Genomic DNA, 72089 nt, shown 5'->3' on the forward strand with positions numbered 1-72089 from the left:
CGTCGGAATGCTTAAAATAGCAGAGTCTGCTTCTGAAGTTGGTGCTTATAGTGCGACAGAGGTTTGTAATGTCACTTGATGTAGGAAGGGCGTACTATATTGTTTTACACTTTTTTTACCCAAATGAAGTACATTACCCATCAGTAGTTTCGTCCACCTTCTCAACATAATCTCCTTGTAACTGTATGCACTTTTGCCATCGATATGTCAGTCTCTCCAGACGTTCCTGAAACCATTCTTTCGGAGTGCTGCGTACCCATGCCTTGACAGCTGTGCTTGTTCTGCAAAATACTCAAAACGGCGACCACGCAAATGTTTCTTCATGTTCCCGAACAGGTGATAATCACTTGGTATAATAATTTCGTGTGGCTATTTCTAGCCGAGTGCAGCCCTTGTAAGGCAGACCCTCCGCTGAGGGTGGGCGGCATCTTCCATGTGTAAGCAACTGCGTGTTATTGTGGTGGAGGATAGTGTTATGTGTGGTGTGAATCACTTGGTGCCAAGTCGGGAGAGTCTGCTGGGTGAGCCGGCACCGTGAATCCCATTTGTGGCTAATGGTAATGGAGCCATGTCTCATCACCAGTCACAAGCCTAGCCATGAAGTTGGCTGGATCTTGATCATGGTGTTGCTTAAGTTCTCTGAAATACGTCCACACGCCTCTGGTTTTCGTCTGCAGACAAGAGTCTAGGCACCCACGTGGATGCTTTTTTTTTTTTGCTAGGGGCTTTACGTCGCACCGACACAGATAGGTCTTATGGCGACGATGGGATAGGAAAGGCCTAGGAGTTGGAAGGAAGCGGCCGTGGCCTTAATTAAGGTACAGCCCCAGCATTTGCCTGGTGTGAAGATGGGAAACCACGGAAAACCATCTTCAGGGCTGCCGATAGTGGGATTCGAACCTACTATCTCCCGGATGCAAGCTCACAGCCGCGCGCCTCTACGCGCACGGCCAACTCGCCCGGTCCCACGTGGATGACACCTTCCCCAACTATAAGTGGCCGTGCATGATCCGCTGCAGGGTGTTTCGGCTATTTCCCGTGGCTGCCTCCATTTCCGTAAATGTGATGCATTTGTTTCCTTGGATGGCCTGTACGACCCGGGCAATGTTAGTCGGTGTAGACACTGTCACGTTACTTCCAGAACTGGTTTCCTTGTCCACCGATGTGCATCCTGTTTTCCAACCTTCCACCCAGTTATAAATTGTTTTCCATGACAGCGCCACCAAGCACCGATGAATTTCTGCAGTGGTCACGCCTTCTTTCCAGAGGAACCAAGCCGTATAGTATGAAATGTCTATGACGAGTGCATTCGTTGGCCCCTGTGCGTGTGCTGCTACAAAACGGTGGAACAAGACACCACCTTCAAAAGTGAAATGTGAACCATACCCTGATGTACAAAAAATAAATTGTAGAACAATATAATACGCCTCTCATAGTTAGTTGCTCTCTGAGCAGTTGATTCTAACGGGCTGTGAGGATTTGCAAGTGGAACTTCAGGTTATGGAGAATTAGAGGATACTAAACTTGTAGTGGATGGCCATCGTATATTTCCACTCCTGATGTCCTGAATTCAGCATTTCGTTAGGACGGATTGAATTCGTTCCTGAGCAAATACGGCTTGTTCCAAAGACAATCGCCGTAATTGACTAGCAACATGTATACCAAATACCTCAAATTCATATCAATCAATCAATCAATCAATCAATCAATCAATCAATCAATCAATCAATCAATCAATCAATCAATCAATCAATCAATCAATCAATCAATCAATCAATCAATCAATCAATCAATCAATCAATCAATCAATCAATCAATCAATCAATCAATCAATCAATCACTAATGATCTGCACTTAGGGCAGTCGCCCAGGTGGCAGATTTCCTGTCTCTTGTTTTCCTAGCCTTTTCTTAAATGATTGAGAAGAAATTGGAAATCTATTGAACATCTCTCTTGATAAGTTATTCCAATCCCTAACTCCCCTTCCTATAAACGAATATTTGCCCCAATTTGTCCTCTTGAATTCCAACTTTACATTCATATTGTGATCTTTCCTACTTTTAAAGACACCACTCAAACTTATTCGTCTACTGATGTCATTCCACGCTATCTCTTCACTGACAGCTCGGAACATACCACTTAGTCGAGCAGCTCGTCTCCTTTCTTCCAAGTCTTCTCAGCCCAAACTTTGCAATATTTTTGTAATGCTACTCTTTTGTCGGAAATCTCCCAGAATAAATCGGGCTACTTTTCTTTGGATTTTGTCCAGTTCTTGAATCAAGTGGTCCTGGAACCATACACTATTTGGGGTCTTATTCCTTTACATCCTTACTACAGCCTCTAAATACCCTCAAAACCGTGGGCAGAGATGTGTACCCTTTCTTTACATTCATTTTTATGTGATTACCCCAATGAAGATCTTTCCTTATATTAACACCTAGGTACTAACAGCGATCCCCAAAAGGAACTTTTACCTTCATCTTTCATCTGCTTCTCTAGGTTGCAGTTCGTTATTTACATTTCGGATTTCGATCAAAACTGTGTTTATTTCATCCATTCGTGTTCTTGAATGCTTACAAGGCAATGTACTAGATGCTCTAGGTTTCACAGATGTATTAACATTAGTATGTGATTCGTCAACAAGAATACCCTACTGTGCATTCCCCAGAAACATCACTGTCTCAATTTGCAGTCACATTCCGAAAAGGAAAATATTTTATTTATGTATTCATGTTTTGATTAATTAATTAATTAATTTATTTATTTATTTATTTATTTATTTATTTATTTATTTATTTATTTGTATTAATTTCTTATTTATGTTCGATATCCCTTCTTGCGATGAAGAGTGAAAAATAATTGAAGAAATTTTCCGTACAAGATGGAATTTTCCTAATTGTTATGGGGCAATTGACGTAAAGCACATACTTATTCAAGCTCCTCCAAGTAGTGGCAGCAGTTTCTTCAATTACAAGAAAAATTTCAGTATTGGCCCCCTTGCCCTAGTGGATCACAATTATTGCTTTACTTACATTGTTTTTGGTGCTCATGGCTGAGCATCAGATTCAGCTATATTTCTCAAAAGTCTCCTAGTTTCAGGATTGGAAAATAATCTTATTCCAAAAAGGTGGAGTTATGGTGGGCGATGATGCATTCCATTTGAAAACCTACCTGTTGAAACCTTACTCGCGTGCACAATTAACACATGCTCAGAAAGTATATAATTACAGGCTGTCACTATCAAGGTGCATAGTATAAAACGCCTCTGGTATATTAGTCAGCAGACTTCGCGTATTTCAGATACCTAGAGCAACAAAGGTTGAATGGGCTGATAAGGTTGTGCTGGCCGCATGCACGCTGCACAATTGGTTGCGTAGAATAGCAGCAATAAGTTATACCCCACCAAGTTTTGTGGACTCGGAAGATGTTAATAAATGAATAATTATTTCAGGAACTTGTAGCACACAAGAGGGCCAATATTCCAATATTTAGGCCCGGAGGGAACCGATATTCAGAGACCAATATCAGGAATATTCCTAAATGAGGGGAAAGTTCCTTGGCAAACACAAATGGTAAATAAGTAAATAGGTAAAATAATACTTCTAATTTTAGTTCTTAATAGTCGATAGACAATAACACTTCAGAACATGTATTTACGTACCTACCTATTTCGTTTGATGTGCCAAGGATTATCTATGAATATCTGTGTATTATCCAATTTAATAAGTAAATAATTATTGTAGTATATTCTTACCATATTATTTTGCGTTGTCCTTTTACTCTCCACCTACTTTATAAATGAATCCATTTGATGGAACCAAGGTATTTTTGTCCTATATCAGCACCAGCACGTGACAGTACAGAATCCTGTATTTTTTTTACTTCTGTCAAGTCCGTCGATCTGAGGCTTTTGATTCTTTCTTCACCCCTTTTTTTGTCCATAACTATTATAGCCATGGCTTCAAAAATTTTTGCGATCGCGCTGTCATGGCATTGTTTATCTCTATATTTAGTGAAGTCAAGCTCCGCGGGCATTCATGCTCTCTATAAACGCTAAAAATTTGGAATTTGACTCGGAATCCCACTTTCGCAACATTGTTACGAACACGAATTCTTCCGATGCCGCCTTTACTTCCTTACTGTCTTACCCCGCGCGTTCACACGAAGATGGGACAACAAGAGCGATGGTGGGGGAAAACATTGTCCCGATAGATACTAAGCGAGACTAACTCGTAAGACAGTAGCTTATTCATTGTCCTATCCACGGATCATTCGTTCACACGAGAACAATATTTTCTTTTCCCGTTGTACTGTCCAGTCTACTGTCGCCGTGTAAACTCTGTGTTATACATTCTCACAAGAAATAAAAAGGGCGATATCCCTTCGTAAATTGTATATCGTTAGACATCACAGGGGTCTCTTCCCGCATCGCGCTTACTTGTTTCTCTCCCTGTCCGCCTTCTGCTTGACGTCATGTGGTATGAGACAGCGGTCGCCCGTCCTGCTGACACGTATTACCACTACAGTCTAAAATGGTCATAACTTCTGAACCATTCATGCAAATAATGTCCTGACAAGGTTATTGTAATCCTTATAAAATACCGGAGGAGGTCAAACAATTTATTTTGATGAGGAACTTGAGGATAATATCGAAATATTTATTTAATTTTAAGGAGTTAGATTTTTTACCGCTGACTGTAGCATAAAATCGCTTCTAGAGGGCAGCCGGTTGGAAATAGGTATGTGCCATCGCGGACTTTTTTGTAGAGGATTCTATGCTCTACATTTCGTACGCTTACACTTGGGGTCTATCGTTGATGGTTCACGCAGCGTAAGCCAAGAAAGCAAGTGACCGACCTACCGACATTTTTTATCTCTTTCTACGTATTTACTGTATATCGGATCACGGATATATAGTAATTTTATAGTGGTTCACTACGTGAACAGTGTTCGTGTTGTCAGTATCTGAAGTAGAACCACTGTACTGATTAAAATGCAGTCAACATATTATGGAAACGTGTGTGGCGCTATAAATTGTCGGCACGTAAAAGAACTCCCGTGGGACAAAATTACGGCACCTCGAGTCTCAGAAAACCGTAAATGTTAGTGAGACGTAACACAAATGACATTATTATTATTTCACATATTATAAAGACAATAACGACAACAACCATCATAGCCAGTTAGTTTGCTACTGTGATGGCATAACAATACTTCCTCGTCAGCAATGCTTGGTTATTGAAACACTTTGTAATAAACTCTTGAATATCTCCATTATTACAGCTCGTACGGTAAAAAGGTGTCAGATATAAACGACCGAATGAAAATCATATTTTCTATAATTATTGTTATGTGCTAATAGCCGGGCTGAGTAGCAACTCAAATGGTGGATCGCTGGCCTTCTTAGCCCAACTTGGCAGGTACGATCCTGTCTCAGTCCGGTGGTGAAGGTGCTCAAAAACATAGTTAGTGGGACGTAAAATCCAATAACATCAACATCATTATGTGCTAATAACTTATATTTCTGAATATATTTCGAAGCTCGTGAAATAATGCAGTATCCGTGATCCGATATACAGTAAATACGAAGAAAGAGACATGAATGTCGTGCGGGAAGAGACCTGTTACTGGATCTCGGTTAATTCAAAAGGGGGCCTCACACATCCCAGTCATGAGTGGTTAAAAAATATAGCACAGTTCGAAATTTCATTTGGTGTGTTTCACGGTAAGACTGTATCCAGATGCAAAAAAGTGAAAACTCTTATTTCTCTTATTAAGTCAAAATTTCCAGTATTCCATGACAAAATAATTTGTCTCTACGTAAGGACCAGGACATGTATTAGGATATGGCATTTTAATGCAAAGTGTAAGGAGCTAGCACTGAGAAAATATGCCAATAAGAAGGCTAAGCATTGGGCTGGTTTATCAAGTAATTAAGTCTCCTGACACGTACGTTTTCATAATTTAATATAATTCCATAAAGATGTCGATATGATGCATATTTTCCTATGCCATTTAATCTAAATATTTACTTCATCAGGATATAAATTAATTATTTTAAGTTGCATGGCAATATTTTATTTCTTATCGTATTATATGTCATGTATTTGATAGTTGATGTTCTACCTGCTCAGCATGTGACGAAATTTAACGCATTTTCACGTTTTTAAATCTATTGGAAGTGCCGTTACTTATCGAATCGGACTAAACCAGACTATTATTTGATGAAAGATTGAGAAGATGTTTCACAGGCTTGCTGTACTGCGACTCTGTTCCTTACTCGCTATCGTTCATACCGCGTGACGTCAGAGTGCTCCAGCCACTGGAAGCTTCAACCGCCGGAGTAGCCTACCTTATATTCTAGTTACCTTGGTTAGACATATTAAACTAAAATTCAAAACGCAAGCAGGCTTAGGTAAGAATACGAGAGTCTAGATGTGAGTATGAGATTGTTTTGTTGGCCATGCCCCAAGTCTCATACAGAAACCAGAGATTAGGTTCTGTTGAGGATTGTAGCCCTCCGACCGATTAGGTCTTGGGTGCTATCTCCTTCACAGATATGCTGGACAGAATGATGGTATGTGGAAGGGGAGTCCAGTTTCAAACATCGTAACTGGTCAGAATATGACCTGCGCCCCGTAAGGGGCGACGCACGTAGGAGGCCCTGGTTTGGGCCAGGGCTTATCATTAGGTTATAGTTTGTTCGTGCGTTGAGATGGGGTAGTAAGCTGGTGTGACGTGGGTCACCCATCCAGGTGGACGCCACGCCCAATGTTGCTTAACCATCAATGGTAAAGTGCTAGAAGAAGAAGGTGAGGAAGTGAGTGTACGACTGACTCAGGGGGTGAGGGTGACTGATAGGGACTACTTGACAGGGAATAACCACGTGACTTGGAGGGAGGTGGGTGTCTTGGGCTAATATACTATTAGCTGTCTGTTGGGCATGGGGGGAGTACTGGATTAGCTTGGGGGGACAATAGACTGATTAGTAGGCGTAGGAGGTGGTTGGTTTCTTGGCTGGGTTGGGGGATGGTACCATGGTAGGAGGCAGGGATGGTACCATGGTAGGAGGGAGGTGGGTTGGGGTGAGGTGGGGGTTTGGAAGTGTGTAAGTGTCTGGAGTGCTTGTAGTGGGCTCTAACTGCCTGCTTGATGTAGGGGCAGCCAGGATATGAGGCAGCGTGACTGCCTTCGCAGTTCGCGCACCTCGCCTGGTCTCTTGGTATTGTGCAATCGGTATGGCGGTGGGGGCCTCCACACCGGTTGCAGCGAGTGCCTTCCGCGCATGAAGCAGCGGTGTGGTTGAGCTTAAGGCAGTTAAAGCATTGTGTGACTAAGGATGGGGAGGTAGTGTTGAGTGTTTTATGGAGAGTTGGTGCGTTGGTGCGTGAGGTGAGCCTGGGGGCGGGTTTTCTGCGCCTCCTCCCAGTCTGCGTGTTTTTGTCATGTGTGAATGGGATATGGTCACTAGGACCAGATCCCGTGTCTATTAGTGTGGGTGGGGGGTTGGTCTGGGCTTCAGTGGACTGGGTAGGTGGGGGAGTGGATGCTGGAGCGGTAACAGTGGCAGTGACAGTAGGCGACTGAGTAGTAGAGTTGTCAGATAGGTTAATGACTATGGGAGGTGGAATGTCTGCTTGCTTGAGCTTATTCAGGATGGTCTGCATGGATTTATTGTAGGTGGGGGTGATTACCATATGGTTATTATGTGTTTCTTCAATGACGGCTATGTGGTGGGATATGATGGGTTCTATGGCTTGAATGACGGATTGACGGGTGAGAGGTACTGGTCCAGGTTTAGATAACGGAATAAGAATGAAATTGCATTTAGAAGAGATGGGGAAGGGAGTGTCTTTGCGGGTGTAGTGGAAGGGATGCTCGAAGGGATGTTCTTCATCTTCTTCTGGTTCTTCTTCTTCCACTTGCTGTTGGTCTTCTTTTGGAGATGCGGTGAAGAGACGATGTTCTAGGTTATTGTCATGAAGTATTTGAGCGATTGGTTGGCAAGAGGAAGGGTCTTTGGGGAAGACATAGACAATGTTGGTGTCTGGATCTTCGTTTACATCATGGATTAGATGGGTTTGAGAGTGAAGGAGGGTTGCAATTTTCATTCTGTGCTTACGGAGTGAGGATTTGGATTTGTTTGGAGGTGAGCGTATGGCAACACAGTGAGATTCAGGATTGGTGTGAGTGAAGTCGATGGTCATAGGGATATTGAAGTTTAAATATGGGCCCCAGCTACTCAATCCACCGGGGGGAGCCATATTATGAGATGAAGTGGACATGGTAGGTGAGGGAGCGGGGGTACTGGGACTTGGTAGGAGCTAGCACTGCTTGGTCAAACTCTAATGAGGACCTGGGGATGCTCGAAGTGGGTACCAGTCGTGCCAGGTGTAGTTTTTGACCGGGTCACGCCGGGACAAGGCACGAACAGGTGACCACACTAGGAGCCTGACAAATTTGCTGAGTGCGGTGGAGTGCAGGCTGGCTGTCTGAGTGTCCACACCGGACGACTTCCCTGGTGGGAATATGAGAGACCGCAGAACGACTGGTAGGAGTATATGCAGAAAGTCGGACCGCCCTGGGAACGGCAAGATGGCGGCCGTTGCCGGGAGTCTCTGGAGCGGCTGGCGGTCGGTGACTGGGGGCGAGCCGGGGGCTCGCTTGGCAGGAAGCTCGGTGTAGCGCTCCAAGTGGCTGTGGGCGGTACTGAGAGTACCGCAGGCGAAGCAGTCAACGGGAGACGACAGTATGCTGGCGGGTGACAGGAGACTTGCTCGGGCTGGGCTCTCTGGTGATGTTGTCAGCTCAGAGCATAGGCTTGGAATGAATGGCTGAATGGCTCATGGCACATAATTCCCCATATGTTCAGTTTGGACACCCCCTAGGGGGTGCCGTTTGCTGTGCCAGTACCGGTGCGCTATGCCGCGCTCCTCACCTGGCCTGTTGCAGAAAATAAGTATAGAAAAATAAATATAGAAAAATAAAAATATAAAAAAAGTTGATAATGGTAATAATAATAATAATAATAATGAAAATGGTGAAGTTTTTGTACTGTAATTTGTTACGGTTATGTGGTGGTATGGTAAAACGTAACACTGTTCGCATAGCGCCATGGCTGAGCTAGTGAGATGTCTAATTTTTAGTTTAACGACAGGTGGTGGTCTCGGCGGTCGCCCATCCGGGTGTTAGCCATTCCCAATGTTGCTTAACTGTGGATTTGTCAGTGTAAGCGCCAGAGGGCTCTGTCGTTGTGGTTGACGCAATTAATTAATTAATTACGTGTGCTAGCTGTTGGTAGCACTGTTAATGTGGCTAGAAGCATCTTTATGTTGAATGATTTGATTTAAATATTAAGGCATCGTTTAATTGCAGCATATCGCAGTGCACCGCCTCGTCTCCTGCGACCAGTGTTTCATCTTTGATGTTTTGAGATGTTATATTGTAGTTAAGGAAGTGAGGACTTGATTTGATAGTTCTTGCTCTTGGTTGGGACTGGGGGGGGGGGTGCTGGTTAGGGCTATTCAGGGTCTCGGCTACTCGGTCCACCGAGGGGGCCCTGAATTAGACTGGATTTGATATTGGAGTAGGTTGAGTATGAGGGTAAGGAGGCCATTGTTTGTCATGGTCTGCGGGGAAGTTGGGGTGGTTAGGAGTGGCTGAGGTGTGTTTATTAGTGTGTTAGCTTTTGTCTGCTGTTTGTGGAGTGTAATTTTGTGCTGTTTCTGTTTTAGTGCTTTTTTAAAGTACGGGCAGCCAGGGAAAGACGCTGCGTGTTTGCCTTGGCAATTTGCGCAGGTCGCCTGGTCCCGGGGTACTTGGCATGTGGAGTGGTGGTGGGAGCCACCACACCGATTGCATCTAGTGGCATTTTTGCACTTGGCGGCATGATGATTCAGTTTGAGGCAGTTATAACAAAGTATAGTGAGTGAGGGATGAGGAGGTCGAGTTTGGGTTTTTGTTTTGAGAACTGTTGTTGTAGAAGGACCTTGGTTCGGGTTATGAGTGAGTTTAGGTTTCTTTCGTTGGGTATTGATGCGCGTTGATTGAATTGCCTTATTTATGGTGAGCGGGGGTGGGAGGGGAGGGGGAATTGGAATTGTCTGTGTGTCAATGTCTTGGGTGTCTGGGGAGGTTTGTGTTTCCTGCTGGAGAGTGACTGGAGTTTGGGTTCGGGTGATGGTACTTATGGTAGGAGGGGAATGTTTGGTTTTCTTCTCTGCAGTGGCTTGGTGGTCAGCTTCATTTGTTGAGTTGCTCGGTTGGATGTTCTTGATGTCTGCGACAGTCATTGTTGAGTCATCAAGGATATCATCACTTTGAGATGTGGTGGTGGCAGAAGTTTGAGTCTCTTGGTCTGCAGTTTCAGGTGGAATAGTGACTTGTTGATTGACATCTCCATTCAGTGGATTTATGATTATTGGAGTTAAGACGTTTGTGTGTTCCAGTGCGCGAAGTATATGGGGTATTGATTTGTTTCTTCGTGGTGTGACCAGTAACAGATTGTTGTGAGATTCTTCGATGACCGCTATGTGCTCATCGAAGATCGGCATGAGGGAGCTGATGATGGTCTTTCTTGTCATTGGTACTGGATCAGGAATTGTTAAATTGAAGATAATGACCATGCATTTCTGAGAGACTGGGAAGGTGGTGTTCCCGCTGACACAGAAGAGAGGGACTGTGTAGTCGACTTCTTCGTTGCTGGGTGCAGGTTCATCTTCTTTTTTCTCTTCAAAACTGTCGCTTCGGTTTGATACCGGTGGGGTAGGCTGGATGAGCGGTGGTGGGGGTGAGTGCTGAGGAGAGACGGGGGAATAGGGTGGAGAGTAATTTCTGAGCGGGCTGGGGGTGGATTGAGGCGGAGTGAGTTGTGAGAAATTTCTGGGCGGGTTGGGGGTGGATTGAGGTGGAGTGAATGGTGAATCTAGATAGGCTGATAGTTCTGCTTGAAAATTTTGAAAAGTATTTTCTAGTTGGTCCTGCCAAGTTTCCTGCCAAGTACGTGGTTGGTTCATAGTGAGTGAGTAGTGTACTGGAGATGAAACACTGGTTAGGTCAAACTCGATTTTGAGGACCGGCGTGGTTGGCGCTCGCTCAGTGGGCACGGTCGGAACAGGTGTAGTTTTTCCGTATCTCAACGGGACAAGCTCCGAACCGGTGACCACACTGAGGGCTCTGACAAATTTGCTTGGCCTGTTTATACGGGGTTTACAGGCTGGTTTGTTCTGCCTTTATTCTTGGAAGGCAGTTGGTGATTGTTGGTGTTTAAACAGGCTGTTGATGGTGGCCTGTCTGAAGCCATCACATTCACAACTCATGGCACATAAGTTGGAAGGAACAAGTGTTATATTAAAATGTGACATGAATGATAGCGAGAAATAAACAAATATATCATTATATGTGTTATACAATTATACTTATGGTGATTGGAAGTATATTTAGGGAATCACGATATTATTTTGCATATACTTGTATATTCATTTAATGTCAATTAAGGTGTGTATTCATCTAGTACTGTGAGAAATGCATTGCGATAGATACGAATTACCTTGTTAACACTACCTATTTGAGTTCAGAGGTACTGAAGGCATATTCATATATATTATCAGCCAGAAGCACTCTAATAACAGAATGAGGATCCGAGGCCTAGGAGGATGGGATAATATTTGACGGTGGATTCAGGGTAAATGTGAAATAAAATCGAGGATGAGTCCACGGAAAACCTAACAGCAGCCCGAGGATATATCCAACCAAGGACGTTGAGTTGGCTCTAAACGTCAAATTTTTGGATAAATTTAAATGTATCTGTTCTCTAAATATATACAAAAGGTGGTAATCTCTCCATATATTTATTTTCGAGTAGCACTCAACTTTTTTCTTACTGGTATGTAAGTTTTCTTTCTTTTCAAGTTTAATTTAGAAACGTTATTCACGCTGATTACATTTAACCGCTTTATTTGAATATCAGTAACTTGAAACTCAGGATCTTTAAAATAATTCAGAAAGGAATGTAATGTTCTGGTCTTCACAAAGTTGAAATCATTCTTATAAACCAAAGTATGAATTAAGTAAATAATTTCCGTCTCTAATATATGATGGAGAGACAGTCATCTAGACATTGATATATTACTTATACTAGCATATGCACCCGTTCTTCGCACGGGAGTTGGTAATCGATTGCAGGATTACTTCACCAATGTATGTGAAGTTACATGCCTGCATTCAAACGTTTAATACGGCATGTTAAAGTGATATTATTCTACGAAAGCACGAGGCAGTAACGTGAAGTACGACAAAGCTGAAGAAAGGAGAGACAGAATTGGGTAGATCACAGTGTTTATTGAACGATACAGTTCCTGGTCTGAAGGTGAGCGTAATTGTTCATCTGAAACCGGGAGTGGCACTGTGGCTGAAGGCTCATGAAACCAATCGTTGACGGTAACCTTTCTATCGAAAGGAGTTAAATGGCTCTTTAATAAAACCATTTAACCCAAGTTAAGAAACGTCCGATCGAACTTAAACCGAAAAACCGGTCCGTTGATGATATCTCCCTTTTTAATCATCGTCTGGAAATGATGCAGGTGAGACAAACGTTTTAGAAATTGATTTCCATTAAGGGAGGTAGATTTCAATTAAGTTTGCTTGTGTATATATTAGCCCTAAACCTACCCAAGGACAGGTGGATTGTAAATATGAAATTTTTGATAGAAATATATTCAACCGTTTTCAAGTTATAAAAACTCAGACAAACAGACAAACATACAAACAGACACCAAAGCTAAAAAATGTGCCGATGGTTATTATTACGCAAGAAAAGGATAATTGAACGAAAATTTCGCCAAAATGGTCAACGTACAGACAAACAGTCGTTACGATTTTATTTGTGTAGATAAGGAATCTGCTCCATGTACAACAACTTTGGGGCTATGTCCATGGAATTAGCCTGTAAAACTGCCCGTTAATTTTTATATCTCACTTATTAGTCATCCTATAGAAAAAGTGCACATGAGGAAAAAGTATTAGAAATGAATGTCCATCAAGGTTGGTTTATTCCCATCCAGGTTGGTGCGGTATATTATGTGGAAGAATAACATCACTGTTTCGGTTTCCTATAAAAGAACCAGTCCACTCCGCGTATTCGAAGTGCTATGGAACATAAAACTACCATTGTATAGGGGGATGATAAATATGAAGTTAGGTTAAATGTTTCCAGTAGTTTTGCACTTATAAGACATATGCTGTACACTGACTCCCCTTCAGGTTAAGTCCGCTCGAACTTAGAGTAAAAAACTGTCCATTAATGATATCTCCCTTATTAATCCTCGTATCGAAATGATGCACATGACAAAAGAATTTAATAAATTGAATTCCATTAAGGCAGGTATATTTCCATAATGTTTGATTGTGCATATTTTGAAGGAGTACAAAATAACGGTGTCATATAAACACCCGGTCATTTCGGTGATTTAGATACAATATTAGCCCTAAAACATACCCAAGAACAGGTGGATTCTAAATATGAGCTTTGGTAGAAATATATCCAGTAGTTTTCAAGTTATAAGAAATTAGACAAACGGACAAAGGCAAAAACACACACCAGAACTAAAAAAAAAGGCAGGTGGTCATTATAAAACCTGAAACTGGTAACTGAATGAAAATTTTGTAAAAATAGTCAATATACATACATACGGTCGTTACGATTTTATTTATATAGAATCTGCTCAAAGCGCAACACCTTTTGGCTTATGTCCACTGGACTTAGCCTGTAAAACTATCCGTTAATGATATCTATATAAATAAAATCATAACGACCGTGTGCCTGTACACTGACTATTTTGGCGAAATTTCCGTGCAGTTATCCGCTTCAGGTGTAATAATGACCATCTGCATATTTTTTAGCTTTGGTGTCTGTCTGTTTGTTTGTTTGTTTGTCTGTCCTTCTATAACTTGAAACCTACTGGATATATTCCTACCAAACTTCATATTTAGAATACACCTGTCTTTGGGTAGGTTTTAAGGCCAATATTGTTTCTAAATCGCTGAACTGACTGCGGGTGTATATGAAACCGAAACCGTGATTTTTACTTCCTTAAATATACACAACCGAAAATGGAAATCTACCTGCCTTAATGGAAATCAATTCCTAAATCTTTTTTCACACAAGGATCATTTCTATACAAGGATTATTAAGGGAGACATCATTATCAGACCGTTTTTCGGTACAAGTCCCACCGTACTTAACTCAAGAGCGGGTGCGTGTAAAGCGTATTCCTTATAACTTGAAAACTACTGGAGATATGTCAATCAAACTTTACACTTAGCATACACCTGTTCAATGGTAAGATTTTAGGCCCATTCCATGTCAAATTCCCGGAATGGACTGGGTGTATATGGGGAATCAAAACATTGATTTTACTCTCCCACAATATATACAAGACCAGCCTAACCGGAAATCGACCAACCTTGATGGAAATCCATTTATGAAACCTTTTTCTCATGTGTATTTTTTCGATATCGGGATTAATACGGGATATATCATTAACGGACTGTTTTTCAGTACATGTCCCACCGGCCTTAATCAAAAGCAGATGCGTGTAAAACGTATTTAATATAACTTGAAACTACTGGAGATATAACCAAACTTCATATTTAGCATTCAACTGTCCAAAGGCAGGTTTTTAGGTCCATATAATTTCAAATTCTCGAAATGGACTGGGGTTTATGGGTACCCGAAATAGTGATTTTACTCTCCCAAAATATACCAGACACCAATCTGACCGGAAATCGACCAACCTTGATGGAAATCTATTTCTAAAGCATTTTTTCGATTGGAGGGTTAATAAGAGAGATGTCATCAAGGGTCGGTTTCGTCCAGTGCACATAGCCCAAAATGTACTGTACGCAGAGCAGATTCCTTATCTATATAAATAAAATCGTAACGACCGTGAGTCTGTGCATTTACTATTATGGCGAAATTTTCGTACAGTTATGCGCTTCAAGCGTAATAATGAAAATCTGCATATTTGTTAGCTTTAATTTCCAGAAACTCCGCATTTTAACCCCCACACCCCAAAGCAAGATTGAGGTACCATCTGCCAGACGAGCTACAAAATTAAAATTTGACAAGATTTTATGTCTTAGACTGTACTTGACGGAAAGCTTCCAAGATCCTTAAATATTTCATTTTTAACCCCCGAAAAATATCGGAATATTGAGGCAATTTTAATGTCGGTGCAGATCTTCATTTCGAGGTATTTGGCGGCCAAACTGTAAGACATATCACAAAAGGGATGGCACAATCTTTGTTCCATTTGGAGTGATCTACAACTTTGGTCTTATGACGTTTTGTCGTATCCCTATTCATTATGTTAGATTTGTCTCTTCTTCTCGATTATACCTACATTTTCCTATTTGTACACGTATAATTCGTAGTTCCAATCACTTATACAAAATATAGAATCATCTGATTCTTCACGAACATTGACCCACCCAGTATCCATACGTAAGTCAAATTCTATATTTGTACCTGTCATATTAGTACCAGAAAGTAATGTACTCTGAGAAATCCTCACCCAAATTTCACCCTATTCAACGTATCGTTTAGCAGCAGTTAGTGTGTAAATGAAGGTTTGCAATATTGTAAACATGCATATACTTCTTATGTCCATCTATATATATTCAATGAACTCGACTTGTAGCGATGTAGAAATGGCGTGTTTGTCATTAAAAATATTTTTCATTTATAGTTACTCTCACCAGGAGGGCGTCTGCTATTGTAATCATTACTCTCCACATCGAATTTGACTGTCAGTAGGAATACGATCCTTCTACAGCTCCTCTGTTATTAGCAATAGTAAGGAGGGACTACCATTGTAATTAACATTTCCCTTCTCGAATTGACTTGGCAAAAGTCAAGGGAGAATGAAATTCTGTTCAAAACTCCCCTAACCGATTGTGTGACTAGCATTAGGCATACTGGCCTTGCTATTAGAATGCAAACTCACCAACTCGGTGTGACTGTCATTAAGAAAAGGGGCCTGTCATTATAATGATAACAACACAACTCAATTTTGACTGGCAGTAGGGAACGTGCCTGCTATTATAATAAAAGCTCCTCATATTTAATCTGCCTGGAAGTAGGAAAGGGCGCCTGCCATTGTAACGGAAACTCCCCAAAATCCATTGTGACAGGGCATTAGGTAATGGAACCTCCCATTACAATGAAAATTTACCTTCTCGATTGTGAATGGTAGTAGCCAAGTGAGTCTGCCGTTATCATCACAACTCCGCAACTCGAATTTTGCATTGGAAACAACGTATGGGAACCTCCCTCTGCTGTTTTTGGATAACTCTAAGAGACATGCAATTTAAAAAAGAAATATTATTCACTGCATATACAGTAATGCACTTGATATCCGTATACAATGTAGAATACCGTGGCGAAGCACGGGTACATTAATTTGCTGATCTCCCCTATTAATCATCCTATTGAAAAAGTGCATATGAGGACAATTTTTGAAATCGATTTCCATCAAGGCTGGTTGATTCCCATCCAGGCTGGTGTGGTATATTTTGTGGGAGAAAGAAATGCTAAATATGAAGTTTGGTTAAAGTCTTCCCAGTAGTTTTGTAGTTATGAGAAATATGCTTTACACTGACCAGCTTTTAATCTAGGTCCGTTCGAACTTAGAGTAAAAAAATCATTCCGTTAATGATATCTCCCTTGTTAACAATTGTATCGAAATGATGCACATGAAAAACGTTTTAGAGATTGATTTCCATTAAGGTTGGTTATGTAGATTTTGAAGGAGTGCAAAATTACGGTTTCGGTTTCATATAAACGCCCACTCATTTCAGTGATTTAGGAATAATATTAGCCCTGATACCTATCCAAGGACAGGTGGATTTTAAATATGAAGTTCGGAAGAAATATATCCAGTAGTTTTCAAGTTATAAGAACTCAGACAAAGAAATAAACAGACACCAAAGCTAATAAATATGCAGATAGTCATTATTACACCTGAAACGGACAACTGAATTGGAAATTTCGCCAAAATAGCCAATATACAGACACACGGTCGTTATGGTTTTATTTGTATATGTAGATTATGGTATTATGTCAAGAAGATATTCTGTGGTAGTGGAATTACTTAAAGTCACGCCAAACAGCTTAGTGTCTTCTCAGTATAACGTATGTCAGATTATAGATTTGAGAACCAGGTAGTTAAAGTTAAAGTTGAGGATATTAGATTTAAGTCGTCGTAGCTATTCATATGTGAAGAATCATACGGAGATTTATAGTTGTCAGGGATGCAAAGATAGTCTTCGCAATGAATGTGAATATGACATATTGTGTATTGACGATGCAGATTTGATTTATATGGAAAGTTGTCTTCATATTAAAATATTAAAATATATATTATGTTTATGGTACATCACAAGTGAGTTACAGTAGCGGATGGCAGTGTAATGAGCACGAGAAATCCTCATGAAATTTTCTTGGTAAGAAGACTCAAAATGAAGGTAGGTCTTGCTGGTTCTTAATAAATATGGGAGAAATGTCTGATAAATATTTTTAAAACACGTGCGTTGAATGAGAATGCATACTGATCACCCAGACATTGAAATACACTTAAAATCATTTACATTTGGGGAAAACATAATTTATCTGAGGAAGGGGTGAGAATTCCGCATGAGATTCATCATTTTTACTTTGTCTCGCACTTTCTTGTCAATCAATATCTTCATTATGGAAATATAGCTCTCCATAATCACTATTTATGAGGAAACATTCAATTTCTTCTTCAACAAGAGGTGAATGTATACTTCAAGACGCCATGATGGCTACACGTTAGCGGGAAAGATGTTCCACTCCAACGAAACTGAAATAACTCCAGATTGCTTCCAAACACACGAAATGGAGTGGTATATCTACCGTACAGAACTTCTTTGAGCATTTCCATGAAATTTCAAAGCATGACTATATACCGCGTTCATTTGTGAGATCGAAGACGTACACACTGCACCAAAACGTATACATATATACGGTTTTGGCAGTGAATGGGTTAATAATACCAATTCTTGGATCAACAATTTTGTTACAATTCAGTAATAATATCACTGAGCGAAGTAGCCGTGCGTATTAACATGATACGGCTATGGAGACAAGCTCTGCACTCGGCAGACGAGTGGGTTCGAATCTCACCGTCAGCTGTCCGGACGATGTTTCTTTTTTCTTTGTGTTTTCCCTTTTTGCACTCCCAAGCAAATGTCGGGACAGTTCCTATCCATAAACCACAGCCGATTCCTTCCACTTCCTTACCCAGTTTCATTCACAATCATTCATTTCATATTTATTATCTTTTCAACTGAGGTTTACATCAGGAAGGGCATCCAGCCGTAAAAATATGGTATAAAATATAATCTCACATCATCCCTGGTCCCGTATTGAACTGCGGGGCTAAGGGTACGATATGCATTCCATTAATAGTATCAGTAAATATGTATCTGTAAAAGTGCTACTTCCTTTAAAAACGCCGGCCCAGAGGGCTCGTCTGGTCATCAAAACTCGGCAGTGAAAAGGTTAATAATTAGGCGAAGTCAGATATTAGGAAAGTAACTGTAATACCCTGATCATTTACAGGCAAAGCATCATTGGGTGAGAGGTTTATGTCTTTTTTTTTTCAGAGTTCCTGGGGATATATTGACTTCATACAAGTGGAATTAATGTTGAGGTCGTTCTTACTTGCATTTCATGTGGTTTTAGGCAACCATGGTTCTCATGGTAGGAGGTGGTATATTTTCCAAGTTGTATAATACTGTAGTTGTATAATAGGGTAATTATTGTTTTTGTCTTCTTTCTTGAACGGAATAAATCAGAATTAAGGGAACAGCCACACTTAAGCTATCTTATATACAAGGGAAGAACTGATTACCTTTTCTCACGATTTGTTTCTTTTTTTTTTTTTTTTTTTTTTTTTTTTTTTGCTAGTTGCCTTACGTCGCGCCGACACAGATAGGTCTTATGGCGACAATGGGACAGGGAAGGGCTAGGAGTGGGAAGGAAGCGGCCGTGGCCTTACTTAAGGTACAGCCCCAGCATTTGCCTGGTGTGAAAATGGGAAACCACGGAAAACCATCTTCAGGGCTGCCGATAGTGGGGTTCGAACATACTATCTCCCGAATACTGGATACTGGCCGCACTTAAGCGACTGCAGCTATCGAGCTTGGTCTCACGATTTATAAACGAGTTAATACATACATAAAATGTAAAACCTGTCATGTTGCAGGAACTTACATTTGGAGAATATTTAATCCAAATATTCCATTTGATATCCAATCTCTGGTCGAAATGAAGTGAAATGGCGCATGGCTTTTAGCGCCGGGAGGCTCTGAGGACAAGGTTGGCCCCTCCAGATTCAGGTCTTTTGATGTGACACCCGTAGACGACCTGCGCGTTGTGATGAGGATGAAATGATGACCCAGTGTCAGCGGAATTAACAAATTCATTAAAATTCCCGACCGTGCCAAGAGTCGAACCCAGAAACCTTGTGACCAAAGCCCAGCATGCTAACCATTTAGCAATGGAGGCGGAAAATCTCTGGATAATTTAAAGTAACTATTGGCGTTAATCATGATTTCCGAACCTGGATGGACGTTTTCATCGACTACTATTTTTGTTCTTAAAATTGAGCCAATATCAATGTACTGAAGAATGACATCCTTCAAAATGTATGTGTATGTTTAGTCATCAGCCCGAAGGCTGGCTGGATCCTCAACAGCTCCGCCATGAGCTGACATAGATTGCCTAGGCATCACTGAAGAGGCGTACTAGGGAAATGAGGAGTGAGGTAGTTTCCCGTTGCTTTCCTCACCGAGCCAGAAGTTGCTATTATATATCAGTCTGCCAAGCCCACTGAAATGCATGCACCAACCGACCTATGAGCAATATTATCACACCATTCATAGCAGGGACTGGCTGCGTAAGGAATGGCATTACTAGCATCGCTCATACCTCAGTCACTTTCATTTTGTCAAAGCCAAGGATAAGACAGAGACAGATCAATGAAAGTAATAAAATTGCTCTAGCCCATACCAGAAGACTTAGTACACTGTAAACACTAGGTCCCGCCAGCAAAGGCATCCTACTAAGCAGTAATTTAAAGAGAGGTTAGCATGATTTGATTTTCTTCGTGTTGTAACACATTGTATCTTAATTTTTATATACAATGTTTGTTGTTTTTAGAAAATTCCTGTCTCAAGGGTATCATTGATTATAACAACATATTCTTAGTCACATTTATACAAACTTCAGATCGACATTAGTTGGCATTATTGAATCAAGAAGGAAGAAAATATCGCGACCATTTTTTTTTGCTAGTTGTTTTACGTCGCACCGACACAGATAGGTCTTACGGCGACGATGGGACAGGAAAGGGCTAGGAGTGGGAAGGAAGCGGCCATGGCCTTAATTAGGATACAGCCCCAGCATTTGCCTGGTGTGAAAATGGGAAGCCAGGGAAAACCATTTTCAGGTCTGCCGACAGTGGGGTTCGAACCTACTATCTCCCGAATACTGGGTACTGACCGCTCTTAAGCGACTGCAGCTATCGAGCTCGGTCGCGACCATTTTCCCCTTCCTTCAGAATCATTACCACGCCTATGAGATGTCAGTATCGTGACTTGACGTCTAACACCGAAGAACGGGAGCAACGAAGGGAAGTTTGGACGGGAACAATTTCTCCGTATAAGGTTGGTGAGTAAGGGCATTTGGTCGTAAAACCGGGCCAAATCTGCACGCAATCCTGACCCCAGAAATTTGGAGAAAAGAGAAGATGTATTTTTCATGAATAAATTGTCAGCTCTTTTGTAAAAGATGTGAATTTGTTTTTGTTGTGCACATATAACTCAGGGCATGGCAGCCTGGCCTGGTCTAACACTGTAGTTATCGGGTTCGAGTTCTGTTGATGAAAAAAATCATCTTAAGAATGTTGGCCAGAAGAATAGGAGAGGTCGTGCTTTAAAATATATAAGTGTTGGATTGCGTGCCAAAGGCCTGATTTCAATGCTAAAACTCTTCGCAGTGTCCACATGGAGTGAAAGCATATGACGCTGTTGACGGTGATTCGTCGTTAGATCTTGTGTTATTCGACCGGAGTAGGCTATGAGCCGACGCCATGTTTCACCCTCCCCGTACCTCATAATAATAATAATAATAATAATAATAATAATAATAATAATAATAATAATAATAATAATAATAATAATAATAATAATAATAATAATAATAATAATAATAATAATAATAATAATAACCATCTTCAACATCGTCCATCATCATCATTACCCCCCGCCTGGACGCGCAGGTCACTCATCGACGTCAAATACAAAGACCTGCACCAGGTAAGCCAAACAAGTCCTCGGACTCCTCGGGCATTCCCGGCAGTAAAAAGCAAAAAAATATAAAATAAAGCCAAACTATAACTCAAAACGAGAGCACATTTTAATGTTGAGGACATCGGTTCATTTTTGAACACACACGCATTAAACATACGTACAATAGAGGATGTAATAGCCGAGTCAATAGCTTCTCTCCACAGTAATCGTGGTTCGAATCCCGCGGAATGTATGACATGTACCATTAGAGGTTTTAATATTACGATATCATGAGTTATGTTTGAACCAAAATAGACATAGCTAACTTGTTAACCTCCTACACTTTCACCCACCTCCGTCCCATCTCACCCCAGGTTTTTTACGGTTCAGCCTTAAATTTTATTATGTGTTAGAGATTGTTTTAAAATTCACATGGAATAATATATATCTGTACTTTTGTGACTTTTTATCTAAACCAAGAAGGTGTAGCTTATGATGTTTGGTCAATCTAAAAGAAGCATGCACTACGTGTACTTTTCATTTGCTAATGGCAAATAATATGTATCGATTAGCTGGAACAGTTTCTCTGCTTGATTTATTCATGTAACATTATCAGCTTGCTTACAGCTGAAATACCCTCCTACTTCATGCAGTACTAATAAAGACGCTGTCTGTTAGCCTGACCAAAGAACCCAGGGAGACGGCATCTGATATGAACGACATCCTTAGCCACCAGTTGGATCGAATTGGAAACTCAGCTGCGTGCTGAACGTCTTCAGCCAGCCCCTCTTGAGATATATATATTAATTTATTATTATTACGAAGATTTTACTCCGGGAAATGAAGTTACAAGCTCTCCACTTCCCAATATCTCGGAATATTGCAATCCATATTTCAAATGCTAGCCCCTTGAAGATTTATGGACTGATATTTATTAGGTTTCTTCGGATAACCGTCAATAGCGAGCATCAGCTTCGCGAGGGATAGTGTATGGCTACAAAGCGACATAAAATATGAACTTCGGGCCAATTGTTTGCTAAACCCTACTATGTTCGACCTAAATGTGTATATCTAATGTCTTAATGTCCTTTTTACAATTTCTAAATTAATCATGTAAACTGTTCAGCATAGGTACATATCGGGATCCACTCTGGGAGAGCTCAATAAAAAATGTTATTTGAATAAAAGGTGAGTTGTATTTTCATTATTATGAATTACTGACGAAGGAATCAAAGGATTAATTAGAAATATTTAGTACTAGCTGATGTACCCGTGCTTCGCTACAGAATTCTACATGGTATACAGAATTCTAGGTTAGGTAGTGTACACGTTATGAGTAAGATTGCATTAAATTGCGTAGCTCCTAACGCTACCGCAGGAACGCGACGGGGAAGACACGATACGTCTTTTCTCATGTGAAGACTAGGTTACGAAATTTGTATTGTAATGGTAGGCCTTCTTGACTACCATCAGTCACAGTCAAGTTGGGGAGTTTTCATTACAACGGCAGACTCTCACTCACCAGCTGCCCTTTTTACATCCTCGGTGGTTTTCCCAAATGAAATCAACATAGGTCATTACAATGACGTACTTAGGAATGTCGTGATTAAAAGCATGCTATCATATAAAATACTCTGTGAAATGAATAACTACATATTTTCTCACTTTTAAAGAAACTTTTAACGAACACTACTATGCTGTAGAGCTGGAATGACTAGACCGCAGACAGCCGTTAGGAGTGCATACTGCCCATTGCAATTAGCGCTTCAAAGTAGGGATCGAATAACTGGAAAACTATGATGGACCAGTATGTTACGTACCAGCAGTATCAGAAAATGTATGAACCAGAGGAATGGCATGCTAAAGAAGAAAGTTATCGAACTACCCATCTATTTCCCACCAATATTCAGGCAGGCTGTTATTCTTGGTACGCAGCAGTATTCCCATCTATCGGGGATGAATGGCAGCAGAAGCGACAAAGAACATCACAGCAAACAGTGGCCAATAAAATGTTGCTATTTTGTTGTTTTTTATTTTTATTTGTTTGTTCAGGATCAGCAACAGCATAACGCCGAATTACAAAGATCCGCGCTATGTACAATAGATATGAATCTAAAATGAAAGATATATAAATATATTGAAAAGGACACAAATATACACAATAAAACTTTACAATCATAATTATATAATACCTATTTACATAAACAACGATATTAACAAAGAAAATACACTTACAGTAAATACAGGAGCAGAACAGGAAAGAAGGAAAATTAAGTTATACGAGAAATATCACGATAGAAGGAAGGAAACGTTACGAAGATGTCCAGGTTCTTGTTGATAGATAATGTAACATTGCTTGAATACGTACAGATAGGGACCTCTGGGTGAGAGAAAGCCGGAAGTAAGGAATATGGAATATGATCAATTTTATGAGCTTTCGATATTGTAGGCCTTCACATGTAGTTTTCCCCCAACTCTGAAATACCACTCTTATCATAGTCTGTACGGTTAAACTGAATAAAACATAAATAATCAGAAATTGTATTCTCTATAACTTTTGTTATGTTGTACTTTTCGATAGGACCACTAGCACAGGTATTTAAAAATGAAAATGTATGCGCCTTCCCCTAAACTACAATTCCATCCAGGATGAACAAAATTATTTATAGCCTAGGCTGTAGCTTCGTATTCCCCGACTTTACATACTGATTTTCATTAAATTCCGATTACCCATTTTCTCGTAGCTCGGCGTTGAATTGGGCTTAGCAACAAAAATGAAAATTCATGAATATCTCTGTTCTCATCTCCGATACATTAAAAATGTACAAGACATAAATGATCGGAAATTTGATTCTATATACCTTTAGTTATGTAGTATTTATCGATAGGACCACTAATAACATAAGTATTTGTGAATTAAATTTTAGTCCTTCCCCTAAACTACCATTTCACTCAGCGTGAATAAAAACTTCTATAGTCTAGATTGTACTGGCTTATTCTCCGACTTAACATACCAATATTCATTAAATTCTCTTCAGCCGTTTTCTCGTGATGCACATACATGCATACATTCATACATACATACATACATACATTTATACATAATTACATCCAGAGATAAATTACGGCAATCTAAAAAGTGCATTTCCTAGTTACTGTGGACACGACCGATACAGAAATACCATTTTTAAATTCTGAGCAACGTACAGACAAAATCTTATTTTATATTTATAGATATAAAATCACCTAAAATAAATTACAAAAGTGTATAGCTGTATGCACTTCTGTACATTGGTACTATGCATTTAAATTACATTGGAAAATTCCTTTATGACAAAGTGAAATGTCAGTACATTGCTATAAACAAAATGTAAATTATCATTTGTATTACATCATTCTTTCTTGAAAATTGCAAGCACTTTATATTACCCGGGGCCGATCTCGAAGACGTACGCAGATATTCAACAAGTTATATCTCATAACTGCCTTAGTGATTGTTGTGTTCCAAAGGGCAGCGTATTTGAATTCTAGCGCTGAATTATTACATGGCCGGATAAGTTAGAATTGGCTAATTAACACGTTTTATTTATTTATTTATTTATTTATTTATTTATTTATTTATTTATTTATTTATTTATTTATTTATTTACTTATTCATTTGACTGTACAAAGGTACACAGCCTGAGCCCAATTACGTTCCTTCATTACATTTAGGATTTATTCTTTAAATATATCAAACAAAGATAATGACACTAATAACAATAATAGCAAGAAGGAAAATATGAAAACTAATAAGCAGAACACAGTTTAAAATTATTACTACTGAGGAAAAACATAATAATATAGGCTACACATCATACATAGAAAATAACTAAAAAGGTAAAAATGAGCACAAATAAAAAGCAAAACGTATTAGTACCTAGCATTCCAGCAAAAAGGAATTTAATAATTTAACAATTTATTTGCTTATTGAGCAACCTAGCGTTGTGTTTTTGAAGTAAAAGGGAATTCGCGTTGTATGAAAGAAGTCTGAAACTCAGGATAAAGCAATACCGAGTCAGTTGCTTACGCATTAGAAGCTTCATATGAGTAAACGTATATTCAAGAGGTGCTGAATTCAGACCATGTCAACACCGAAAATGATTTTACGTGGAAAGGAAGCGACCGTGGACTTAATTAACCTACAGCTCAAGAATTTTCTCAATACAAAAGTGGAAAGCCACGAAAAACCATCTCCAGGACCGCCGATAGTGGGGTTCGAACCCACTATATCCCGAATGCAAGCTGACAGGTACGTCACTCAAACCGCGTAGCAGCTCGCTCGGTGGTCTAATGAAAATGCACGATAGTCGTTTTATGTAATTTACTAATACTGACTTCTACGTCGCTTTGCAAACAAAGTTAGTGGTGCGACGTAAAGCAGATCGCAAACTAACAAAATTCTGTCGTGAAGAGGACAGATGATTTGCCTAATGCAGAACTATTAACTATTTTGATGAACGCCAATTTACAAAATACTGAGACACTTCCCTCTTGTACTTATGGTTCATCGTTGATCTAAAGACGTTCGTTTTACGTAGGTTACTTAGAAGGAGGGAAGTTGGAACACATCTTTCTCGTAAGTTCAGACGGCGTATCACACACGCAATGGCATACCAACTTCAAGCGAATCCCCGGAAGAGAGCCCATTACTTTATATACAGCTTTAATGTCCCACAGGACGTAGGAATAGACACGACTGTTTCCTCTTCCGTTCCTTAATATTATCCTGGTTAAATCGATCAGATGTTGCTGAATTTTTAACGTAATATCATATAATAAAAAGAATTTCGACCATTGCGGCTGAAGTCGTGCCCCCACCTAAATTTGCGACTTCAACAAATATTTTCGAAATGAAACAGAATGTGAAAAATATAGTTGCGCAGAAATGTTCCCATGGCAGGGGCTCACACAATTCGAATATCACTTTCATCACGAAGTTATATTTTAAGAATTGTTGATGATACTTGTTGTTTAAAGGAGCCTAACATCGAAGGTCATCGGCTCTTTAAGAAATGAGAAGTGTATGTTTTGTCTAGCGAACTGGAGACTACAGGTACAACTACAGGCAAGATAATTCGTTTTACTTTTCTTGTGATATCCAGGTCAGCCATATCTTGTGTAACTTCGACGAACCATCATATTTACTTTTGGATTTTTTTTACTGAAATGATGAAATATTGTCTTTATTATTATTATTATTATTATTATTATTATTATTATTATTATTATTATTATTATTATTATTATTATTATTATTTCTAAAGAATGTGTACTCTTACTGGTGCAAAAATACTGAATACAGAATAATCAGTGTCAAACTTAGTGTTGGGCTAGCACGCTCCTTGTTAAGGTCTTTCGCAATTTAGTAGTCTATAATACACAAGCGTCGAATAAAGTTGTGCATTTCCATTGTGTTACAAAAGTATCAATCAGCGTTTAGTATAATTCATAGCGAATATTAAGACTTAAATTAATTCTAATAGCAAGGGCGTGCCTCCTTGTATTGACAGAGTGTAAATAAACCTTCACCAAGCAAGTGGCTGTCACGTAGCTATAAGCTTGCATTTGGGAGGTAGTGGGTTCGAACCCCCACTTTCGACAGCACTAATTCAGGTTGTTAGTTTCAGAAATAGGAAAAGTCCTCTCAGTTTTTATTTACTGCATTGATAGGGTGGAAATATAAGGAAAAATCTTCATTGGGGTAATCACATAAATATGATTCTAAAAAAAAAGGCTACAGATCTCTGCACATTATTATGAGGGTATTTAGGGGTTGTAGTAAGGATGTAAAGGAGAGGGCATATACTGTAAGTGTCTGGCAAGACCCCAACTACAGTATGGTTTCAGTGTATGGGACCCTCACCAGGATTACTAGATTCAAGAACTGGAAAAAAACCAAAGAAAAGCAGCTCGATTTGTTCTGGGTGATTTCCGACTAAAGAGTAGCGTCAAGAATGTTGCAAAGTTTGGGCTGGGAAGACTTGGGAGAAAGGAGACGAGCTGCTCGACTAAGTGGTATGTTCCGAGCGATTCAGTGGAGAGATGGCGTGCAATGATATCAGTAGACGAATAAGTCTGAGTTGTCTTTAAAAGTAGGAAAGATCACAATATGAAGCTAAAGTTGGAATTCAAGAGGACAAATTGGGGCAAATATTAGTTTATAGGAAGAGGAGTTAGGGATTGGAATTACATACCAATAAATTTCCAATTTCTTTTCAGTCATTTAAGAAAAGGCTAGGAAAGCAGCAGATAGGGAATCTGCCACCTGGACGACTGCCCTAAAAACAGATCAGTAGTAATTGATTGAAGATTGTTTCCCTGGTTTCCCATTTTCACACATGACACATGCTGGGGATGTACCATAATTACGGCCATGGTCGTTTTCCTCATACTCCAAGCGATTTCCTATCCCACCGTTGCCACAAGACCTATCTGTGTTGGTGCGACGTTAAGCAACTTGTAAAAAACAAAGCAATCATAAACAAGCAAATATGAATAACAAAGAAATTGTGACTTTCGTCCATTGACATGAAGATGAATGTTGCTGGTATCTCATTATCCTCTTGGATCTCATAACTACTGTGGAAAAACGGCACAGATGACATCTCTGCTAGTTCTGAGTCTATAGGAAATGTCAACAAAGGAAGTCGCAATCTTGCCTTTGGCTCCGACCATAAGTCCCACGATTTCATGTTTCTTTATGATATATATATATATTAAGATGGCAGGCGATACACGGGTCTCCTTGTCGATTACTGTCTGCGTTACGTCGCTCTGGAATCTGACGGTTGGTTGTATTGTACAACCGCTTTTTGAGTTTTTCGTCGAAGGCGATAATAGTTAGTTTCGTGGTCAGTTCTAAGGAAGTTAGGTATTCAAAATCCTTTACTAACTTCCTTCATGGTAAAGAGTTCATCTAGGTCACCACAAAAACTTTATGCAACTATTCGCAGTGTAGATTATTAAACATATGTATACATCAAAGTATATGTATATATTTAGTATTAGGTAAGAAAAAATGTAGCATGCCTTTGCTATAGATTAATTTGATTGGCACAAACATTTGTGGAGCTTAAAATGGCAGAATTTGTACAAGTTTGAGCTAAAACTTTGTACAAAGAATGGAGAAAACCATTGATTAATGTTCTTTACAAGACCAAAAAAATCTCTTTAGTGCAAAAAACCCGGAGGGACTTGGCGTACCGAGCGACCGCTGCTCAGCCCGGGTGGTCGCCACGACGAATGCTCTGGGCTGTTATTCTTGCCTTTCTAGACCGAGGCCGCTATCTATTCGTGAATAGCTCCTCAATTGTAATAACGTAGTCTGAGTGGACTTCGAACCAGCCCTCAGATCTAGGTGCAAATTCCTGACCTGGCCGGGAATCGAACCCGCAGCCTCCAGGTAAGAGGTAGGCAAACTACCTTTATACCACGGGGTCGGCACAAAATCCAATGTTTTCTTGATTATACGATAACCTGATTATTTTTAGGAGATGGACAACTTCCATTACAATACTACGAACTAAAATACAAACGAGTCTTAACGTTAAGACCCAAAGCACGAATAATGTGAATAATAATAATGATGTTATTTCCTTACGTCCCACTAACTACCTTTACGGTTTTCAGAGACGCCGAGGGCTGGAATTTTATCCCTCTGGAGTTCTTTTACGTGCCAGTAAATTTAACGCTTTCTTAAAAAAAAAACACCGGACTGAGCCAGGATCAAACCTGCCAAATAGGGGTCAGAAGGCTAGCACCTCAACCGTCTGAGCCGCTCAGTCCGGCTCGACACGCACCAATACTGCTAGTGCTGGTGGTTTTACATCGCAGGACACAGACAGGTCTTTTGGTGACGATGGGAGAGGAAAGGCCTGGGAGTGGGAAGGAAGCGGCCTTGGCCTTAATTAAGGTACAGGCCCAGTATTTGCCTGGTGTGAAAATGGGACACCACGGAAAATCATCTTCAGGGCTGCCGACAGTGGGATTCGAACCCACTATCTCCCGGATGCAATCTCACAGCTGCGCGCCCCTAACCGCACGACCACTTGCCCGATGCACCAATAATGATCGGATATCTTAACATAATCGATATATTCAAAGATTTCATTGATAGTTGAAACTACAGTAGCGTAGTAATATTCCAAGTCAGGTGTAGCTGTACAACGGGGGAATTTCAGAACTGAAAATATGTAAAAAAAATTATCCTATAAATACTGTGTGAAATATTTGAAGAGCATTGAAATATATTACTACCACTTTGGTCCTTTATCTTACGGTAAACCTTGTTCTGGGGCAGCTATCCTTTGTGGATTTTCAGTGCGTTTCGTAGCCATAGCAGCAGATTTATGTGCATGGCTATTCTTCTGCTACAGATTATTTCTATAGTCAAAGCAAGAGGAAAACGAAAGTGAGTGTTGTCAGTGTCGGAGATGCCGTTCACTTTTTCGTGGACATCTTACCATAGCATTGCTGATAAATTAATAGTTAATAACTCTGTGTGTTTTAATTTGTGTGTATCACTGTCATGTATTATCTTACAAAGATGGTTCTAAATGGATTCAGATATTTAATTTCATTACAGAATTAATAACACCTGCACTGTCACGGTTGTAAAATTAAAGCCATAAATCATATCTAGAAATGTGATTAATGGAAAGCAAACGAAGACGATATTATTAATTACAGTCCAAATAATGAATATTAATGAATGCGACTGATGGTATTGAGTTTTGTTATTCATGCTACAAGGTGCTAGTTTATTCCTAATTAATTTTTCCTGTAACAACAGGAGATAAGTTTTGCTCTTATTGGCCTGGAACAAAATAGAGGAATTGAAAGAGCAATGCTGTACACCGGCTGCTGGGCAAGATCGTTAAAGCGACAAGTCTATATGGTCCGATACCGTGGTTAGCCGGTTCGAGTCCCGATGATCGAAAACATGTTCACATCAGAATGTTAGCCGGCAGGGTAGAAGAGGTGGTGGTATACAATTTCTAATTACTAGATTGCGTGCCAAAAGTCTGGATATAATTCCAAACATGTCCACAGTAATCATGTGGAGTGATGGCATGATTCACGATGGATGATTAATTCGTTGGATGGGGACCTCGTGGTACTATTCGACAAAGTAGGTTACGTGCTGATACCGGGTTTCACCCTTTCCCTTCACACTACAACCTGTGACATTCAAATGGCGTATGGCTTTTAGTGCCGGGAGATCCCAGGATGGGTTCGGCGACCTGCGCGTCGTGATGAGGATGAAATGATGATGAAAAAACACATACACCCAGCTCCCGTGCCAGAGAAATTAACCAATGATGGTTAAAATTCCCGACCCTGCCGGGAATCGAACCCGGAACCCTTGTGACCAAAGGCCAGCACGCTAACCATTTATCCATGGAGCCGGACAAACCTGTGACAATAAAGTTCGGTGAATAGTCCTGTACTATCAACGTAGATGAACAATGCACGACAGTGACCTTACTGTCCTTCGAAATAGTCCCCTCTCATAACTATGCACTGCAGAGATCGGGGATACATGTCCCGGAAACTTTACAGGAAGTCTTCCTTGAGGATGGTGTTCAAAAGCCTCGTCACGTTTCGTTGGATGTCAGGACTATCGTCAAATCTCTTTCATTTCAGAAGCCGATGAACTTCGATATTAGGCCCCTTTAAACAACAAGCATCATCACCATCATCTTTCTTTTCAAAGCGAGTTTGAGTCGTGGGAATAGGAAGAAGTCTGGAGGATTGTGATCTGGCGAGTATGGGGATGTTCAAGTTGCACCACCCCCTTATTGCCATGAACTGTATGACGATATTCGCTGTGTGTGGGCGAGTGTTGTCATCGAAAAAGTAAACATGAACATTTTTGTGCGTACTGCGGTCGTGCATTCAACGCCGTTCTCTCAGAAATTCCCAGTTGGCAAAGGAGTTCGACAAGGTGACACAATCTCTCCAAAGCTGTTTACCCTTGCCTTGGAAGATGCATTCAAAACCCTTCATTGGGATAATAAAGGAATAAAAATCAACAGATTACATTTGAAACACCTGCGTTTTGCCGATGACATTGTGCTCATAAGTGAAAATCTAGATGAGATAGAAATCATGATCCAAGAATTAAAAACTGCCTCTGCTAAGATTGGTTTGGAAATGAACATTAATAAAACGAAAATACTAAGCCCAGACAGTCAACCACTTAAAATAGGAAACCAATATATATAAGCTGTCGATGAGTACATCTATCTTGGACACAAGATAAAACTTGGAAAACACAACCAACGTGCAGAAATTCCTCGTAGAATAGGTATGAGTTGGATAGCATTCCGAAAACTAAGATTCATACTGACCAACAAGAATGTTCCAAGTAACCTGAAGACCAAGGTTCATAATACGTGCGTGCTGCCAGTTACTATTTACGGTCTGGAAACGATGACTCTGACGAAGGAAAGTGCTCGCAAGCTTCAGCGAACACAACGAGCCATGGAGCGACAGATGCTAGGGATCAGCCTTAGGGATAAGATCCGTTCAGAGGACATCGGAAGAAGAACGAACGTAACAGACATCCTAGAGAGAGTAGCAAGACTAAGATGCCAATGAGTAGAACACGTAGCTCGATAAGACTACAACAGGTGGACCTCTAGGATTGTTCACTGGAGACGATGGGAACACAAGAGAGGCATTGGAAGACCGCTGAAGAGATGGCTCCATGATATAAAGCTGTTGGCTGGAACACGCTGGTTCCTAGTGGCTCAAGACCGAAAACGATGGAAGCATATGGAAGAGGCCTATATGCAGCAGTGGACTGAAATAGGCTAGAAATGAAGAAGATGAAGGAGAAGAGGAAGAAGAAGAAGAAGAAGAAGAAATGCCTTTACTATCGAAAAAGGTGATGAGCATTGTTTTGATGCGTAACTTTTCGGCTCTGACGAACCAGCATCGCATGCGTTTCATTCGGTGTCTTGCCAAGCTTAAAACAAAACTGTAGATTGATCTTTTGGTCATTCACGTTCCTGTTCGAAGTTCAGAACCAACGCACTAAACACGCACTGTGTCAAACAGGTCTTACACTGCACACACACGATGCACAACTGAGCAATTTGGGAGCAGGTGGCCAAAACCTGCTGCTACGCAGGTGCAGGTTGTGTGTCACCAGTGTTGCCGGATCGACCGTTCTGACTTCATTCACCGAAGTTTATTGTCACAGGTTGTATGATACATCACATCATTCATTTAATCTCATCAACTCCTGTGATGAAGTTGACGTCAAGAAGGGTACCTGGTCGTAAAAACTCGCTACTAAGATTCGTCTCAGTTTAAACCCAACCCCGCAGAGAAATGGGACAATGCTGTAGTTCTGGATTCTAAGCGATTATGTAACACCAAATAATTGATTATCAACTTAGACAATGACATTACACACACCCGCAGTGCTTTCCAAATATCCTGGTATTTCATTTATATATTGTGCCTCAAGTCCAGTGTTTAATAAGCTGTACTTTTGACGTAATGACGTCTCATCACATAGCAGGCGCGGAAAATTGGCGAAGAATCGGAGGCTGTTTCTGACAAATTATACGTGGTGTTCCTAGGTAACTAAATGTGACCATATTAAATTTAGTACAATGATGCAATCTCCCGTTGCGAGGGCCTTATGGCTATTGTGCTCGATTGTAGGCTACCCATTCAGTACTATTAAGACACAGTAGCGAGTGAATTCTTCCACCACCTTGAAATAATCTTGGCTCGGTTTGTTTGCAAATGGACAAGCTAACAAATACAAGTGACTTCATACCGAATACAAGAGTTTGTGAACAAGAAACTGTACATTCAAATGGCGCACCAAAGTTTTGGAAAATTGGCGACATTACCGTCTAAATATCAATCCCGAGACTTTATGAGGGTACAGTTAGAAAACCAGAGATGATGGTATCACAACGGTCGCCCCAGAAATCTTATGGACAACATCAAAATTTCCTCCTGAACTAAAAGAGCTGTGAACGATTGCAGAAGGACACTTTGAATGGAGCGATAAAGGATAATTTAGGAATGAACTTGTTGAATGAAACTTTGCGTATGAACTGGCTTTGATGGTTGGATCAAGTAAGGTGAATGGAAGAGGATATGTAAATTACAAAACTAATAGACTCAAACAATGAGGGAGACGTAGGTTACTATATTACATTTCTATCAAATTAAAAAGCTATAAATTATTTATAAAAGTTTTTCTGAATTCTAACATACTTTGGATGCAAATTCAGTGAGATTTTCTTCACGGAATACAAAATTTTATTAGGTAGCTTATGTGTACTTCTGCAACCGATTTTAGTGGCGTAGTCCGATTTGTCTTCCTTTCCTACGTGCTGGTTCAACCTAAACTCAGATCGGTAGTGATATCTTTCCTTATAACATATATTTAGGATATAAATTAAGATGACGAACTCACAAAACAATTCGCTTCTTCCAAAATAACATGCATGTATATTTCACAACAAACCAATAGTAACACTCTGACTACATTGAAAAATCTTGACAAAACGGAATCAAGTTCACAGAGAATAACCCCGTTCCTTCTCTTCTTGTGTAGTATAAATGATAAGTATGAGAGATGGAAGCGTCTCGTGCTTTGACTCTTAAACACTGTCTTATTCAATATTTCAAGATGAAGATTTCTCTAGTTGTTTTATACACAATGTATGTTGGCGTAGGAAATGGAATATATAGTACAAGATTGATGAGAAAATGTATACTAGAAATACGATTTCTATAGTGCAAGGAATACTACTTCTCAACTTGTAAGGAGTTATGAAAAAAAAATTGTTACTAAACGGTCATTTCTGTTACAATGTTCTAATCTGACGGTAGTGAAAATTATTGTAATTCTTGTTTGAAAGAACGACACCAATAGATCATTAGCATCTTTTAGAAAAGTGAATGAGAAAAGGACGAATATGAGAAGTTATGACTCCATCTAGCCTGTCTGTATGTCAATTTCGACTTTCCCCTTTACTAGACGACAGAATAAACCAAATCTCACTCGGACGGCCTATGGATGAGTTAGAAAAAATATCCATTTCTGATATTGCACCACGTTTTGAAGAACTTTGTTCTAAAATACGGTCAGATCAGTATTTATATATTTGATGTTATTTACAGAGAAATACTGATTATATGTCACTTAAATATACCTTCAGTTGGCTACTTTTCTGTTGGTATAGTATACTGTGTTAAACTACTTCCCTTTTACTGCAGAACTAATATTCAGATACATTAATCTTGAGAATAAAATTACTTAATTGTATGAACAAAGGCAACATGATCATACTCGGTAGAATTGAAACAATGACTTATATTTTGATAATGAATTTAGGCATGGTGAGGGAGGTATCTGATGATGACAGGGACCGATAGGTTCGAGTCCTTGACCCAATGTTCATTGTAGTAACCGTGGGTTCATAGGCTCCCTGCGTATAGCAATGTACTGCTGCGGGTGGAAATTACGAGAACTAATTAGGGGCACCTTCATCAACAGCTGACCATAAGAAGCTGTAATATGTGTGTGATGTTTACATTCATAATTATATTAAATCATTTTACAGTGGCCCTCTGTTGCTGAATCCTTTTATATGTTTTTGTCTAAAGCCATTATTAGAATCTAAGACGACATTCCCTGTGTGTTGATCCGGTCATGTTTGTGATGCAGATAGCCGCCGTGATGGATCACACTCGGATGAAGAGTAGAACCTTGTGTCTCTGTAGGTTCTCTATCCCAAGTTTTGTTTTGTTTTGTTTCTGACACAGTATATGATACAAACGTATTTTTTTCAGCTAATTTCTTATCCACCCCCACCCCCCTCCTTTACAATTAATAAATCATTCTTCATAGTTTTGGGTTTACTCGATAAAACGACTAGTGGCTGGGTATAACGCGAAAGTGGAACCCAATAAATAAATTAAGAAGGAGAATGAGTAGAAGAAGAATCATTTTACAATGCTGTCTTCAGATGCTTATTTTTAATGTTATAACGTTCGGGCAGTACTATATGCTTGCTGTTGGCTGCATTAACAGATACTGTGATAAAAAAGTTTTCTTCATGACCTCGTGAAAGGCATTTGAAAAGACGGTGGACCATAGCAGTAAATCGTAGGAAGTAGTTCGGTATTTATACATTATAATTCATACAAAATAACTCTTTACAACATGAAGTTTAACCATTTTACAAATAGGTTAAAATTAGAAACAAATTATTATAGCAATGTTATATTTGCAAAGCAAGCTGCAGTAGGTAATCTTTTTTAGAACGCACACATCACAATAAATACACATTGTATTGTATTGCCATAGTCTTAATTTTAGCATCAATAATAATAATAATAATAATAATAATAATAATATACCCTACTGTACTATACACCAAGGTATAAAATGTTATAGTATTCCGTTAAAACCTAATGAAGTGAATTTGTAAAGGCAGTAGACAAATATAATTACGCAATATAAATAGCTCACAGAAATATCGTATTTTACATCCGTAAATTCATGGCCTCCTTCCGAGGTGGTGCATTTCTTTTCAAGCACACCCCTAATGGAAATGAGCTGCATGGACCATTTTAACTACATATAAACACTCATGTCAATCTTAAGTTTCTGGTAGTGTCAGTATTCAAGCCCGGGCCCCCGAGGAAGGCAGCTATTTTCGCCAACCGTTATATTACAGAGGTGGGCTTGCTAATAATATAAATACAGACACACGATATAAATAATCACTCAATGGAAACTTTAAATGATTCCGAACTTTTCTTCTCATGCATAACTTTTGATAGTGTGCATGCGGTTTCAATATCAGGAATTTCAGTAGGTCCAACAACAAGCCTGAGCCTTTTTATCAGAAGAAATTCCTCTACTCTCTTCCCCCCGTTGTAGTTCTGTTGTAGTTTCCCTACGTTTGAGATGCGAGGTCGAGGCCATTCACACGCTCGATCAGTACTCGAGGTGACATGTTTTGAGCAAAATGCATAAACAACAGCTGAAATATGGTTACATTTCAAGGAATCAATTATTCGTCTTCATGAAATAATAACGAATGTTACCAAGGCCTTCCTTAAAAAAACATGGTTATGTTTCAAATTAATTAAAATTTAAATTTAAAATTAATCGCTTCCCTAGCAGCATTAACCACGCTAACATGATACCGTATTAGAAATAGACCAAGTATATTTTTCTGAATGCAGCATTGTTGAATGTGTATATGAACACTAATCTCGTTATAACCATTGCTAATACATAAATTACTACGTTGCCTCTATCGTGCAATGGTATGATATCTAGTAAACCAATGCTTTTTTTCTTTTCTGATCACATTTGCAGTTATTGCTCTGTTGCTATTTCCTGCGAACTGTTTTTCTTGTTAATTTATTACATGACCACTTTCTGCAAGTTTGGAATGATGTGGCCAATAGATGTTGCATAAAACACTCTGAAATCCCACTGTTATTATCTAATCGGCTATGGCAGCACTCGGTGAGACGACAGTGGATATGTGCGCGATGAAACGCATTATAACATACTATGTTCGCAACACGCAGCGCAGCGGTGCATTTCTCCCATCAGCGCACGGAGCCTATAGGGCTCTGAAGTCGTTTCCCGACTGGGCTTCTTACAAGAAGTCCCTCCGTTGAGGGTGGATAGCACCTGTCATGCTGAGTAAATTGCGTATTAGTGTCATGGGAAAAATAGTATTGTGTGTGTGGGTTGCAGGAATGTTAGGGATAACACAAATAACGAGTTCCCAAGCCGAGATAATTAACCGTTTAAGATTAAAATCTATCGACCCTGCCGAGAATCGAACCCGGGGGCTCGAGGACTGAATTTTAAGACGTTGACTACCGAGCCATTGAGCCTGATATTTTCATACAATAAGTGACACTTCTTATCACTATAGACACTCATCATAGTGAATAGATCCTTCCATATAGGTTTGGCGTCAGGAAGGGCAATTGGCCATAAAACTTTATTTAACCCACATTAGTGCCGACCCCAGATAATAGAGGGGACATTTGAATGAGACTGTGATGGGGTCATGGCAGCGAGTATTAACTAAAAATACTTGACATGGGGTAGGCATTGTCGAAATTAGGCCTAAGTACTCGGTCAGAATGGGTTTGAAATTCTATTGTGTATATGTTATTAATTCTAAACAAATTTGCACATCTTCAAGACGAAGTTCATGAGTTCCATATCATTTTCCACAATTGAAACAGTAGATGACCTTGGCTGGGGCTCCAGCAGTTCGGAACTCACCTCGTGACGTTCGGCTGCCTTAAATCTGACACGCTCCTGATAATCCTTCCGACACTTAATATTGGTGATTTTCATAACGCAGAAATATAAGAAGATTAATTAAATATGCGCGTTATATAATTTAAAAATATAAGGATTGATTAGCAGCAATATTGAAGACCGCAAGAACAAGGCCTTGACCAGAGAGGAAATAATTCGATATAACGCAGCATCAACGTCCAGTTAGGGAATGCGATATAATATTCTGATAATGATATTTCAATGAAATCAAAGAATCTCAGCATGTTATGCCATGTCGTATGTTAAGTGGTTATGAGTGGAATATTTTGGGATCTTCGATAAAATGCCGAATGATGTGTTAATATATGGAGGTTATAAGTTATCATAAGGAGAATAGTGTTAGATATGGAGATGACGGGAGACAGAAGACAAGGCAATGTTAGTTAAGAAGATATTGATTCAATGACATGATTGGTCGAGAATAAAGTTATTTATGCGTCAAAATGAGTTATCTACTTGGAATATTTGAAAGAACAGGAAGAGATATGATATGAAACGGGAAACGAACGAAATGTTATGATGTTATATGAATGTAATGAGGAATTGAAATGGAATATTTGAACAGAAATATGAGATTATAGACGCAAACTATAATCGTAATGTTTAAGATGCATATTGTATTTCTTTTTGGTCGAGAATCCATATCCTATGAAAGTGATGACGTATTACAATATTTATAAAATATTATGACAGGATAAGATCATCAAAATAAATCCTTATGAAATAAGTTGTTCATTAACTTAATCATTTTAACTTGGTATTTCTACTGTAAAATCACATTTTCTTTAAAACTGATTATTGCAAACATGAATTAACATGGATAGTTATTACTACTTTCTATAGAGAGTATAAATGAATAGGTATAACATAATATCTTTGAGAATGATATTCCCTACATATTTAATTAATTCGCATGAGGTATCATACTGATTTCTAGACACACTTCAGAATCTTAATGGTAGGTTATGTTCAATGGCATTTATGTCTGAAGATGATTTATTATATGACATAATATTAATCAATATTTTAAATTCAGATGAATAGTAGCACATGTTTGCTATTGAATAAGAAGCTTATCGTTTTCTAGAAGCTTCACTTGTGATACCCCGAGAGAAGATTCATAGAAATTGACCTAAGAAAAACTAAAAGAATATTGTCATTGAAAAGAAACTACTGCACATAAATAATTGTAACATCTTAACCTTTAACTTCCAGTACAGATATGCATTTATATCATCAGTTTCTTTTATGAATATTATATGAAAGTAAGATGATAATTAATTTAAATTGTGATATTTTTATATGCGACGGATAAAACAGTGATCATTAATGATAATTTGACCCTCCAGATCAAATGTTAATCAATTTACGAATTTTAACTTCATAATTTCATCTTCTATACCCACATTTTATACTATTTTGAATAAATGATAGAAGTTAAGATGTAACTTATATGAGATATGAATAATTTCGATAGTAATGTAAAGAAAATTAGAACCGAGGCGTTGGACTATCAACCTTCTTGCAGCCCAACGATACGTCGGATGGAGACGTTCATCATGATTAATGATAGATACAATTTTAGTTAGCGTATCGGCGTTATCTTGATCCCTCGTAAAAATATATATTATAAACCCTGAGAGACTGGTCGGGATTTCTTTTACGTGACCCAACCTGGACGCAGGAAGGGCGTAATATGTCACGACATTTTACGAAAGAATAGACGTGTCGATATAAATGCATGATATATCTGGGGGTTAACTGAAAATTTGCGTTACGGAACTTAGCTTCGAAAATGTGTGAAGGATGTGTAATCTAGCAACCGTAAAGTGTGTGGTGAAAGGTATGTATGGTTGGCCAGGCAACGTTATCTTGCAACCGTCCAGTGTGTGATGTAAGGTATGGATGGATGGTCAGGCAACGTTACCTTGCAACTGTGCAGTGTGTGATGTAAGGTACGGATGGATGGCCAGGCAACGTTACCTAGCAACCGTGCAGTGTATGATGTAAGGTACGGTTGGATGACCAGACAACGTTGCCTAGCAACCGTGCAGTGAATGATGTGAGACACGGTTGGATGGCCAGACAACGTTACCTAGCATCCGTGCAGGCTACGTTTTATGGCTGGTGGCCACCTGAAATTAGCTGCCATTGATAAATTGCCATCATCGTGTGGTGACGTGTTATGAGTTATTAGTACTGCATTATGCTGTCAAAGAATAGACTCTGGAACTTCATCAGTGAACGAATTGAAAGGCTTTGAAACGTGGATACATCGCAGAATGCTCAAGATTTCTTGTCACCAACAAGGTGGTATCAATCAATCACTACTGATCTACATTTAGGGAGTCGCTCAGGTGAGAGATTCCCTATCTGTTGTTTATCTAATCTTTTATTCAATAATTGCAGATAATTTGGAAATATACGGAACACCTCCCTTGGTTAATTATTCCAAATTCTAACTTCCCTTCCTAGAAACGAATATTTGCCCATTTTTTCTCTTGATTTCCGAGAGACATATTTGTGATCTTTTTTTTTTCCGCACAGGGAAACAGTGGTTTTTATTACCCTTCTTCGCGCCACAATTTTTTCAAATATTCGCTATTTAAATTCTACCGTATATTTGTAGAACTCACTGAGTGAATCAACGTACATCTCACACGACATGCCACCATGCCGGAGTGCAGAGCTGCACTAATACTTAGCCGCGTGGCACGGTGATTTTAGTACCTTGATATAGCAATAGTTCTGCATCACCCGATGACATCTTAATAAGATTACCTGGCGAGTTGGCCGTGTGGTTAGGGGCGTGCGGCTGTGAGCTCGCATCCGGGAGATAGTGGGCTCGAATCCCACTGTTGGCAGTGACTGAAGATGGTTTTCCGTGGTTTCCCATTTTCACACCAGGCAAATCTCAGTTAAGGCCACGGCCGCTTCCTTCCAACTCTTATGCCTTTCCTGTCCCATCGACGCCATAAGACCTGCCTGTGTCGGTGCGACGTAAAGCCACTAGCTTAATGAGATCAGACTTCTGTTGCTACATACAGCAGTCCTTCTTTAAAATGAGATATTGATCACTGTTACCTAGATATTATTATTATTCATATAGTTCATTTAGACGTATTGTAGATACGGTATTTCGAAAGTCCAGGAAAGGAGAGTGGTACAGAGGTAAAACGTTTGGGAACCGCTGTAATAAGCCTTCGCTGTGCATGGAAAATTACGATCAGTCCTTAAATGCTACAACACGTCCTGAGAATTTCGTCTTAGATATTTACTAATACAAGAGATTGTAATGTAGAACAAGGTTCAACGATGACACCAACTGTTCTTTCCAGTAATGAAATTTCTGAAGTTATTTTTCCTTATGTACAAATAAGACTAGAAGTTTGCTACAAGGCGCAGAAATTGCAATATCTTGTTACTGGAATTGGACAATATCTGCAGTAGCTGGCGAGCAGTATTACGACTGACAATAAAGCTGCCAAATGACTGAGATGGCGCCAGCTTTTTAAGACTGCCAAGATGAATAGCGGTCAGCGCCGTCTCCCATCCCTCTGCCACGTCTCGAGCTGCTCTGTGTTCTCCTTTAAGCTCTAATGGATAATGGAAGTTCCGTCCCTCTTGTTCACGGGTGGATGAAATTTAAAACAGGCTGGCTAAGTAGTGCAGTTGTTTAGGCGCTCACCTCCTGTGCTCATGCTTGCAGTACAGAGCTCTACCACTATCCTTTGACATTTATGAGGGCTTAATTGTAAGAGATCAGACTGTAGCCTCCGTGGCTCAAGCGGCAGCGCGCCGACCTCTCACCGCGGGGTTTCGTGCTTCAAATCACGGTCACTCCGTGTGAGATTTGTGCTGGACATAGCGGAGACGGGACAGGTTTTTCTCCGGGTACTCCGGTTTTCCCTGTCATCTTTCATATCAGCAACATTTTCCAATATCATTTCATTTCATCTGTCATTCAGAGGAGTGCGTCAGGCTTCGGCAGTCGACACAATTCCAACCCTCGTCGCTATATGGGGTTTCATTCATTCCATTCCTGACCCGGTCGAATGACTGGAAACCGGATGTGGATTTTCAAGTGGGAGAGATCACCATCAGTATGTTTATAGGCATGATTTACTGTTTTATACATGTTTATAATTGGACACAGAAGATCAGATGTCTGGGTGCGAACATTTTGTAACTAGACAGCTGATTTCTCAACTCAGAATAATAGACTTTCGCAGCAGCGAGACGTGAGAGTAGACAGGGTGGTGGTGGTGGTGGTGATTATTGTTTTAACCTCCTAGCCGGGCTGAGTGGCTCAGACGGTTAAGGCGCTGGCCTTCTGACCCCAATTTGGCAGGTCCGATCCTGGCTCAGTCCGGTGGTATTTCAAGGTGCTCAAATACGTCAGCCTCGTGTCGGTAGATTTACTGGCACGTAAAAGAACTCCTGTGGGACTGAATTCCGGCACCTCGGCGTCTCCGAAAACCGTAAAAGTGTAGTTAGTGGGACATAAAGCAAATAACATTGTTACTGTTGTTGTTGTTGTTTTAAGAGGAAGTGCAACTAAGCAACCACCCTCTATATAACACTAAACAGAGAGAAAAGAATGGAAGGGATAGAACTCTTCAGAAAATGAAGGCATCGGCCAAAGAAAGACAAGAGCCACGAAGGTCATGAAAATGAAAGACTCCCTAGGCCTCGAGTACTCTAATACCGTCGGGGTCGGAGAAGGCAACAATTGACCAACGGGGGTCGGGTAGGATTGATGAAAGTGAGGAGCCTGGCACAAGTAATTGGAAGCAATGCCAGGATTAGATAAGGGCCCCGTGGTCGCCAACCCACCCTCCAAAGTTGTGATCTCCTGGGGCCCTTTTTGGCACCTCTTACGACAGGCAGGGGATACCGTGGGTGTTATTCTATCGCACCCCCACATCAGGGCGGTATAACTAACTAACCCTATGGCACTATAGTCCTTGAAGGACCTTGGCCTACTAAGCGACCGCTGTTCAGCCCAAAGGCCTGCAGATTACGAGGTGGCATGTGGTCAGCACAACGTATTCTCTCGGCTGTTATTCTTGGCTTTCTAGACAGGGACTACTATCTCACCGTCAGATAGCTCCTCAATTTTAATCACATAGGCTGAGTGGACTTCGAACCAGCCCTCAGATCCAGATAAAAATCCCTGACCTGGCCGGGAATTGAACCCGAGGCCTCCGGGTAAGAGGCAGACACGCTAACCCTACACCGCGGGGCCACATCGGTGAGAGGGGTATACCAGAGTGAAAATCAGTAAACTTCATTATTTAAAAATCATCAGCACAAATATCCGCACTGCCATACAGTTTGTATCCGCGGATATCCGCATCCGTGCAGAGTTCTATCCATAACCACTTCAGTCGAGGCATTGTTTGACGATATGAAACATAAATGAATAATTATGGTGTCACTCCTCTAGGCCCATAAATGCTTCTTTATAACTTATTTATTTCTTACTTCGAGCAATGGAGGATATGTCTCCCAGCTGTATTCCTAGAATTTGAAAACAACATACCTTCATGTATATACACTTGAAAGTAATGCAAAACAAACATGCTGTTAGGTATACATTGCCCTTTGAGACGAGAAATTCAAAGAGCGGTCTGTTTGAGACCTGGGAAAGTAGTGGGGGTGTGGTTATCCTTTGAGTAAGACTTTGACCCTTCACGAAAGCACGGCCAGATGCCGCATGGATCTATTTATTCTGGAATATTATACTATATTCTCGCTAATTCAAGTATTTGCTCTCATAATTACAGCAGCTTGCTGAATTACACGTTAAAAATACACGAATTATGCTTTCATTCTCCTTTCTTAATTCGTTAACCATCCAGGGTTATATTTTCCCTCGGATACAGCGAGGGATTCCAATTCTACCGCTTCAAGGACAGTGTCACGGAGCGTGAGACTTTGGATTGGGGGATACAACTGGGGAATAGGACCAATACCTCGCTCAAGCGGCATCACCTGCTATGCTGAACAGGGGCTTGTGGGGGGATGGGAAAATTGGAAGGGATAGACGAGGAAGATGGAAGGAAGCGGCCATGGCCTTAATTTAGGTACCATCCCGGTATTTGCCTGGAGGAGAAGTGGGAAACTACGGTAAACCACTTCTAGGATGGCTGAGGTGGGAATTGAAGCCCTCCCCCGCCGACTCTACTCAGTTGATCTTTCGAGGCTGAGTAGATCCCCTTCCAGCCCTCGTACCACTTTTGAAATTCCTTTGCAGAGTCGGGAATCGAAACCGGGCCTCCGGGAGTTACAGCTAATTGCACTAAACACTACACCACAGAGGCGGTACACGAATTATAGTTTAACATAAATCCGTAAGAGCAATACTCATCCTATTTATGAATTTTATGAATTTTGGTCATTTTTTTTTTTTAATGAGCATAACACTATATTACTATTATTTATTATTACTGATCTCAATTGCTTCTCCTTATGTGTGCATGACTTCTCGGGTATAATTATCACGGTCGATGATTTTCGGAGTCAACCTGTAACAATGAGAATGTGAAACGATATCCAGTCTATCTGACACAATTAATGTGATTTCAGGAATCTGAACATTTCCGCTGGATGGGAACGTAACTTTCTCTGTGGGTCAGTGGAAGAGAGTCGGCCTCCGAATCACAGCAACACGAGTTCAAACCCGGCTGATGTCATACGATGTTGTTGTTTGAGTCATCAGTCCATAGACTGGTTTGATGCAGCTCTCCATGCCACCCTATCCTATGCTAACCTTTTCATTTCTACGTAACTATTGCATCCTACATCTGCTCTAATCTGCTTGTCATATTCATACCTTGGTTTACCCCTACCGTTCTTACCACCTACACTTCCTTCAAAAACCAACTGAACAAGTCTGGGTGTCTTAAGATGTGTCCTATCATTCTATCTCTTCTTCTCGTCAAATTTAACCAAATTGATCTCTCACCAATTCGATTCAGTATCTCTTCATTCGTAATTCGATCTATCCATCTCACCTTCAGCATCCTTCTGTAACACCACATTTCAAAAGCTTCTATTCTCTTTCTTTCTGAGCTAGTTATCGTCCATGTTTCACTTCCATACAATGCCACGCTCCACACGAAAGTCTTCAAAAACATCTTTCTAATTCCGATATCAATGTTTGAAGTGAGCAAATTTCTTTTCTTAAGAAAGCTCTTCCTTGCTTGTGCTAGTCTGCATTTTATGTCCTCCTTACTTCTGCCATCGTTAGTTATTTTACTACCCAAGTAACAATATTCATCTACTTCCTTTAAGACTTCGTTTCCTAATCTAATATTTCCTACATCACCTTCCTTCGTTCGACTGCACTTCATTACTTTTGTTTTGGACTTATTTATTTTCATCTTGTACTCCTTACCCAAGACTTCATCCATACCATTCAGCAACTTCTCGAGATCTTCTGCAGTCTCAGATAAAATAACAATATCATCGGCAAATCTCAAGGTTTTGATTTCCTCTCCTTGGACTGTGATTCCCTTTACAAATTTTTCTTTGATTTCCTTTACTGCCTGTTCTCTGTCAACATTGAAAAGGAGAGGGGACAAACTGCAGCCTTGCCTCACTCCTTTCTGGATTACTGCTTCTTTTTCAAAGCCCTCAATTCTTATCACTGCAGACTGATTTTTATACAGAGTGTAGATAATTCTTCGTTCTCGGTATCTGATCCCTATCATCTTGAGAATCATAAATAGCTTGGTCCAATCAACATTATCGAATGCCTTTTCTAGATCTACGAATGCCATGTACGTGGGCTTGTCCTTCTTGATTCGATCCTCTAAGATCAGACGTAAAGTCAGGATTGCTTCACGTGTTCCTACATTTCTTCTGAAGCCAAATTGATCTTCTCCCAACTCAGCTTCAACTTGTTTTTCCATTCTTCTGCAAATAATACGTGTTAAAATTTTGCAGGCATACGATATAGACAAAAATAATTTTAACCCAGCCATAGATCGCTAACAGAGATCAAGTTTAGTCTGCCATCTCGTAAAATAAAACGCAACGTCGAAATTGACGTGCAGGCAGCGTAGATAATGTCAGATTAAAATGCCCGCTTACGGTACCTCTGACTAAATTCTTCTTCTTCTGCTTCTCTTTCCGATGAGGCCTGCTAAGGACCACGTGCCAATTTCAATTCAATTCTTCATACTTTGTTATTTTCTCTTCCGTTCCTTCCAATATTCTTTCATCCTTTCACTATGCTGTTTCTGTCCTCGGACCACTTCGCACCAGGTTTCTCGTGCTATCTTCCTTGGAATCCTTCACTAATTACTAGCCTATTATTATTATTATTATTATTATTATTATTATTATTATTATTATTATTATTATTATTATTATTATTATTATTATTATTATTGTACCGGGCGGTACACCTCCACGCCGCTAATTTAAAAGGTGCGCCAGTTGAAAATCCTCTGCTGGAGGAAGTCTGAACTTTATTGACGGTATTAATTTTCTACCTTCTCAGAAGATGTCACTACCTGTAAATTTTGGAGTTTTAGAACTGTGTCATTGTTGATGTGTTTTTGTTTTGCTTGAAGTAAGAAGTGTGAACTTTCTCTTCTAGAGGACACTACTGAAGAACTACAATAGTGCACCCTAGTGCGAAGAAAAAGAACTGTTCCTTGGAGAAAATTTTATTTCAAAAGTTTGTTCTTTGTTAAATTTCTTTCAGTCATTGGTTAAGTTGGCAATATTACCCCTTTCTTTCCCCTTGTTTTAAATCTAGCCAATCCCGAATTTCTGAAATTAATTTTCCACCAATAATGTGTTTCTTCTTCATCTTGTGTAGGGGTTTCTCTTTATTCTCCAATAAAGTGATTGTGGGCGGGTGTTCTCATTCCCCTAACGCCTAGAACCTTCCGCGAGAGTATATAAACTGCTGATTTTAGGGTCTCTGCGCCACTTCTGTTCCATCTTTCAGTGTGTAAAGTACATAGCAGGGGGCGGGTAGCGCCTCTTTCTTCGGCTGCGGTCAACAACAAGGTAATGGCCAATTAATAACTTCTTTCTTTGCCAGCTCAGCAGTTTAACTCTCGGGGCGGGTCCGAAGCTTTTTCCGTTATGTAACCTTTCTTAAAATGTAAAGAAACTTGTATCTATTTCATCTTTTAAACTGCATATCGGGATAGAGAGTGCTTAACCCTCTCGAGCTCCCAATCATATTGTTTTGAGGTGAACTTATTTTTCTCAACCTATTCTTCGTTAATGTAAATTGTTCTTTTCTGGAGTCACCTCTGTAGTATGGGATTAGCCCTTGCATTAACGGCCTAGTGCCAAGTAGGTTTTAAATAAAGTGTATTAGGAGTGCGGAGAGCCTCCTTTCAAGTTGGTATTTTAGAGGCCATATAATTAACCTTTTCTCACTTAATAGGCCTTAGTAGATTGGGTATTTTACCCCTGTGTTTATGTCCGTTGAGGACAGCTTGAAGGTGGAGTTTGGTGTGGCCTGGGAGAGGCTTAAAGTTGAGAGTGAGTGGCTCTTTTGAAAATTGAGTGTTGTATGCCTCGTGGAGGCTTTTCAGTGTAATTTGGAGCAGGGGCTCCTAGGCATGAATGGGATTTTCTGCCCCTCTGTTGAAACTTGTGTTTGGGGTAAAACTGAGCTGATTGCCCAAGCATTGTGAAGTCAGGGCGCGAAGCCCAAATCCTGTAAATATTGTAACTACCCTTTGGACTTGCTACTTTGTACCTGCCATGCTTGTTATTTCTTTGTTTTTGAAAAGAAAATATAACCTTGTTAAATTTTAAATTAATTTTACTTTCGTAGCTTGAGACCCGTTCACACCCGCACCTTCTTTCACCTCTACCTACCGCTAAAACACGGTAACAATTATTATTATTATTATTATTATTATTATTATTATTATTATTATTATTATTATTATTATTATTATTATTACTATCATCATCTGAAAGACTGGGCCTATTTGCAAATTGTTGGCAGCACTGAAGATGGTTTTCCGGGGATCCCATTTTTACACCAGGCAACTGCTGGGGATGTACCTTAATTAAAGCCACGGTCGCTTCCTCCCCACTCCTAGGCCTTTCCTAACCCTTCGTCGCCATAAGACTTACCTGTGTTGGTGCGACGTGAAGCAAATTTGAAAAAAAACAAAAAAACTACTTGCATATTTCAGAAGACAGAGACCACTGAAGACATCTCACCAAGTGTGGATCTTGACTTACTATCAAATTAATTGCGACATTACTGAGGATATCAAGATGATCGAGCGAGTTGGTCTTGCGTTTAGGGGCGCGCAGCTGTGAACTTGTATTTGGAAGATAGCAGATTCGAACCCCATTGTCCGCAGCCCTGAAGATGATTTTCCGTGGTTTTCCATTTTCACACCAGACAAATGCTAAGGCTGTGCGACGTAAAGGCCATTGTAAAAAAGAATGCATTATAACACATCGAACACAAGGAAGTGGCCGTGGCCTTAATTAAGCTACAGTTCGAGCATTTGCCTGGTGTGAAAATGGAAAACCATCTTCAGGACCCCGATATTGGGGTTATAACCCATTATCTACCAAATTCTGGATACTGGCTGGGCGTATGCGACTGCAGCTATCGAGCTCGGCGCATTTGTTGTTATTTTTGTTATGAGTCTTTAGACGGAATTATTTCTGATACCCGTATCACCCTATCCTTACATTTCTATGAAACTACTGCATCCTACACCTACTTTAATCTGTCTGTCATATTCAAGCCCTGGTGTGCTCCTACCGTATTTGCCGCCTGCACTACCCTCCAGAAATAACTAAGTCTTGGGTGTCTCGAGGTATGTTGAATCAATCTATTCCTTCTTCTGGTCAAATTTCGCTAAGTCGTTAGTTTCTCACCAACTCGATTCATTATCCTTTCGTTTGTATCACGACGTACGCATCTCACCGCGTTCTTCTGTATCACCAGATTTCAAAGGCTTATATTCCCTTTTTTGTTCCTCTAATTATAGTTCATGTTTCACATCCATAAAATTCCAAACTTTACCCAAAAGTCTTCATCGACATTTTTCTGATGTGCATATCTTTGAATGAACAAATTCATTCTTCCTTAAGAAAGACTTTCCTTGCTTGTACTAGTCAGCACTTTGTGTCTTCCTACTTCTGCCATCATTAGTCAAGTAAAATGTTTTATCTGCTTCCTTCAAGACTTCATTTCCTAATGTAATATTTCTTCTTCTTAATCTGTTTACCCTCCAGGGTCAGCTTTTACCTCGGAGTCAGTGAGGGATCCCACCTCTCCCACCTTAAGGAAAGTGTGTTGGAGCTTCAGAATCTGGGTCGGGGGATACAACTGGGGAGAATGACCAGTACCTCGACCAGGCCGCCTCGCCTGTCTATGCTGAACAGGTGTGTTGCAAGAGGATGGGAAGATTGAAAGGGATATACAAGGAAGAGGGAAGGAAGCGGCCGTGGCCTTAAGTTAGGTACCATCCAAGCATTTGCCCGGAGAAGAAGTGGGAAACCACGGAAAACCACTTTCAGGATGTCTGAGGTGGGAATCGAACCCACCTCTACTCAGTTGACCTACTGAGGCTGAGTGGACCCCGTTCCAGCCCTCGTACCTCTTTTCAAATTTCATGGCAGAGCCGGGAATCGAACCCGGACCTCCGGGGGTGGCAGCTAATCACACCAACCACTACACCACAGAGGCGGACAACGTAATATTTGCCAGATGAATTTAATTTATTCGACTTTATTATAAATTACAATTTTAGATCGTATTCAAGCCCATTTTACTTCATAAATACCTGCATGTTTTCCTCCTTTGTTGAGCTTCCTCTATTGGTGATACAATAGAAAGATATTACGAAATTACGAGGTACATTTGCATTACTGCAAGAATTATTATTCTACCACTTACGAGAATTCTAAACATAATAAATTTCTTTCTGACGAATAGAAAACGTCAGGTCTTTATGTAACCGGAGGATGACATGGATGGTGTTAGATGTTCCATTTGTGGCGGATTTTTTACGTCCATCCCTCTTACATAAGTAGTTAATCTCACACGGAAAGCCAGAACTCTTAACAATTTATCACAGTAAGACTAGCCTCTAGTGTACTTGAATAATAGTCTGTCTGTTCTGTCAGAATTAACGACATTATAATGGTACACGCTGCAATGTAAATTTCTGATTATACATTTATTTGTCCCTGCAGGCAAATGCATATAAAGAGTCCATTTGTTGCGTGAAGTAGAAGTCAAGATGAACACCGTTGTTTTGGAAGGTGAAGTTGCATCAAACGAACATTGATATCAATGTCTGTCTGTTAGGTCATCAGCCCAGAGGCTGGTTGGGTCCTCAAATAGCACCACCAAAAGCTATGCTGTTATAGGGAAATTGCAAAACCTAATGGCAGAGGCCAAATGAGGCGTACTAGGCAAAATGAGGAGTGAGTTAGTATGGCACTGCTTTCCTCACTGGACCAAAAGGTGCCGGTGCAGCTCGGCTCACCCTATGAGCAACACCGTTCATAACACTCAGACGCACTGGTTGTGCTCTAGATGTCATTACTCAGCACCTCCCAAACTCCAGCAGTTTCCATAATGTCATAGCCATGGATGAGACTGGGACTTCGGTGGAAGCTATGTAAAGAGAAAATTAAATATAATTAGCTGTTGTTTAGAATTCCAATGCCTGTCGTGATGTTCGTGTGCTCAAGTCCAGTTTCAGGCAAGAGGGTTGTTAAGGGCAGGTTACACCTGATTTCTTCAGTGTTAAAATATTGCTATGTTCTCAACGTTGGTAATGCTAGTGCTCTGTTGAATGTAGAATTTAGGTCATCAACTGAAGCATAGTTTTTAAACACTTTCAAAACTTTTCTGTTGTTTCTGATTCTGATTCTGGTATCTCTTTTTCTGAATACTGCGTTATATTGAATTTTCTGCATTATCGGCTGAAAGAAAGAAAGAAAGAAAGGAAGAAAGAAAGAAAATTTTATATTTGAATTTATTGGTTATTAATTGCCCCTAGGTCTAGCGTGTCCCTCTCTTTAGTGCCTGCAGTAAGTACTATATACATAAATAATTTTAAATATGGATTAGATACTTCAATTTAGATATTAAATACAAATTAAATGCAAGAAAATTAATATTGACAAATCTAACAACATACACACAATACTGTGTGCTGAGCAGCGAGATGGAACTACATGTAAAGGTAGGCCTACTTCATTGCCAGTAATTCTCATGTATGACAATAAATTACATGAACTAAGAGATTCAAATCGATGACTTCCTTGCAGTAATGAACTATACTGAGAGTGGAGAAGGGGGAATTAGTTATATTTTATTAAATAGCTATAGGAAAATCTATTTACAAGAAAAAGATATTCCAGAGAATTCTTATATAAATTCTCCGTATAGACCACTCGTTGTTCGAACGCAGTATGTATAAAACTGCAGCAGTATGTTTAAAGAACAGTGTCTTTAATATTTGTTGAACAGTCGTTGGCTACTACGTAGACCTACTGATGACTAAGAAAAGGATTCTCCATTTAATATTGAGATGAAAATTTTAAATTGGTGTGTGTTATTACAGGATAACTTGCGTAGAATATTTAAAAAATGCTGTATACTAAATATTGAACCAAGAGACGTGTAATTTAACGGCTTCTTTGATTTTGTACTGTCGGCAGCCCTGAAGATGGTTTTCCGTGGTTTCCCATTTCCTCACCAGGCAAATGCTGGGGCTGTACCTTAATTAAAGCCACGGCCGCTTCCTTCCCACTCCCAGCCCTTCCCTGTTCCATCGTCGCCATAAGACCTATCTGTGTCAGTGCGACGTAATGCAACTAGCAAAGGAAAAAAAAAAAAGAAAGATTTTGTACATTAGAAAACCTTCATCAGCATAAGCAAGTACAAAATATAGTACACAATTGTATGTCCCTTTAAGTACAGACACGGACTAATTGCCTGCTGTAAATGGAAAGCAAATTTTTATTTTTATTATTATTATTATTATTATTATTATTATTATTATTATTATTATTATTATTATTATTATTATTATTATTATTATTATTATTATTATTATTATTATTATTATTATTATTATTATTATTATTATTATTATTGGTACGGAGTTTTACGTTGTTCAGAGACGGAAAGAAGCGTGAGGGATGAAAGATTGGACAGAGCATAAACCAGAGTTTGAATTTTGCTAACAAAATCCAAGAAAAAAAATGTTCTTTTTCTGTATCAGACACGTCTAAACATTAAGGACAACAGAATTACAAGGAGTGCTTTGCAGGAGAGCGGAAAAGCTCGAAAAGTTACAACCAGGAAGCTCGTAAGCTCAGAAATTTTTTCAAGTTAGGAGTTCTTAAGCTCAGGTTTCTACAATAGGCGAGCACGAAATCCCAGAAAATTTACAATTACGGGGGAAGAGAACTCCCATTTCCCAGTCAATCTCCTGACCCTACAGATCTTCTACAATTTATATTTCGATGTCCGACTCGTTGGCTGAACGGTCAGCGTACTGGCCTTCGAATCCTTCCTGGGATATCCCGGCACTAAAAGCCATACGCCATTTCATTTTTCATTTCGATAAATAGGTTAGCCTGTACACAATTTGATAAGGTATAGGCATTACCAAATTGCGCAAGAAGCCGTAGCATCCATTATAACTTTACATCAGACGGGTCTCGTGAACCCCGATTAGAATTAAGCTCAGAAGGGTTCTACAATAGGCGAGCACGAAATCCCAGAAAATTTACAATTATCGGGGAAGAGAACTCCCATTTCCCAGTCAATTTCCTGACCCTACAGATCTTCTACAATTTATATTTCGATGTCCGGCTCGTTGGCTGAACGGTCAGCGTACTGGCCTTCGGTTCAGAGGGTCCCGGATTCGATTCCCGGCCGGGTCGGGGATTTTCACCTTAATTGGTTAATTTCAATGGCGCGGGGCTGGGTGTATGTGTTGTCTTCATCATCATTTCCTCCTCATCATCACGACGCGGAGGTCGCCTACGGGCGTCGAATAGAAAGACCTGCACCTGGCGAGCCGAATCCTTCCTGGGATATCCCGGCACTAAAAGCCATACGCCATTTCATTTTTCATTTCGATAAATAGGTTAACCTGTACAAAAATTCGATAAGGTATAGGCATTACCAAATTGCGCAAGAAGCCGTAGCATCCATTATAACTTTACATCAAACGGGTCTCGTGAACCCCGATTAGAATTAATGTCCACGAAACTCCCCTTGTCGGGTCAGCAAGCGCTGTGATTCGTTTTCTAAGTGGAAAAGACGTTAACGCTGTTGAAATTCATCGTCAGATTAGTGAAGTGTACGGAGAACACACTATGAGCGAAGTAATGGGAAGAAAATGGGTTAGATCATTTAAAGAAGGTCGTACTATTGTCATGAAGAGAAGCCTAGTGGCAACCGTCTGTAATTACTGAAGACTACTACTTGTTCCTGTACTTGACGACCGTACTGCAGTGGCTGGCATATCAGGCGGCATATTTCTTTAAGGATGGAATTCAGAAGTTCGTTTCACGATATGATAAGTGCCTTAATATCGTCGCTCGACCGGTAAAAGTTTGCATTCCACAAAGTTCTTCCTATCAATTATTCTCCTTAAGACTGGTCACGCCTCCCAGCCACGTATGGATATGCAGTCCGTCAGAACAAATTTTGTTGTGTTCATTTTCCTATGCCCATGTGTAAAGGAAAATGAACCTTACAGTACCGCACTGTAGGAATGTTCGTTTGCATTACGTATTTACGCACTCCTAGTGTACAATGCATGTAAGGTTCATTTTCGTTTAATCGTCGACATAGGAAAACGAACACAACGGACATTGTTCTGATAGACTGTGTATCCATATGTGGCTGGGAGGCGTGACCAGTCTTAAGGTGAATAATGGATAGGAAGAGTATTGTGGGATACAACGTTTTCTCGGTGAAGCGACGATATGCTTGAAAATTATGTTGAGAAGTAGTTTAAGGAACAGGCTTACATGAAAGAAAATAATTGTTAAAAAATTTGCATTAGTTTCTACTGTATTCTATATCAGAACGGCACTTACTTAGAAAACATACCTCGTAATTAACCCGAATGTGAAACTTAAATACTTCTGTAAAAATAGAAAAATAAAGTATGGGACCTTATTGGAGATAGATTTGAGTTATTGTGTTGGTTGTAGAATAAGTGATGATGGTTGAAGCCTTTTCTTAAGAAAATTTACAGAGCGTGGTCTTGTGTAGAAATTAAATATGGACTATAATTGGTACAGACGAAAGGGAAAAAGCCTGAAAAAAACTAATTCTGAAATAACGTTGAAGGTGAGATGAATAGTGTGGTGGTGGTGGTGGTGGTGGTGGTGGTGGTGGTGATTGTGGTTTCAAGAGGAACTGCAACTAGGCAACCATCCTCCAACACTAATCAGAGAGAAAAAATGGAAGGTAACCGACACTTGGAAAAATGAAGGTATCGGCCACAGAAGATTGTAAAAATGAAAGACTCACTAAGGTAAAGCACTGGCCTTCTGAGCCCAAAAAGTCTGATTCGATCCCGGCTAAGTTCGGTGTTATATGTAGGTGCAGTAGATTTACTAGCATATAGAAAGTCTCCTGCGGAATAAGATTCCGGTATCTAGCTGTCTGCGAAAATCGTCGAAGTTTTTATTGGGACCTGAAACCTATTATTATTGGAGAGATTAGATCACAAACTAAGATATGTTGATAAGAGCAGAACGATACAATTAAATTTGACATAAAGAAGAGATTGATTGATAGAACACGTCTTGAAACACAGAAGACTAGTTTAGTTGTCTTTGAATGGAAGTGTAACAGATTAAGAATGACAGGAGTATGTAAATGACAAAACTGGAAAAATACTCCAGGATTCACGCTTGCAAAGGAACTGATAAAAGGACCAAACTGGAAGCACAGTAAAGAACTGTTGAAACTTAGCAGAGAAAATTAAGGTGGGTAGTACGACTGTTGACAGGACACTGCTACCTGAACACCCACGGCACTTAACGCCCTTGAAAAGGCCTTGGCCTGCCCAGCGACCGCTGCTCAGTCCGAAGGCCTGCAGGTTACGAGGGGTCGTGTGGTCAGCACTACGCATCCTCTCGGCCGTTATTTTGGGCTTTCGAGACCGAGGCCGCCATCTCACCGTCAGATAGCTCCTCAATTCTAATGAGGTAGGCTGAGTGGACCTCGAACCAGCCCTCAGTTCGAGAGAAAAATTCCTGACCTGGCCGGGAATCTAACCCTGGACCTCCGGGGGAGAGGCAGGCACGCTACCCCTACACTATGAAAAAAAGCACCTACATAGAATTGGAGTAATAAGAGACAACATATGTAGGATATGCAATGAAGCAGAAGAATCAGCTGAACACATACTTTTCGAATGTGAGGCGCTAGGTAGAATCAGACTCTCCACTCTAGGACTACCAGGTGAAGAGAGAGAAAATATCCAAGATGACCCAATAAGAACAACATACAGCTTTGTGAAGGGAACAGGTATATCTAGGTGGGAAGGAAGGGAAAACATGGTAGCAAAAAAATCTTAGAGGTCAACACTAATTAGGAAATAATATTTAGATGCCCCATGAAGAAAAGAAGAAGATGTAAATGACAAACTGATTAGATAAGGATGCGGTGGTTATTGTACGTAAAGGATGAATAAATTAGCATGGATAATAGAATAACATAGAGAGCTGCATCAAACTATTCTATGAACAGTTAAAACAAACAACCGCCAACCCTCCCAAGTTGCACAACTGGTATTATGAAGTTGAAACCGTAGAGGTTTCTGGTGGTTATTCTATCACCACTGCACGGAGAGTCGTTTGTTATTGCATGATAAATCGCAATGAAACAAAAGTACGCATCTTTCAACACGTTTGAACAATTATCACATATTTCATGTTCATCCCGCCCTCCACATTCAGTCCTTCGACAGCATGTAGTGTAAGACTAATAAAAAACAAACCACGGCTATTATCGTCCAAGTTATTTGTAGTTGGTACCGAGGGAGTGAATTATGTGGCTGCATGCAAACCTAGTGTGTGGAATAATTATTCAATTGTGCTGAAAGATGGCTGGTTCGATGCGATGCCCACATGGGTTCCTGTTAGATAGTGACTGTGTGGAGGAAGCACTTGGTGTGCATTGCGTTCCCCAGTTAACAGTGCATGAAACAATATTACCTAGCAGGCGAGTTACCAGCCTCCCTTTTATACCGGCGACAAGCTACGCTCTTCAGGTTTTTAATTTGTTTTAAGGGTGAACCTCCTGGCAAATGTGTAGTTATTTTAAAAGACTGCAATTTATGTAGCAGAGAAGTGAACTGCACTCATTTTCACAGAAATAATTAAAGAAAATGAACTTCTCTGTCAAATGAGTGAAAATGTTTAGTATTTAGAAATAACTATTCGGTGCTTCTTTAGAAAATCCTCCAGCATCTCCAGTGCCCCTCATCGCAATTTATTCTCTTTTCAAAACGCATCTGTTTGAGGGAATAACTCTGTCAGCAAAGAAAGTTCCATGCACAAATCGGCAATATTCCGTGCACTCAATTGTACAATATCGACTTATTGCTTGGTATGTAGAACAGAGGGTAGGTATCACCCGAGAAGTGCGGTGCTGTGACGTTAGGCGGGACCCTCACTTTTGAAGCTGCCCTGAACGAGGTAGGGATAGTTCGAAAAAGAATCGCTGTGCACGCAGAAGCTAGGAGGTAATCATGTACGATAGTAGCATATATGTGGTGTAAAAAAAACCGTGTGCATTTATTTTATGTGATAAAACGTAAAAAGCAGTAATAGTGTACACTTTCTATAGTTTGTTTGCTCCATTGCAGGCTGCACAAATCATAGCAGACATATAAAGGAGCGAAACATACACTTCCATTTATTCCCTAAAGCCATTGACCTAAATAAACTTTGGCAGCATGATCTAATGAATGCATTATAGAAAGCTATTTTTCTGAGCTTCGAGGGTTCGGAAGGGACAACATTGTTTCTCAGTCTCAACGCTTCCGAGGTGATAAGATACCTACCTCTTACTCTAACTACCTTGAAGTTATAACACTGATTTGCAATACGTGATACTGAGACCGGAATAGGCTATATTACACGAAAGGTGGAAGTTTAGAAATGTCGCATTTCAAAAATCGGTCGTTTGTCGCGAGTTTTTCACTGAATTGTGTTGCGCGAGTTAAAATAAAGTTTTCAACTCAGTAAGGTGAATTTTCATCAATTAGTGATAATTTCCTAAGAGAAAAAGGTTCTAAACCAAACAGTAAGGATGGTGTTCATCATCATCATCATCATCATCTGTTTACCCTCCAGGGTCGGCTTTTCCCTCGGACACAGCGAGGGATCCCACCTCTACCGCCTCAAGGGCAGTGTCCTGGAGCTTCAGACTCTTGGTCGGGGATACAACTGGGGAGAATGACCAGTACCTCGCCCAGGCGGCCTCACCTTCTATGCTGAACAGGGGCCTTGTGGAGGGATGAGTAGATTGGAAGGAATAGGCAAGGAAGAGGGAAGGAAGCGGCCGTGGCCTTATGTTAGGTACCATCCCGGCATTCGCCTGGAGGAGAAGTGGGAAACCACGGAAAACCACTTCCAGGATGGCTGAGGTGGGAATCGAACCCACCTCTACTCAGTTGACCTCCCGAGGCTGAGTGGACCCCGTTCCAGCCCTCATGCCACTTTTCAAATTTCGTGGCAGAGCCGGGAATCGAACCCGGGCCTCCGGGGGTGGCAGCTAATCACACTAACCACTACACCACAGAGGCGGACAAGGATGGTGTTCACTGTTTATAAAGTTGGGCTATAGCTTCAAGTTCAGATATTCAGTATATCGTGTATGAAGACACTCGAAATGTGTGAATCACTACTTAAACGCAACATTAGCGACACACCGGGCGAGTTGGCCGTCCGCGTAGAGGCGCGCGGCTGTGAGCTTGCATCCGGGAGATAGTAGGTTCGAATCCCACTATCGGCAGCCCTGAAAATGGTTTTCCGTGGTTTTCCATTTTCACACCAGACAAATGCTGGGGCTGTACCTCAATTAAGGCCACGGCCAATTCCTTCCAACTCCTAAGCCTTTCCTATCCCATCGTCGCCATAAGACATATCTGTGTTGGTGCGACGTAAACCCCTTAGCATTAGCGACCCATTTTTTGAAACATGTTATGAAAAAGTTGATCATGTGCAATAACAGAATGAAAAAGCAGTCTAGGGGAAAATTGTTCAAGCTACCATTAATTACTCTGAAATCTACTTTGAAGAAGATGGTGTTGTGCATCAGGTAGAATTGGAAAGACGTCGTGCGTAACGAATTCCTGTATCACAAATAGACATTGAATTCTGACGTTTTAACTTTCCAGTTGGGCCCATTTAACCCTGACAATTATACCATACGACTTTCTGACATGTCGTGCGAATGAGCGCCAGCTAGCGCGTTTTTTCTCGTTTGCCTATATCACATTCAGACATTTTATTGTAGTCACTTCTTACAACGAAAGTTTTTAAATTGTTCAATATCAAATGGTAATATAGATATGCTAGCTGAAACAATTCTTTTACTTTTGCAGTCGTTTCCATTTCTTTATAAATCAAAATGATCGAATTCAATAAAACTTTCAATTGGTGCGTACTATTTCTAGAGCATAACGCCTACCGAAACGTGACTTCAAATAAAAGGCTTTGAGCGGCACGTCTTCGAGACGTGTGGTGTAACTAAAGCGATATTTATAGACGTGTTACTGTCAGGGTTAAGGTAACAACCGATCAGAAGCGTCCTGAACAGGTTTATCAAAATCGTGTGTCATTTTCAGTATCAATAGAAACAGCCCACATTTATGTTTACAGCCGGGCTGAGTGGCTCAGTCGGTTGAGGCGGTGGCCTTCTGACCCCATTTTGGCAGGTTCGATCCTTTCACAGTCCGGTAGTATTTGAAGGTGCTCAAATACGTCAGTCTCGTGTCGGTAGATTTACTCGCACGTAAAAGAACTCTTGCAGGACTAAATTTCGACACCTCGGCATCTCCGGAAACCGAAAAAATGGTTAGTGGGACGTAAAGCCATAAAATTATTATTTTATATTCACGGAGTTGCGGAAGAATTTGCGGCACCGTCACTGGGATGTTCTACTATTCATACCCTATAAAAATATAGAAATTAATAAGTAACTTATACTGTACTGGGCGAGGTACTGGTCATTCTCCCCAGTTTTATCTCCCGACCAACAGTCTGAAGCTCCAGGACATTGCCCTTGAGGCGGTAGAGGTAGGATCCCTCGCTGAGTCCGAGGGAAAAGCCGAACCTGGAGGGTAAACATATGATGATGATGATGATGATGAACTTATACTGTATATATGTCCACCAACACTCTCTTTCATTTTCACTTAAGCGGCGACGATACAATACGATTCAAATACATTCATTGAAACTAGTCGATTTGAATACCGAATATACATAGGCATAATCAGAGAAATCCGCTTCTGTACCGTAACGCTTAGCGATATTCACTGCCTTCCTTGGAGTATCGGTATTGCCAGAGATTTAAATATGGTAGGAAGGCTGGAGTGTTGTAAAAATGACACCTGCAGCTCTCTTCCGCTGGGGGTGTTCCTGAAAAGAGGTGCACTACCTCGGGACTATTTTTTATCAGAGAAAGTAAAATGCAAATAGATGCGTGAAAGCAAAATAAAAAACAGAACTGTAGAGGAAAGTACAATGCTATACGATGCGCATCTTGCAGCTATAAGTTTGAAGCTGGAATATGGTGGGTTTCAATACAATTGTCAGCAGCCCTGAAGATGGTTTTGTGAAATGTAAGGTACAATGCTTCGAGTCTCCATCGAGTCATATTTTATTTTATTGAAATTTAAAATTGTTTTACTGACTGCTTTGTTTTAACAGTGTTTATTTTTTCATAAGTCCTTTTATTGAAAATTTACTTCATTGTAATATAAAATCACAACATTACTTTCCATGAGTATCACATTCAAAAAGTATTCTCCTAATAGTCTCAGAAAATAAAGAACAAAATATAACACTTGTTCCACAGACAACGTTTTTTCAGGAGCGTGGAACAAATATTGATCATAGAGTTAAAAGAAGAACTAGAAAAGGAGGCATTTTATGAAAATATTGAAAAGTGATAGAAAGGAAACAGATCGTTGCTTGTTGTACACTTGTCGTTGTAGTGATTGATGTTGGGTAGTTATGTTCTTCTTCTATTCTGCTTATCCTCCAGGTTCGTTTTTTTTCCTCGGACTCAGCGAGGGATCCCACCTCTACCGCCTCAAGGGCAGTGTCCTGGAGCTTCAAACTTTGGGTCGGGGGATGAAACTGGGGAGAATGATCAGTACCTCGCCCAGGCTGCCTCACCTGCTATGCTGAACAGGGGCCTTGTGCAGGGATGGGAAGATTGGATGGGACAGACAAGGAAGAGGGAAGGAAGCGGCCGTGGCCTTAAGTTAGGTACCATCCCGGCATTTCCCTGGAAGAGAAGTGGGAAACCACAGAAAACCACTTCCAGGATGGCTGAGGAAGGAATCGAACCCACCTCTACTCAGTTCACCTCCCGAAGCTGAGTGGACCCCGTTCCAGCCCTCGTACCACTTTTCAAATTTCGTGGCAGAGCCGGGAATCGAACCCGGACCTCCGGGGGTGGCAGCTAATCACGCTAACCACTACACCACAGAGGCGGACGGGTAGTTATGTTTTAACTTTATTATAAGTTGTAATGCAAAGCTAGTAGTAAGCTCAACCCATTGTATTGTAAGCCATAGTGTTATGCACTGAAAATACTTAAGTTGTGTGTAAATTTGTTTATGATGATGATGAATTTAGAACGTTAAACTAGTAGCAATTTTTAAAATATTTTCGTTCCATGGAATTGCTTGTTGTTGTTGTTTTTGGGTAAATATATTTTAATTTTACTTTATTATTACACTACTGTAAGTGACCATTCTTCTTCTGAAGCCGTCGTCTCCAAACGGAGGTAGACGATCCACACGGCCAGCTCCGATCTTGACGTTGCAGCCATGCCATGTGGATTTACTGGAATATCTCTGAGGATCTTTAATGCAGTGGTTTCCCGTTGCCTTCTGCATCCTAATGCCTTTGACCAAGTGACCATTGCCACCGAGATATTTCCCAATTGCGATGCTTTTTAATAATAATAATAATAATAATAATAATAATAATAATAATAATAATAATAATAATAATAATAATAATAATACCTCAATTTACAGCACTCCGAAATCGCTTTTCAGCAGCTCAGAGAAGATACAAAAGATGCACATGTGACACTCTCAAGCTCGCATATGAAGCATCGTACAAACGTATCAAAGAACTATATAGAAAGACAATTATGCAAACTAAATTAAATAGCTTGAAACAGTTTTGCTCCTCGGAATCACCCAGAAATCCCTGGGGGAAAATTTATAAAGTATGTCGTAAACATGTAACCTCAACACTACTCTGCATACTATTGACACTGGCATTGAATTCACAACAACACCATTAGAAACTGCAAATTCTCTAGCAGAAATTTTTTCCCTAGAGGCGAGGAAACCATGCTTGTACCGGAAACAGAAGTTGAAAAGCCTTTTAGCATGAAAGAAGTTAACCATGTGATCTCGAAGTTTGATGATAAGAAAGCCCCAGGAATTGATGCCATATCTGCAAATATTGTGAAAAATTATCATAGTGCCTGTCCTGATTTTTTCCTGAAACTGTTCAATAAATGTTTAGAATTTTGTGTTTTTTTCAGATTGTTGGAAGGATTCCACGATAAAAGTGATTCCTAAACACGAAAAGCAAAATAAATATACAGCCAATTGTCTACGCCCAATAATCCTACCTCTCTGTGTTAGGAAAAGTCTTAGGGAAACTTATAATTAATAGAGTGATGTTCAACTTCGCGATAAAGAACAGTTTACATGAAAACCAATTTGGGTTTATACCATAAAAATCTACGAAGATGCAGTACATAAAGTGACACAATGGACAAAATCTATCTACGATTGCAAAGAATTTGGACTACTAGTATCATTAGATATCTCCAGTGCGTTCAACTTTGCATGGTGGCCTAAAGTGTCGCATCAGCTGAAAGTGAAGTGTTGTCGTCCAAGAGATATTTATAGGCTAATGCAAAATTACTTCACAAATAGAAAAGTGCAACTAACCATTTGTGGCACAACTGTGACAAGAAACATAGATCGAGTATGCCCACATGGCTCTGCTTGTAGCCCGAGTCTCTTGAACATACTCTATGATGACATTCTTCAACAGAAGCTTTCCGATAATTATACGCCAATTATTTATACAGATCATGCATTACTACTAGTTAGGGGTAGAACAACAAATACATTAACAACTGCAGCAAATGAAACACTCGACATACTTCTAAGGTGGGGACAGAACAACAAATTGAAATTCAACGCATCTAAGACTGCAGCAATGCTAGTCAACAAGAAAAGGAAATTTGAGACACCGGTGTTTAAACTAGATGGCCGAGAATTAGATATTGTAGGCAGCATGACATATCCAAGAATAATTTTAGACAGCAAACTTTTATTTAGATCGCACTTTCAACATTTGAAAACCAAAGCAGCTAAATCTATATATATAAAATAGCTTGTCCTGACTGACTGACTGACTGACTGACTGATTCATCATCGCTGAGCCAAAACTACTGGACATAATGAAATGAAATTTTGGGGATACATTCATGTTAAGATGTAGGTGCTCGCTAAGAGAGGATTTTTGGATATTCTGTCGCTAAGCGGGTGAAAAGGGGGTTGAAATGTTAAAATGAGTGAATCTATATCTCAAAACTTTAAAAGTTTACAAATGTAAAAATTGGTATTTAGAGTCTTCTTTAAAAATAAGGAAATACGTACTTTTTGTTTTCAGAAAATCCCAATAGGAGGGGGAAAAACGGTGAAAAACGGGTTGAATGCCTTTAATCAGGATACCGGTACTTATATCCCAGAAACTGAAGGTATTACAGACCTGAAAATTGGTACTTTTGATCTCTTTTAAAAATAAACACATATTTTTTTGTTTTTGGAAAATCCAATTAATGGCAGTGTGAAAAGGGGGTGAATTTTTAAAATCAGTGTATCTATATCTCAAAACTTTGAAAGTTTACAGATGTAAAAATTGGTATTTAGAATCTTCATTAAAAATAAAGAAACACGTATTTTTTTGTTTTCGGAAAATCCCAATAGGAAAGGTGGAAAGGGGTGAAAAATGGGTTGAATGCATTTAATGAGGATACTTATATCTCAGAAACTAAATATATTACAGACCTGAAAATTGGTGTTTTGGATCTCCTTTAAAAATAAAGAAACACGTATTTTTTGTTTTTGGAAAATCCAATTAATGGGGGGGGGGTGAATATTTAAAATGAGTGTATCTATAGCACAAAACGTTTAAAGTTTATAGATGTAAAGAATTAGTATTTAGAATCTCCTTTAAAAATAAAGAAACACGTATATTTTTGTTTTCGGAAAATACCAACAGGAAGGGTGGAAAAGGGTGAAAAATGGGTTGAATGCCTTTAATGAGGCTACTTTTATTTCAGAACCTGAAGATAATACAGACATGAAAATTGGTATTTGGGATCTACTTTAAAAATAAAGAAACAGGTATTTTTTCGTTTTTGGAAAATCCAAATATGGGGGTGAAAAGGGGGGTGAAGTTTTAAAATGAGTGTATCTACATCTTAAAACTTGAAAAGTTTACAGATGTAAAAGTTGGTATTTAAAACCTCCTTTAAAAATAAAGAAACATGTATTTGTTGTTTTCGGAAAATCCCAATAGGGGTGTAAAAGGGTGAATAATGGGTTAAATGCCATTATTTTAATTAAGCTACTGATATCTCAAAAATGATATTGCAGACGTGAAATTTGATATTTGTATTCTGCTTTAAAGTAAAGAAACACGTATTCTCGAAAAATCCAAAGAAGGGGGGGTGAAAGAATTGAAAAATTAATTGACTTAATTGTATGAGAATACTTACGTCTAATAAAAACTAAAGTTGTTACAGACGTGAAAATTAGTATTTGGATCTCCTTTAGAAACAAAGAAAACGCGTTTTTGGAAGGGGGGGGGGGATCATCTTGGTGGGCGGGTTTGAAAAGGAGTTTAATTCCTTTTATGAGGTCACACAAATAAAAAACTGAGGAAGTTAGAATCGTGATAATTGGTATTGAGAAGATCCTTTACTATTAAAGAAACAAGGTTTTTGCCGGAAAATTCAATTCGGGGGAGGGGGGGAGAAGTGTGAAAGAAAGTGAAAAAAGTGAATTATTTTTATGGGGATACTTATATTTCAAAACTGAAGGTAATAGACGTGAACATTGGTGTTTGGAATCTCCTTTAAACATAAAGAAACATGCCTCTCTGTTATTTTTGTGGGGGGGGGGGGTAAATAAACTTAACGGCGGTGGGGTGTAAAAGGAGGTGAGATTAGTTGATTTTACTGTTCATAATGTACTTATAAGGAGCCTCCGTTGCTCAGGTGGCAGCGCGCCTGCCTCTCACAGCTGGGTTATGTGGTTCAAATCCCGGTCACTCCATGAGACATTCGTGCTGGACAAAACGGAGGAGGGGCAGGGTTTTCTCCGGATACTCCGGTTTTCCCTGTCATCATTCATTCCAGCAACACTGTACAATATCATTTCATTTCATTTGTCATTCATTATCCATTGCCCCAGAGGAGTGCGACAGGCTTCGGCAGCCGGCACAATTCCTATTGCCGCCGCCAGATGGGGGCTTTATTCATTCCATTCCTGACCCTGTCGAATGACTGGAAACAGGCTGTAGATTTCCGATGTACTCATTCTGATCATAAACCGATCATTTTTTTATCTTTTCTGGGTTCGTTTTCAAGAGCCATCTTTTTTCTTCGGAGAACGTTCTTAGATTAAAGTACATACTCCTGGCATATAAATAAAAATTTAAACACCTTTGAAATAAACGATAGGAATGAGATTGACCGTCCAATTTTTCACCTCTATAATAAGGTCAACAATGCACGGAATATGTCATTCGTATCACCAGAAATCCCGCACACTTGGCTACGCGCGACAATGGTGCTGGTCACATTGTTAACAATGACAGTGGCAGCAGATGTAACTTACCGCCAAGTAGCGGTCTTGCATCTTGCTGTGGGGTCCATAACATCTAATAATAATAATAATAATAATAATAATAATAATAATAATAATAATAATAATAATAATAATAAATGATCTGGACAGTGGTCAAACGTGCAGACCGCGCTGCAAACGGGTCCTGGACGGATAATGACTAAGAATGCAGTCCAGCCGCGGGTTCAGTACCGCCAAGGCACCCAAGAGGACACCACGCCGGACCTCCTCAAGGATTTGATCCATATTAAAAATTCTTATAGGAAAATATGGCAAGGATTTAGGGACCCAACTGAACGGGTGGAATACCTGGACCTAGCCCGGGAAGTACGAAATCGATTGCTGGAAAGAAAGATTGAAAAATGTGAGGAAACTTGCCGTAATCTGTTAGAAAACGAGTCAGATCGCGAATTTTGGCGGATTATATATAAAACAATAAGCATTCAATTATACATTTCAGTATAATACCGTAGCGAAGCACGGGTATCTTGCTAGTTGTATATAAGCCTGGCAATGGTAGCACGACACACGTGGGGACTAAACTCGGAAAATTTGAAGAATATGTATCGTGGAGCTGTTGAACCAATGGTACTTTATTGTGTCACTGCTTTCGAACATGTTTTACATAAAAAATGTGCGCAACATAAATTGTCTCAAATTCAAAGTGGTTTCGTATTACGCATCACACGCGCTTAACGTATAATATCGACTGACGCTGCCCTTATATTTTCTGGTACAGAACCTCTGCACCTCACAGGACTCAGCTTGTCAACTTCTGTCAACTTTAAGAAGAACAGAATACATCCGCGAGATTTGGAAGGAATGGAACTTGAACTTCCTGTACACCATACTGCCGCCGGACATCCAACACATTATATGAGCTCTGTGTTTGACCACCCATGTACCAGAGATCACAGCCATTCTATACACAGAGATGGTTCTCGCATTTCCAGCAGCGGAACATTAGTGGGCTGCGCCTTCGTGGTATATGAAGGTGAAGACGAAGTTCATTCTGAGAAAATAAAACTAAAACTAAACGAATACTGTTCTGTGTTTCAAGCCGAGCTGCTTGCAATATTGAAAGCTGTCGAGTGCTACATAAACAAAAATACGTGAGCGATTATACTCAGTGACTCACAAGCGGCGCTGAACTCCATAAAAGTTAAATATACGCAATTTGGCAGTACATGTGAGAAAGAATATATCGCCGTGCGGTTAGGAACACGCAGCTGTGACCTCGCATCCGGGAGATAGTGGGTTTGAACCCCACTGTCGGCAGCCTTGAAGGTGTTTTTCCGTGGTTTTTCATTTTCACACCAGGCAAATGTTGGGGATGTACCTTAATTAAGGCCACGGACGATTCCTTCCCATTCCTAGGCCTGTCCTGCCCCATCGTCGCCATGAGACCTATCTGTGTCAGTGCGGCGTAAAACAAATAGAAAAAAAAGAGAATATAACAAAGTACAATAACCGAATATGTTTCGGTTGGGTGCGAGGTCATTCCGCCATAAAAGGGAACGAATGAGCTGACCAATTGGCCGAAGAAGCTTGTAATTCTAACTTTTCAGAGAGTTATATTAAATGCCCAATTTCTTTCGTCAAAAGAACCGTAAAGGATGAAATGCTCTCTCGTTGGAATGAACTGTGATTAGCAAGCAAAAATGGCTTAGTAACCAATGACTTGTTTTTTACAAATGTATATAGTAGGCTGGATGTAAATATATAGTGTGCAACTTTCATTTAACTCTAGTGCTATCATTTCATGGTTAATTCAATGCTTACTTCGAGCGATTCAAAATTCCAACACAAAATGGCTCCATGTGCTTCTGCACTGAAGACATTCAGACTCTATAACCCAATCTGTTCAACTTTCCTGCTTTTGTGAGGGCACGTTTTGTACTTAAAATGCATTTATTAACTTGCAGTTGCCATTTCGAAAAAAACCCACTAAATTTCATATTTTATAAAAAATGCTGAACTTTTCAATTTTCAGAATTTATTGATTATGTACACTGACTGACAGAGCAAATGCAAAACCAAGAAGGAGTGGTTCGAAAGGGATGAAAGTTGGGGAAAAAACAGAGACGGCACGGACGAATAATTGATGTTTATTTCAAACCGATATGCAGGTTACACAATGTGCACGGCATCGACTCAGTAGGATGTTGGACCACCGCGAGCGGCGATGCACGCAGAAACACGTCGAGGTACAGAGTCAATAAGAGTGCGGATGGTGTCCTGAGGGATGGTTCTCCATTCTCTGTCAACCATTTGCCACAGTTGGTCGTCCGTACGAGGCTGGGGCAGAGTTTGCAAACGGCGTCCAATGAGATCCCACACGTGTTCGATTGGTGAGAGATCCGGAGAGTACGCTGGCCACGGAAGCATCTGTACACCTCGTAGAGCCTGTTGGGAGATGCGAGAAGTGTGTGGGCGGGCATTATCCTGCTGAAACAGAGCATTGGGCAGCCCCTGAAGGTACGGGAGTGCCACCGGCCGCAGCACATGCTGCACGTAGCGGTGGGCATTTAACGTGCCTTGAATACGCACTAGAGGTGACGTGGAATCATACGCAATAGCGCCCCAAACCATGATGCCGCGTTGTCTAGCGGTAGGGCGCTCCACAGTTACTGCCGGATTTGACCTTTCTCCACGCCGACGCCACACTTGTCTGCGGCGACTATCACTGACAGAACAGAAGCGTGACTCATCGGAGAACACGACGTTCCGCCATTCCCTCATCCAAGTCGCTCTAGCCCGGCACCATGCCAGGCGTGCACGTCTATGCTGTGGAGTCAATGGTAGTCTTCTGAGCGGACGCCGGGAGTGCAGGCCTCCTTCAACCAATCGACGGGAAATTGTTCTGGTCGATATTGGAACAGCCAGGGTGTCTTGCGCATGCTGAAGAATGGCGGTTGACGTGGCGTGCGGGGCTGCCACCGCTTGGCGGCGGATGCGCCGATCCTCGCGTGCTGACGTCACTCGGGCTGCGCCTGGACCCCTCGCACGTGCCACATGTCCCTGCGCCAAGCATCTTCGCCACAGGCGCTGCACCGTGGACACATCCCTATGGGTATCGGCTGCGATTTGACGAAGCGACCAACCTGCCCTTCTCAGCCCGATCACCTTACCCCTCGTAAAGTCGTCTGTCTGCTGGAAATGCCTCCGTTGACGGCGGCCTGGCATTCTTAGCTATACACGTGTCCTGTGGCACACGACAACACGTTCTACAATGACTGTCGGCTGAGAAATCACGGTACGAAGTGGGCCATTCGCCAACGCCGTGTCCCATTTATCGTTCGGTACGTGCGCAGCACAGCGGCGCATTTCACATCATGAGCATACCTCAGTGACATCAGTCTACCCTGCAATTGGCATAAAGTTCTGACCACTCCTTCTTGGTGTTGCAATTGCTCTGTCAGTCAGTGTATTTAAACATATATATAATTTGATATTGTCTGCTTATTAGTTGTTTAATGTATTGTATATATTATGATCTGGTATTTTAAATATTATCTTGCTGTTTGTGTATTGATTTTTATGAGATAAATTGTATATTTTGTATGGTCTACAACCCTAACATGTGTCTGTCTGTCAGGTCATCGGCCCAGAGGCTGGTTGGATCCTCAAATAGCACCACCAAAGGTTATGCGGTTATAAGGAAACCGCAAAAACCAATGGCAGCACCAAAATGAGGCGTACTAGGCAAGACGAGGAATAACGTAGTTTGCCATTGCTTTCCTCACTGGGTCAGAAAGTGCTATTGCAGCACGACTGACCCTATGAGCAACACCTTTCATAACACTCAGATGCACTACTCGTGCTCTGAATGTCATTACTCAGCACCACCCATACCCCAGCAGCTTCCATATTGTCACAGCCATGGATGATACTGGACTTCGGTGGAAGCTACACTTTACTCTGGCCTGTGCTAAGAGATGGATACAAAAGTACTGTATCCATCAAGAAATGGCAGCAGGCAAAACCCTAACATACCTTATGGTAAATAGGTTTCACAGCACTTTGGAGATTAAATAATACTAACTTCGGTTGTCTCCTTGTTAGTTTATGTCCTCAAACACGAATAAAATAGTCTCCTTGGAATTTAAAACATGACCATGAGAACCCTTCAATGTTATATGATCGAGATTAGCATTCGTGTTCATGCCTAAACTAGAAAATATTTGTCGGTTTATAAGCAAAGTCCTTGCGTCAAAAATCTTCCTCCTGATAGAAAATAAGTTTAAAAGTATCCAGTCTCTCATTACAATTATGTGTTCTAAGAATGAGAACATGTCTCATTAAAATTATGCAATTCGTTTCGTAGAGTGTTCAGAATTGCGTTGTAGAGTAGTGTGGAAATGTCTATAAAGAAAGAAAGAAGGAAATAAGAAAGAAGGAAGGAAAGAAAGAAAAATGCCGGAGAGAAAGAAAGGAAGATACAAAAGAAGAAAGAAAACTACAGTGCGCTGGTACGAGGAGGTGAAGAATGGCCTGAAAGAAATGGGAATACATGGAACGGAAATCAACAACAGAGATGATTACAAGTCGAGGATGATGGCCATGAAGAGATTTCAAGGAAAAGTTACGTCCCGTATCGAAGCGCCATGGACAGAAGAAAAGGAGGGTGGGGGGGGTGTGGGTGGAGATTGCAGAATGAAAGGATGAAGGAGAACTGGACGAGGATTAAAGCTCAGAAACAGATGAAGCTGAATTCGAATTAACGTGGTCCATAGTCCACCAAAACGAAAGAGGAATAAATAAATAAATAAATAAATAAATAAATAAATAAATAAATAAATAAATAAATAAATAAATAAATAAATAAATAAATAAATAAATAACTTCTGCCTAAACCCACAATATTGTGATGTTTGAATCATCACTAACCAGAAGTGGAGCTCGACTTCTGCCTACATTCAATGAGAAAAAATCTTAGAAATGCCCTACTCTTGATAGATATCTTCATATTTTTTATAAATCCTGTTGACAATTAAGAAAGTTACTTCTCAACAAGGAATTAAACACTATACATTTGGAACTAAAACAATAACCTTGTGTTAATAAGTGTACTGAAAGCTCAAACATGAGGCATGTATAAAACCTAATCCCTGTATCCCATGTTCTTGTAGCCCATATTTCATGGGCGACATTTTGCACGACTTGTGGACAGCCGTGTGGAGGCTGGTCGACCCATGTCCTGTCCAACTCTTACCGGACGCAACTGCGAGCGCCACTGTTTTGTGAGAGACACAATAGCCGACACATCACACCCACGGCTTGCTAATGAGATCGCTCCGACTACTATGTATCCATTGTTCAGCTACCACACGCAGGCCGCTCTTACACAGTGTAAATGAATTTCTTGAACTCGTTCAACTAATTCTTTGCATCACATTGTAATTACTTTCATACGAGTTCTCTGAATTCTCGGCGCCAGCAACGTAGTGAGATCGATAAAAGTAAGGTAAAATAAATCTGTTTACAAACGGAAGCAAAAATATCTAGGCTTCAAGATCTACGTTATTTCAAATCTCGATTCCACAAGGCGCGACATGTTACACGGTCATTGCGCTTCTTTCTGAAAATAGTCAAGTATGTTAGTAAGGATCAACACGACTGTGGTGAAATTGGTAACTGATTTAACTGTTTTGCTCTTACTCCATGCAGAGAACGGATGTTGTCATGTTGCTGAAGTCTGTAGGCAGTGTTGTTTTTTAACCCTGTAACAGGGTATCTGCAATTTATAATTAGTGTAGGGTGGGTTGAGTGTGTTTCCCAAAACGACGGCTTTGAAGATTGTAGCATTTGTCCGACTCATTTGGCTGAATGGTCAGCGTTCAGAGTGTCCCGGCTTCGATTCCCGGCTGGGTCGGGGAATTTAATCTCCTCTGATTAATTCTTCTAGCCCGGAGACTGGGTGTTTGTGTTTGTCCCAACACTTCCCTCTTCATATTAAGACAACACACTACACTACCAACCACCAAAGAAACAGGCATTAGTGATCATACCCTCCGTATAGGGTTGGCGTCAGAAAGGGCATCCGGCCGTAAAACAGGGCCACACGTGCGACACAGTTCGCACCCGCTACCCCATAGATGTTGGAAAAGTGTTAGGAGAAGAAGAAGAAGAAGAAGAAGATTGTATAATTTAGGTATTGTATATATTAATGTATTAATATTGGCGAAAACAGTCTCTGTGCAGTGCTAAAGGTGATTTTTTGTGATATCCCGATTTTTACTCCAAAGCGTTTTATTTATTAAGATGTTCGGTTTTGGTCACTGCCTAATTCAGCGTTGTAGATCGTAGTAGTAAGCTTTCGTTCGAAATATGATGGTTTTCGATAATTTTTCATTTTCATGCAAGGCGTATGGCGAAGGTGTAAGTATAACGAAGAATCCAATCCAAAACACAAGGTCGTCATTTAAAAAAGAAGCATGCATTGGATTTAGGGACATGTCGGTGACTATGCCAATTTGCATCGCATCCCCGTACCTTAATTAAATCCATGGCAGCTACGTTCCTAGTCTTAGTTCTCTCTCTTCCCACATGAGTTAGAGATAATTTAAACAGAAAAAAAATACGTACTGCAAATGTAAAATCGAGTGCAAGGAATCTTGTCGATATAGAAACAGTTATATATGCCTGTAATGGAGTGTTACAACGCCTTTGCCCCACCGGCAGCCATTCCCTTCTGCTGGTTGGCAGCATAATCCTAGCCTTGGTTCACCGCATCTAATGAGGTCAAGATATCTAAGCGATCAAGTTGCAAGGCATTCAGTTGAAGCCATTGCGGTTCATTTTTTCTATACTCCTTCCCTTCCGCGTACAACCAACAATAGATCATTTTTCTTAGGTTAGAATTTGTGTTAAGGAATTTATTTCAAACAATAAGAGAATGTCACATTCAGGAGCTGCTGCGGCCAGGAGATATTAAAGGTCTGATAACGATCTATAAGCGGAAACACTACTGTAAACTTGGTGCGTCGGTACGATTCCATGCTCTGTTGTACGTGCACATATACTGTACAGTCATGCCAGTGTCCGACTCGTTGGCTGAATGGTCAGCGTACTGGCCTTCGGTTCAGAGGGCCCCGGGTTCGATTCCTG

Source organism: Anabrus simplex, chromosome 5, assembly GCF_040414725.1.
Source record: "Anabrus simplex isolate iqAnaSimp1 chromosome 5, ASM4041472v1, whole genome shotgun sequence".
Classification (NCBI taxonomy): Eukaryota; Metazoa; Arthropoda; class Insecta; order Orthoptera; family Tettigoniidae; genus Anabrus; species Anabrus simplex.